This window comes from Tamandua tetradactyla, chromosome 4 (assembly GCF_023851605.1).
Source record: "Tamandua tetradactyla isolate mTamTet1 chromosome 4, mTamTet1.pri, whole genome shotgun sequence".
Lineage (NCBI taxonomy): Eukaryota > Metazoa > Chordata > Mammalia > Pilosa > Myrmecophagidae > Tamandua > Tamandua tetradactyla.
Window position 1 is genome coordinate 73,233,651 of NC_135330.1, and position 72,089 is coordinate 73,305,739.

Genomic DNA, 72,089 nt, shown 5'->3' on the forward strand with positions numbered 1-72,089 from the left:
GTGTGCTGGGGGGCATCTGTATTTTAAAAAATTCTCTGGACAATTATGATTTTCAAAGAAGATTGAGAATCAACCCTTACAAGTGAGAATTCTGAGAGTCAGAGAACTGGAGTCATTGTACTTTTTTTGACTTGTGTTTCCCCTTCTCTTTATTTATTCACTCATACATATTAGCCAGCATCTACTCTGTGTCAGTTTCTGTTTTATGTAGTAGAGTAGTCAAATCTTATGACCTTATGATATCTTTCATTTTACCAGGGAAGACAGAAAATAAACAGTATAGTAAGCACTAAGAAAAAGTGGGGAAAATTACTATAAAAATAAGTAAAGCATGATGAAGAGATAATGAGATTTCACAAAATCTTAGTGAAGAGATGGAGTGAGCTAGGGACAGGTCTGGAAGAGGAGCATTTAAGGAAGAAGAAATGTTGATGCAAAGTATTCCTTAAATTTAGGAGACAACAATGAAGCTCATAAAGAATGGTCAAATTTGAGATTGATTTTTAAAATGGTGTTGACTGTACTTGTTGCCAGATTGGATGTGAGGGTGAGGGAAGGACAAGTGTCAAAGATGACTCTGGGGTTTTGGTTTCAGACCAAGATGGATGTGAAATGTGTAATTTAGGGTGGGGGGACAAGAGTTCTACTTTGGACATAATAAGTTTGTAAAATGGTTGTAACTTTTAGAAAATCTATCATATAGAGATAACAGTACCCGCTACAAGTGCTTGAGATAGCGCATGGAAAGGGCCTAGAAGAGGATGTGATATAAAGCGAATGCTCCATCAATTGTAACTAAATGGAACCCTGGACAGAAATGTCAATTCAAATTGGGAGCAGGGTTATTACGTGTATAGTAAAGAAATAGACATTGATGAGGGAGTGGAGACCAGATCATCAATCGAAGGAAATCAAGTATAAGCAAGAGGACACTGAAGACATGGTTTGAATGTTTTGCAATTCTGTATTCAATCCACCCTATGTGGCATAATAGAAAGCAGGAGGGCTATATTAGAGGCTAAACAGTCTATTCTATAACGACCTGTTTTATAGGGTTTTTTCCTTGAATTATCTGAATTAAGAGCAGTTTAGGGGTCATGAAGACATTGCCTTGGCCTAGGATATAGAAATGTTGTGGAGTTTCCACAAACTTTCTCTCAGTCAATGCAGAAGATGTCACTTTAGGAATGTGCTTATTCTAAACAGGGACAAAATGCATCTTACCAAAAGAGAAATAGCTTCTACTCCCTAGTTGTGTGGTAAACCTATGCCAAAGGTTTTATTTATCAATCAGGCATGCCAAACTAGCAATGATAGAAGCTATTGCTTATTATTTCTTTATAGAAGAATCTCAAAGTTCACTGCCTTCTAAATCTAGTAGTAAGTCCTGCTAAAATTTCCTATCGATTCCTTTAAGTTTGAAAATGGCAAGGGAAAGCAAGACAAAAGTCACAGAAATTTCATTCTTCCCCCACACCACTCCCACACATCCATGCACACATTTATCAACTCCATCCAATGGCAGTGATAGAAGTTAGAACTACAGGAAACTTCAGAGTCAATCATGCCAAACAGTGACAAATACTCAAAAGAGGGCAACTCTGATCACTCATCTGACACCGCATGCCTCAAGCTACAAACACTTTCTTATGTTCCTGGATCTGACCCCAAGCCAATCTACTAAGGAACTTCTTTCCCTCTGAGTCAGGGGATATAAGTATTCTGGGCCTTAGATGGACAATTGATGGGCATGCATTTGGAATAAAGAACTCTACGGCTAATCATCTGAGATTTCCACTCTCCAGGTATAGACATAATTGATTCCTCAATCATAACCAAAACAAAATCTTCTTTTGGGAGAAAAGATGCTAAAAACTTCTCTGTTTCAAATCAGTTATTGGAGTTAGAAGGGAAGAAAGTGGCAGCACATTTCTATAGAAGTCTTGGAGCCCTTTGGGACAGTCACTTAGTCCTGACCTTAGACCCAATGAAAAAGAACCATGGGGAGGGAGGTAAGAGAATGATTGAAAGAAAAAAAGTGCAATTCAGTTCTATGAATTTACTTGGAAAAAAGAAAGATTTGAATTTAGTCAATAACATTTAGGCATTTTTCTTCAGTTACATGCCAATTATTAATTATGGCTTTCTTCCCTTCTAGACTATGAGAACCGAAAAGGCAGGAACTTGTCTGTATTTTTAGACTATTATTTCTCTAGCACCCAGCACAATGCCTAGCACATTCGAATTTGGCATAAAATAGTATTGAGTAAATTAAAATGCTTGCATGTGTCGGCACAGCCTCTGAAACTACAATATTATAAAAAATCAAGAGAAGTAAGCTCGACTATTTCATGAACTTTCAAGATAACCTCAAGTTGAACCAAAAGTCATATTCCTTGGTTTGAAAGCTGAAACTCAGATGATCTGTCCTGACTAGCAACTATGCCACCATGGGGATATTTTGCTGGCTGTGCTTGTTCCACCCTTCCTAAGCTTAAAAAAAAATGTTCACAAAGTCACAGAAGCTTTGGAAAACCATACTGACCCAGAAGACGGGATGAAAGTGCTTTCCTGAAAATGATACGTTATTCTAAGTCATAGTACAGTGTGACTGATTTCTTATTATGTTATATCACTATTAGAACAGTGACAAGAAAAGAGTGATCTGAAAAATGAGAAGAGGATTCATGATAATGTTTCCACAAATTTGCTTAATGCCATCTATATAAGCATCTCACACCATTCCCTCTGGACACTTTTGAACAATTCAAGCTGTAAGGTAGGATTTTGCTACTTCTGACTATTCTTAAATGAAAGACTTTGTTCAAGATTGAAAGAAAATGATTTTCTTAAATTAACAACCTTCAATTATCAGCAGCTTAAGAGGAACTTGATGGTATAGATAATGCAAAGCAGAAAAACCTGCAAGTTCTCCATAAGGCGCTCTAGAATGCATTATGGCTTCTTCCTTCAGGCAACCAGATTAATCACTTTTCCTTAGGACACAAAGCAGACTGGAGTAGGAGCATTTTTGGAAAAAAGTGACTTGATGTAGCATCCCGAAGTCATTGTAGATAGTTTGTATATCAGTGAATCCACAATGGATAATGGGAGGTTATGCACTGGTTACTGACCAAATTGGCTTCTACTGGATTTTTATTCAGGTCAAATTCCTAATTCTAAATATTTACTTCAGCTTTTGATCCATCCCATGGTCACTTAATCAGTTGAATGAATTTTGTCTTGAAAGAGTCTGTGATTAATGGCATTTGTGACTCTCTTTTTCATCATTAGTGAATAGGGCATAGGCAAACAGAGTAGAAGTTTCATGGAAAAACATAGGACTTGTTCTCAGGGAATAGACAGCCAAAAAAGGAGCATGGTATTTTGAACTGCTGGCATTTTGTATGTGTCAGGAAATGCTTTTTCAAAGCATTGTCAGTGTCACCTCAGCTAAAAGGCAGAGGAAGCATTCCATAACTATTTTGAGAGGCAGAAAGAAAGAAATGGGGGAGAGGTCAGAAGGGAGGAAGGAAGAGGAGAGATGGAGGGAGAAAGAGACAGAGAGAATATGTTTTTTAGTAAAGACTACCACTATCCAAAGCTTATCCATGAAACACAAATGCCCTGCCATCTGAGGAACAGAGCAACTGTGAAGATTGGCTTCTGAGTCACCATCACTGAAGTGGAACTATTCGTACAAGTTCAAAGACCTTGGCAATTATTCACCTTAGTGAATGTCAAGATATAAGATGACGTCACTGTGGACTGGTAAACCTGAAGAAGATGTCTTATTTGGAATAGCAAAGCTCTAAGAATAAGTAAATCTTCATTCTTCCTTTTTACAGTGTCTTCACCCAATAGTCCCTCTAACCCATGGACCTTGATGATGTATTATCTGTCTAATTTAATAAGTTGTGGGATCTCTGGAGAGAGACCCGATTTTCTGTAATAATTGAAAGGTGACAAAATATGTTCTTATTAAAGTGGCAATTAGCTCTTCAGGCAAAGGAGGGAGACGGGCTTCTGTATGAAAACAGACTGAAAAGATTAGAACTCTTCAGTTGGGAAAGTCAAGGTCTTAAAGAACCATGGTAAAGAAAATCTATAAAATATAAGGATCCGGACAGGACAGCACTACCCCTATTCAGTAATTCTAGAAGCACATGGACCATTGTCCTTCATAGATGCCTGAAGCAGTTTTTCCAGGACAAATAAAAAGAAGAAGGCTAAATAAAAGCCAGAACTGGAAACTCCATGAAATGATAGAGATTGAAAATAAAGAGATAGGAAAAGAGTCTTAAAAACTCACACAGAATTTTTTAGAGGGGGTGGTGTCAGTCTTATGTTCTTCCACTGTAAGGAGAAGAATCTGGGTGGAAAACTGACATATTCTTTGCCAATTAACTCTTTGTTTTCCAGGCACCAATGAAACATTAGCTTCAATAATTTATATTAAATCTAACAAATATTTTCAGGTAGCCCTCTGTGCTGCATTCTATTTCTAAAGAGTCACTAGTCTTTTCCAATGGGGAAATTTCTTATGTTCTTGTGAGAATGTCAAAAGGAGGCTGACCCATTCAGTAATGCAAAGAAGAAACAAGGTGGAAGCTATGGGAGAAAAAAAAGGGCTGAGAGTGTCGGAAGGGCAGTGTTAGGGATTCTTAGTGTCTTAATTTATCTAGAAATAATAATATTACCTTATGTTTGCACAATAATTTCACTTTTACAAATTGTTTTCATGATTGTAACCTTATTCTACCTTTATAGCTTCCCTATAAGGTGCGAAGGCAGACATATAATCCCCATTCCACAGGTGAGGAATCAGACTAGGAGTAGTTAGTGAAGCTCAAGGTCATCTAATGAATGAATAGTCAAGTCCAGTCTCTATTTGTTTGTTGGATTTCTGTACTGGACTCGGTCAGTTAGCCAGCTCTGACTTCAATACTTCCCTGCACACAGGATCCAAGATGGCTCTGCTTCTCTTAGCTCTGCGCTTAGTATGCCATGTTCTAGTGAAGTGCAGTGCCATTTTGATGAGCCTATGAGACGCATTGAAGCTGTCAGGAACAGTTGAGAGATCACAGACAAGATCACCTATTTTGGCCACTAACTCTTCAGTTCCCCAATACTGTGCCCTGGCCCTCCCACCCTTTCCTCCTGTCCTACCTCCCATGGCCCATCTCAAAGAACATCCACACATACAAAAGAGAATCACAGAGCCGTATGAAGAAGGCTGAGGCAAGTCCAAAACTCCAGGGTAGGTAACCGTTTTGAACGTGCACTTTTGATAGTCTCTCCGGTTTAATTGGAAGAGTGAGATTTAGAACCAAGCAAAGTCATGCGAACATAACACTGGAACTCAAAATGAGTATGGTCCTTCTCTCTGTTTCTTCTCTTCCTGTCAGTCACTGCCACCTAGTCTATAGACAGGCCAGCTCTCATCTCAGCTGGTCAGCTCTACCTGAAGTATATGTAAGTCCGACAAAAGCCCAGGTTAAAGCTTCAAATGCAAGTGTACCTCCCCCAAACTCCCTTTCCCTTTCAAATCGAGACATCTGTTTACAGTCAATCCTTCCTCCAAGAGCTTAAAGACAATGTGGGCTCTTATTTGGAATCCAGCAAGAGACAATATTCTATGGACTCATAGATTGTAGAATCTTCTCTTCCTCCACTACCTGAACGACATAAAGAATTAAAACGAAGGTAAGTGCTCTGACACAGTACTCACTGAAGAGAAAGACCAAGTCCGGATCTAATATGGTAAAGCAGCACTTTCAACTTATAGATAGCCTGAAAGAACAAAATTTTCATCTTATAGCAGAGGCTCATTTGGAACCGATTTACCTAAGAAGCCCTCTGCCTACCTCTTTCCACGCAAAGGTCATCTGTTGTCTCCCACCTCAGGTTCCCCTGACATGTGGGCATCGTGGACAGCCATCCCTTCTGTCTGACCAGGAAGCAGTCTTATCACGATACCCTTAATGAACTTGATGTTCATTTCATGAGTGCGAAAAAAACAACAAAAGCCACAGCAGGCAAATAGGTCAAGTTCACAGTTTTCCCCAGAGAGCAGGTGGGATTCAACCAGAACTCCCATTCTCCATATACTCTCTCTCTCCTCCAAGAGAAACCAATTCCCAATCTCTTTATACTGAATTATAGGTTCAGTTGAGGGACTGGTGAGCCTTTTTGAATGGTTTTCCTGAGGTAGTAATTTTGTAATCCGCTGTAGCAGAAGTTAAGTATAGACCCGAGTCCCCCCCAGCCCCCTGCCCTCTCCTTCATCCAGCACCACGTCCCCACCTAAGGGAAAACACTTTGCATATAAACAAACTCCTCTCAAAGACACCTCAACCTTGACATTTCTTTCTCCTTTTCCAAACTTGCTTCCTTTTAAAACACCTCGCGACTGCCATGCTCCCACATGAGGCCCAATTATCAGAATAATAATTAACAGGCTCTCATTATTTAGGATCAAACAATGCCCCCCTAATGAAGCCAAGAATAGCCAATGTAATCCCTTAAACTGGGGCGTGAGTTTTCCTTACACCTTGGGGCGTCTAAACCACAGAAACCATTAGGCGCTGAACTGCCCAGAACGGCCTGGATAACTTTGAGTCAAGGACAGTTAATGGATGCCAGAGCACAGACCAAAGTGCTCCAAGCATGTCAGTCAAGACTAACCGGAGGCAAAAACATCAAAATGCAGGTTGGAGTTTTGACATTCCTGCAGGCTCTGAACGCCTCGCCAGTAAATTTTTAAAGTCAATATCCCCCTTATGCTCAGGAACACTTTTCTGTCTGATGAGTGGGACTAATGTGGATCTGATTGAACTGTGACTAAAGTAGGACTTTAAAGGTAGCTTTGAATGTGCGTGGGGCAGAAAAGCGTTTTTTTCTTTTTTGCGTGTGTTTTGTATGTGTGCGTTTTCTTTTTTTTCTTTTCCAGAAATGTCTGTGATAATAATGAAGACAGTGTACACAGATTATCACAGGCTGTGTCTTTCGACTTCAAGGTTATGTGATTAGAAAATTAGAAAAGCGTTGAGATTAGAAAAACCGCAGAACATTTTGAAAGAATGGTTTTTTTTTTTAACAAATTATCTGTATGCTGGATTTACACAGAATCTGATAGATGGATCTTCTAATGTTTGGAAATGGATAAATGCAACAATGCAAATAGGAAGAATTGGCTTTGGAGCCTACTCCTGGCAGAAGTCCAAAGCTCATATTAAGTATTCTAATTCTCTTAAAGCCTGTTACTTATAAATATATATATATTTGAATTACCATGTACACACATTAAACAAAACAACCATTCTACTAATATAAAGGTGAAAACAACTAGAGTGCATAAATTCTCCCAGATTTGGAATAAAACCTTCACTTCTCTGAGCCTCTTCTTCATACAAGCTGAGAAAAAGAATTAGAAGAGCATGTATCAGGAAGCCCAAGCAGGGTCAGGTTGGCTGGTGGTCTGCATCTGGCAGGTGGTAGTTCAAGGTGTGAAAGCCACTTTGGAACTCAGAAGTCACAGCCCCACTCCTGTATAATGAAGGGAAAATAAAATTTTCCTGTTTCAAAACACAGGCTGGTTAAAATTAAAATTCCATTTAGAAAACCACCCCTTTACATGTCTGATGACAACAGTGGGTTTCTGAAAATGTATACGCAGAAAGGTCTGTTAGTAAATGGGGTGGGTTAAAGGCTAATCTGTCTATACCTTCTCAGAGTCCTTCCAGCACCCAGAAGAAGGACTATAAGATAAAATATCATTGTCCTACTTGGAAGCAGGAGAAGAGCTCTATGACCCTCTAAAGCCTCAATGTCAACACATAAAGGTATAAGTGATATTCAAGCCACACTGATCTTTAACCTATTTTATTGAAACCCCTGAGTAGGTAGCATCTTGAAATTCTTATATCTCAACTCATTGTCACCTGACCTTTGACTGCCAAGATATTAAAATATGAATAGATGAGAAACATGCTTCTGGGACAGACTAGGGACCTTCTAGACCTCTGGTGGAGATATTCAGCAAAGTTAGTACATGAAGGACATACTTACTGTTTAGGGATATGCCCTGTGATGGTCAGGTTCATGTGTCAACTTGGCTAGGTGATGGTGCCCAGTGGTCTGGATTAAGCAAGCACTGGCCTAATGGTTAGGGCATTACTGCAAGAACATTTCATGGACTTAAATAATCAGTCAGTTGATTGCCTATCAGTTGAAGGCTTTTAAAGGAGGGTGATGACTTCAGCAGTCAGAAAAGAGAATTTAAGTCTCTGCTTCAGCCAGCCAGCCAGCCTCTTCTGGGGAATTCATTGAAGATCTTCACTGGAGTTACCAACTTGCAGCCTACCCTATGGAATTTGGACTCATGTATCCCCACAGTTGCATGACACTTTTCTAAAATCTCATATTTACAGATATCTCCTGTTGGTTTCTATTTCCCTAGAGAACCCGGACCAATACGCTCCCCTCTAAAATTTACATGTGCGTCCTTAGTGACTGATTCGAATCTATTGCTTGGCAAATTATCTTACTTTTTGGAATTGTTTTGATATCATATATATGATATATATATATATACTCTTTGAATTGCTTCCTTATACTGAGTGGAATAAATTCTGTTGTCTCATCATTTCTCCCTACTAACTCTAGTTTTATCCTTGGGGCCATATGAAATAATCGATCATAGGTTGTAGAAAGACTAGGATTTTTAGTTTATATAGGTTTAAGTCTGGCCTTGCCACTTAATTACTAGCTGGACAATTACTAAGACTCTCTGATACTTACTTTTCTTCCCTAAAATATCTTCCTGTAGGTTATGAGGATTAAACGTGGTATGATAAAATGCTGAACAGAGTGCATATTTTGTTGTAGTTACTCAGGAAAAGCTAGCCTCCACAATTCTTCATAAATTTGGAGAAAATTGTGTCTCCCTAGATTCTTCTCTTCTGTAGCCTAACCATCCCCAATTCCTTCTGACATAGTCGAACTGCAGACTATTTCCACCTGTGGCCAGAAGATGGGAAGTCTCCCTCATCCTAATCTTCATGAGAAGATGGGGGCCAGGGTGGGCAAAGCTGCACTCTGCACTTTCTATGTGTCTGAGGGTCAATTCTGTTTTTAAAGTCGAAGTTCTACCATAATTGGTGAATTGTTTTTAAGAATTTCTCAGATAAACATTGCATTATTTTGAAGACTGTGGAAATGTCATCTTTTTTTTAAGATAATTTGCAGTTAACCATGTCGAAGAATACTCCCTAGGCACAGAGCTCTTACTATAGAAGTGAGATTCAGACCTGCCAGACTGAAGAGTGGGCACTAGCATTTTCCCTAATAGTGGAGGGAGGGGTGCATTGAATTGTGCACCCCAGTTTGGACATGTCTTTGGTCTTGGTCTGCATTCTGGTGGGTGTGGACCTATTGTAAATACAATCTCTCCAAAGTGTCACTTCAATGAAGGTGTGTCCTACTGAATCAGGTTGGGCTTTAATCCAGGTGACTGGAGTCCTTTATAGGCAGAGTGAACGTCAAAGGGAAAGAACAGCTAAGGACCAAGTTCCTTTGGAGAGAAAGCATTGCTCGCTAATGCTTTGATTTCAGACTTCTGGCCTGAAAACCATGAGCCAATAAGTTCCCATTGTTTAAGCAAGCTCATTGTATAGTATTTGATTTAGCAGATTTGAAACTAAAACTGCAGAGGTTGAATCCACTTTCTATTACCGACACTACTGAAGTCTTAATGGCACAGATAACCTCTGTTCTAGTTTGCTAGCTGCCGGAATGCAGCTATAAACAGAATGGTTTTTAAAACAGAGAAATTTAATAAATTGCTAGTTTGCAGCTTTAAGGCTGAGAAACTATCCCAATTAAAACAAGTCTATAGAAATGTCCAATCTAAGGAATCCAGGGAAAGAAACCTTGGGTCAAGAAGGCTGATGAAGTTCAATGTTTCTCTCTCAGATGGAAGGGCACATGGTGTCTGCTGGCTTTCTCATGGCTCTACAAAAAGGGACTCTCTCTAAATATTTCCTCTTTTAAAGGATTCCAGTAAGCAACTCCACCTTCAATGGATGGAGACACACCTCCATGGAAATCATCTAATCAAAAGTTACCACCATCTCCATGGGAACAATCAAAATGCTCCCATCCAGCAATACTGAATGAGGATTAAAGGACATGGCTCTTCTGGGGTCCACCACAGATTCAAACCAGCATAACTTCCAACAGTAGATAGTCTGAAAATCCTTTGTTTCACTTCACAAAGCAGCAACAGCAGATTCGATTTCTTAGTACTTTTGTTTTAAGTTCACTGGATTTGCTTTTTCCAGTAGGAGGTGATCTAAAAAGAATGTAAAGACTGACCGCAGTTAAATAATTTGGATAAGTTCATTGGTAGCACCTTGTGCTGTGGCTACTACACTTAATTCCATTAGGGCCATTGCCTCTACAGTTGGCACATAGCTCGTTTCTTCCACTCATTTGTTTATTTATGAGTTGTAACAGAATTCTTATGTTTACAGTCATTTACGGAATTGTTAGGGGCAGGAATGGTTGGTTGCTTTTACTTACACTATATTCAAATTCCCAGTTTATGATATGGCACTAACTGGTAAATACCTGAGGCTGCCAACATCACAAAAGATACTGAACACATGTAACATTTTCGTACATGTCTCACACATTGGCCTTGATTTGGGAAACTGAATTTGGGATAAGTAATCTAGTGGCTAGCAGTCTTCCGTGTGGCAAGGCAGTGCCTTAGCCATTTGACATTTAACAAACCACATCATTCCTCCAAGTTGTTATATTCTCTTCCCAAAAGCACAGTTCAGAGAAAATTTTCCCACACCATGAGGGCTCCAAAAATCTCAGTTGCACAACAGAAATCCACCTGCTTATGCCATTTCATTTTCTTTAATAAAGCAGGTTTCCAGTGAGTTTTACCGTCTTAATGTAAATTTATCTTTATTTCCTGTATTATATTGCTTTCTTTTTTCTTTCTTCCAACATATTTACATATATTTAGTTTATAACATAGAAATAGTCACACATTTTTATATATAGTCATAAATTTAATAAAAATTTCAGTTTAAATATTACATAGGAAAAGAAAACTCAGAGACTTTCTTGAGACAAAATCACAGTATGTCCTAGAGAAGAGGTAAAAAGAAAATACACTAAAATTTTTAAAACTTGTTTCATAGGTGTATGTGTACATTCCTTTAAGAGTAAGGCTCCCTTCTTTTTCCTTTGGATACAACTTGACCTCTCAGAAGAATATTTATAAGCATGTCATGCAGATGGGGGTACATTAAGATGTCACTAACATGACAAAATGACAACGACTTCAGCAGAGAGTAAACAAGTGATGAAGAAATCTCTGTGCACTCTACATTAGCCTGTCAGAACAGGGGAGTGGAGGGAGAGGCTGCAGGGCTACAGATCCTGAGGGAGAAGAGACCAGGCAGTAATAAATAATAGTCAAGCTGAGCTTCCCACCTTCTCTTGGTAGGCTTTCAATGTAAGTTTCATGAAACCATCATGTCTGATCAGCTAAGGTCTATGGTTACTGATCTGCAAAGAAATTAGTTCAATGCAAATCAAAATGAGCTGCTAAGTAAAAATCTAATGAAGTTGAAATCACCCCACACAGCACAGGTCCTCAATTCTGGAAGACATTTTGATGCTTCCAGATTTAAAAAATTAAAAAAAGGAATGAAGATCATGAAATTATTTAATGTCTGCTAAGAAGACTGATCACAGTTTATGACCAGGATAGCTTCATGTACAGACCTGTGACTTTTCTGTTTTTTACCCACCTTTGTCCCTCAGGAGAAATATTCTTTGCTGCCAGTAGCTGGTGACCCACGCATGGTCTGCACAGTGAGGTTGTGAAATTATGCCCCTACTCTCACAGATAATTCCCATTCCTGAAGAAAGATTAATCTAGCTTAACTAGTTTTCTGAGCATGACCATCCTCCATAGAAGCCATCTCTCTACCAATAACTCAACCCAAATCCTTGAGTCCTATTTTTTCCCATTTCCATGTTGGATCACAGAATTAAGGGAGCATTAGCTGAGAAAAGGAATTCGGAGGTAAACTACCCCAACTGCCTATTCAGTTTAGTGAATGTCTTCTATGGCATCTGTAATAGGGCTTTTCTGGCCTCTCCTTGAACTCTACCAATAACATGGAATTCTTCAACACAGGTGGCCTTCTTATGTATTTAGAAAAAGCATCCTCAAGTCCAGTCAAAACTCCTATCTCTGTTTCTATCACACCTTACTCCTAGCCCTGTTCTTTGAAACCACAACCAAATTATTTTTTTTTCATCCTGTTCTCTTATCTCAAACTGCTCTCACTCCTCATAACAAGTGAGCACATGTGATGAAGCCTTGAGCCATCTGTGGGTTCCACCTTCAGGAAGTTTCCTCTCCTTCTCTCAGCTCTAAGAGCACACCAGAAAGTTTGACAGAGAAACTCTTTGTACTTTTCCTTTTTAAATAAAAATTTTCAATTATCATCACATCCATCAAATTCAGTTCTGCTAATCAGGCCTGTTAGCTGGTGACCAGCCCATTACCAGCACGCTAATAGGGAGCTTAGGCTGGGATGATCTTTAGACCTAACATCTCAGAATATTAGCTACTGCTTAGAAAAAGGCCACAAACCACTATCCCCTAATGATTTAACAGCTTGTCCCCCAAAACACATTAACCAAGGGTGCTTTTAAGTATTAAGAAATAATTACACCAACTCAGTGTTGTCCTTCCTCAAAATTATATCACATCAGGGCTCCCGCTAGATAACTAAATTTAGTGGAAGAGCACAGGTCTTCTAAAAATGAAAACCTGTACTAAATGTAACGCTATTTCCAGTTGATGGCAAAAGGGAAGAATTCATGAAAATATTCTGACTACTTTCCTAAATGAACACTTTGAGTAGCCTTACCTAAGTCAAATTAATTAATTCTCCATTATTAATTAATTCTCCATTATTAACATTTCAAACTCTTCTTCACCAGGAGTACAAGGGTAGTTCAGTGGTAGAATTCTCACCTGCCATGCAGGAGAACTGGATTTGATTCTCGGTCTGTAAACTTCCCTAAAAACAAACAAAATACAACAAATGGTGCTGCAATAACAGTATACTCACATGGAAAAATAATGAAATGTGACCCCACCATACAGCATACCAAAAAACAAACAAACAAGCAAAAAACTCTTCTTCACCAACTATAAAGCCAGGTGGGGTCAGATTGGAATTCAGAGGGACTGGGATCCACGTGTTTCAGCCCAGCCTTGAGAGTCCATTTGAAGCCTAGAACAGAGAAGTCCAAAGATTCTGGCCCTGACCTGGAGCAGTGTCTGCATTCCATTAGAGTAGATAGGAAAGGTGAAGTGTTTAAGTTTCCACCATTAAATATTATGCTCTTTTTGTTGAATTTCCAATGAACTTGGAAAGGATATTGGAACCATTTACATTTAAGTGTGAGTTTAATAGATTCCCCTCCCTACCCAAAAAGACTCTGAGCAATTTGAGGTCACAGAGCATATAAGTGGGAAGGGCCCTGGCAGGAAGGAAATAGAAAGGCACACTTCACAGTTATGCCGCAGCTGAGGCCAAAGAGCAAGCCCCCGCAATCCTAGGTCTCCTGGCCTCTTGAGGAATTCCCTGTTCCTCTCCAGCCCCTGCCATGGGTCAGAAGAGACCTCAGTGATAGCTGGCTTGGGTGACTTCTAAGAACACAGCCCAAGTGAACAGAGAAGCCACTTGGCCTGCTCGGGCTGAGGAAAGATTTTGGGGGAAGGAACTCTCACTCGAGACAACCACTTGGTTGTCAAGTGACTTCACTTTTTCCATTGCTTTTTCCTTTGCTACAAAGAATCTTTGCCTTTTGGTCACCTTTTGAATTTCATGGCAGGGCGTAGCTACACATCCGTACTTTTATAGTCTTTCTAATGACCTGTTTAATTATTTGCTTTCTCTGGGGCCAGATATGCTTCTGACAGGCACTGCGAATCCACACACTCATGCAGTCTGGCCTCCCTGATGTGTCTAGCCCAGAGTTCCAGACATCTTGATTATTGAATTCCAAGGAAATCTCTCTCTGGGAACTCAAACTTGAATGCGAAGCTTTGTTTGTATTTTATTTATTTATTAGATTGGCAGAGGCCTTCCCTCCTGAGAGCACTAGGCTCCCAATAGGAAATCTACATCTCCCAACAAAGTCAGATGCTTTGTAATCCTTTCTTGTGTTCTGAGGTTTAAACAGATGCAGAAACCGGGAGCATTTAGGCCTAAACTCAATGACAAAAGCCTTCCAACACTTCCACCATGTTTCCATCACGTGCTCATGGCAGAAGTTGCTATTTCAATACACCTCCTTGGTTTTTCCTGCCAAGCCTCGCCATAGCCTCAGAACCCTCCTTAATATAGTGCTCAGTGCTGCAACTCAAGACATCGTTTGAATTGAGTCCCCTTTGCCATTTTTTATCTAAATGCTTTTCTCATTTCCATAGGAAGAGGAAAGCTATAACAAGCACTGTTTAAAGACTTCTCTTATAGAGTACACGTTTGGCCAGAATCTACTTTGGATATTTGTACCCCAACCCTCAGTGGTTGAAAGTGTACACTCAAGTTAAATCTATGAATCGTATTCTTGGATTTTGTTTTAGTCTTCTTAAGTTTGCATGCATGATGCCTAGTATTTGACATATGACTGGCACTAAATAAAAGGTAATTATCACCTTCATCCCATAGAAATTAGCTGTGATGAGGATAGGGTCAATTCCCTACATTTTTTTCCCTCTTTGTAGTCTCCGTTCTTTACCATGGAAGTAGGTCCTCTTTGCCATTGAAATCTAGGTCTGCATAAACACAGAGCTACTGTCAAATTATAAGAGAGCAGTTATTTGTAAATCCTAGCCCTGGAATTTTGGATATATAGTCCTTGTTTTATCAGGAATAAGGTTCTTAATGAAATTGACATGTTGTGGTGTTTCTCCCTTGCCCCTTCTTTTCCTCTGGTTCTGTGCTTTGCTATGGATTCTGTTGACTATTTTCTGGTTGAATTTGACACATAAACATCATCAATTGGTTGCATCCAATTAATAGCCGTTATGTTCTTCTGTTACTTTCCATTTGGTCATGAGTTTATTTATCTGGTAAGAGTTTATCGAGAAATATAAACAATATGCCTTCTAATTTGTCTGTGAACATCAGAAATGAAGAGTTTAAAGATGCAGGTACGGGAGGGGAAGCAAGGCCATTTATTACCCCTTTCGAAGAAGAGGGGAAGAAATCAGGTTAATCCAACCCAATTAAATGAATATCATTTCAGCTGTGGACCTTTATTAAAGCTGTTTAACACAGTCATGTTGGCAGATCAAGTAGGAAGGTAAATGTGCCTGTGTGAATAGGTTTAATGTCAAAAGTGGATATGAGACAAGGCGCGTTATTTCAGCCAGGAAATGTTCACGTCCCCAAGATTTGCCGGATCCTGTTGGTGATTTTTTCAGGCTTAGAGGGCCAAAAGGTGAACCTGACTGAGGTACCTTTTGATATGAATATTTCATGACCCGAGTGTTCCTTTTCCACTTGGGTTGTGTGCTGACTGAGGGCTTCTTCAGGATAAGTCCTCAGCTGACTGATGAATACAAAACCCCTCTCTGAACAAAAGGCATTCAAGATTCACTGAAGACAAGACAACCTACTTTGGTTTCTGTGTCTGGGACCGGGGTATCAACGGAGATAAAGCAGCGAGTGACAGGGAGGCGAAATACAGAATAACACAATCTATTGTTCTCCCACTGACTTTAAGTATAAAGGGAAAGTTAGCGAGTCCCCGTAATGTCATGGACCGCTGTGAACTTGGGAGAACTCAAGGATCAGAAAGTAACATGAAACAAGGAGGGAAATAAAGATAATATTGGGTTACTGAACGTTCTCAAATTGTACTGAAACGCATCCCATCCCTGTGGAAGGGGCATGTTTTTGACAAGGAAGACAATGGGCAGAAACTGGCCGCTGTAACAATATCGCCATTTTCTTCTACTACTGGCGGTAATGTGAACTTCTTAGAAGACACCTTCTTTCACCACAGCTTTGTTGTACAGTCTATTGAGGAGCCCAGAGACCAAAGTCGTTGCCTTGTTCCGGGGCTGTCTAAATCCAAGGAGCCTAGTTCTCCTAGCCAGCGACAGCTGCTCTGTTGTGAATTACAGAGCAGGTGTACAGCTGAGGGCAGAGAAGATGAACAGAGATAGATAAGAGAAGCAAAGAGAGGCGTACTGGTGAACAAGCAGGAAGGAGAAAGTTAAGGTGGTGGAGGAGAGAGATGAGAAGAGAAATTTTCATGGTAGAGAACTTGGGGGAGAATGTGGACACCCTGTCCTTCTAGGGTCTGAGAAAGGTTGTCCTCAAACAAAACAAACCAAACAGCAGCAAAAGGAATTGAATCACTTTTGGGAAGGAGAAGAAATGTCTTGGGGCCAGAAATCTACCCTTGAGAGAACTGTTTCCAAAGCTCATGTTTGGAAACATTTTTTTTTAATCTGTAATACCCTGGCTCTAAAGCATCTTTCCCCAAGCGCCTATTTCTCTAGGGTCCTGACATATGGTCTACTTATAACCCACAGCGGCACTGATGAAAATCATGGGCTCTCTCCTGCAGAAAATGAACATAAATACACAGATACAAAATTTTGCACACAATTCAGTTCGTTTACACCCCCTCCCCAGGTCCATTAATAGACCTCAGAATTTCACAAGATATCAGCTAGGTAAGGTCGGGAGAGAAGTATCAAATAAAATGAAGAATAAATGATAGGGCCTCTGGTTCCCAGCCCCTTTCCCTTGTTGCATGGTTGGCCCTGAACAGGTCACCTGAGGGAGGACACAGAGTTCGGCTGAAGAGGAACAGATAAGGTTCAGACATCCAGGATGGTATGACTTTCTTCCTTATGTAAAGCGTTATAAGAAGTTAGTTTGTAAATACAGAAATGGGGTCACTGCAAGCTAAAGACAGATACTTTCCAAATCATCAAGGGACTAAGTTAACCAGTGACAAGTATCATTAGCAGAAAGGTAATTCTAGCTTGCAGGTGTGTTTCAATGATCACATCTACTCTTGCCACAGTCTCTACCATCACCACTGATACCAACACTTACCAGGAATCAGGCCCTGGACTCATTTTTTTCCCTTCGTATATGAGTTAAATTCCTATATTAATGTCATCTTCATAATGAGCCAATGAAATAAATGTTGTTGTCTTCCTTTTACAGATGAGGAGAATGAAGCTCAGAGATAGTAAGTCTCTCATCTCAGGGCATCCAGCCGGTAAATAGCTGATCTAGAATCCGAAATCATGTTTGACTGAAACCAAAGAACGGCAGCTCATAGGAAATGGTGTTTATTTCCATGGGCAAAAAGGGCCTCTTGTGACCAAGAGCAATTCCAGGTTTTAGGGGGAAAAAAAAGTCCCGGTGCCTGATCTTCCCAGCTGGACTCTTCCCGGCTGTTTATAATACTCTACTTATAACGCTGCAGTCATTGATGATTTTGCACATACTATTTAACCTACCTGAGCCTTAATTTCCTCTTTTGCTAGAATGAGGTGATTGTATTTAATTCTCTGATCTGTTTCACCTTGAATGTGCTTTGATTTTATTCAGCGCTTATATCTGCTATGCATGGGACACTTTAGACACTGCTGGACATACAGAGTTGAACACGGTGGGGCTCACGACCTCAGGGCTCCTCCCCTCCCAGCACCATGTCCTTCATCTCTGCAGCTCTGCCCCCAGGCCCTCCCCTGCCTCTCTTACTGCTTACATATTCTAGATACTCCACGAACGTTTATCAAAATTATTCAGAACGAGGGCATTAATCAGATAAGTACTTCATGCTAAGCAGAATGTGGCAAACACCTTAGGAGCAATACTACAAAGTGCTGTGGTAGATCATAGGAAAAGTAAATTAATACTAGCTGGAGATGTCAGGAGGGCTTCATGGAGGAGGTGGTGGCTGACCCAGTCTTGGTGAGGCTTTGGTAGGCAGAGATGGAGTAGTATAAGGAAATGCAAGAAGCAGGAAATTTTCCCATCACCCAATTTTATCTGACAAGCAGGGTATGTTTGATATGGCAGTGAAAGATAAGTCTAGAAAGGATTATTAAGACCTTTATGTTTTTAAGTTTTGGATTTATATACTGTGTTCTGCAGACAATGAGGAAACATTGAGGGTTTTTAAGTAAAGTGACACTAGCAGTTAGTTATACTATGGCCATAATCCAATGACATTGAGCATGGTGGAAAACAATTTCACATGTATTTTTTAATATTGTTTAACTTAGGATTCAAAGCAACTCTGTAAAATAGGTATTCTTATTGCATGTTAATTATATCTCAATAAAAACGTGTAGTCAAAATATAGATGCTTACTCCCACTTTTGAGATGAGGGGGACAATAATTTCCACCAAGAAAAAAAATGAGAAAACTAAAAACACATGAACAAAAAGTCTTCTCTTAAATGTTTTAATGTTTCTGGGATGACTTTCCTTACCTTCAAGAAATTAACTAGTTTAGAACAAAAGTCATATTTTCAAAATTCCAGACCCTCTTTTTTGGCTACGTGGGAGGTAACTGCAGCAGACGGAAAGTCCAAATGTCTCAGGTCAGATGGCTCGTTATCAAGCTTTATGCTCCTATAGCAAATGTCTGTTGCCTTCCAATCCCATCTCTTTTACTAATATGTATGTGATAAGCTTCAGTGTTTTTTCCCCGCCCTTTAAGGTACATAACAACTTTATAGGTGCCTGGATTTAAGATGGCAGTTCCTTAAACTCCATTTATTTTCTGTGTCCAAGCAGTCTACCGTTGATATTGTTTTGTTTTTTTTCTGAAGGTGGAAATTCCAGGACTGGCAATACTATTTCTAAAGTCTTTCTTGAGACAGCTCATTTAGGAAGAGTGGCTCTCAGGCGACACACCTCTGGGAGTTAGTTGAGTGTGTTAAAGAGATTTAGTCTCCAATTGGTTTATAAATACGAACCAGCCCATGAAAGGCAATCCATAGGGCAAGTCTAGAGGGAACTATTCTTTCTACTTTAGGGACTGGTTTTATGAAAGACCTAATGGGTAGCTCCTTTTCCTATTACGAGCCTTGGGTATTTTAGAGTACACTGAATGTGATCCCTCCTCGAAATTTACTTAACGCAGCCATCCCCAAGGGCTTGTAAACCCATAATTGGACAATTGAGATTAAGGGGTTAAGAAAACTGACATAAAGAGAGAGGCTTTATAATTTGGTAAGTAATCTTTACTGGCCAAGGACTTCCTAAAGCTCCATTTTAATTATTTCTTGAGAGAGGCTTCCCTCATCTTACCCACCAAAAGATAACAGACACGATGAAGCTAGTCCAGCCTGTCCCACACTGAGGAAGCATGGGATTCTTCCTTCAGCTCTTCATTAAGTTCTAAGAAGCATATGGAGAAGAGAATATTGTAGTCAGGTTAGCATGAAATAAAAATATAAAAAGCCACTCAAGGACTTTAGTTTATATACCCAATGTAAGCCTCTCATTTCATCAAGTAAATGGTTTAAGGGGCCTTGATATTTGACTTACTGTTTCTTTCCAACTGCCATGGGCACTTGAAGCCCTTAAAAGCCCCACGAAAGGACTGTGCTTTTGCTTTGGGAGAAGGGGGTAGGGAATCTGTCCTGTGGTGCTCCTGGGCAGTGGGGCAATAGATGGAGCTGCAAAGCTGGCAAGAAGGGATGCTGATCTCTAGGGCTGGAGCAGAACTGGCCTGCAGCCAGTGAGTTTTTCTCTGGGATGCCCCTGTTCACTACTGTTTCCTGCTCTTTCCAAGGTGTTCTGTGATCATGACTTCTCCTTACTTTGATGACCCTTCATCAGAAGCTCTTTACAGATCCAATGAACCTGAGATTCACTGCAGGCAGGATTTTAGGAAAGAGAAAACCTGAGATGACTATTAAATCACTAAAACCTCTCAATGGGGTACAAGGTCTCCACAGTAAAGACATCTTGTTTCTGGTTTTTACACCAGAATATGCAGATGTGGTATGCAAGAACTGTTAAGGAAAACCAGGGGGAAGGAGTAGCGATGTTCCGGCCCAATCCCCTCTGGCCGGACAGCTTCTCCACTGTGCCCAGGGGCGATGGAGCTCCTGGCAGCACCATCTTCTCCAAAACGTCCCTGCTTGTTCTATCTGCAGCTCCAGAGGCTTGTAAATCCCTCCTGTGGAGCAAGGACTCTGAGGGATGTGGGGGAGTTCTGAGATGACCCTAGAGAGATGGAACTGAGCAGCTTCATACTCTTCCCACAGTGAGCAACAACTTGCCAGCCTGGCCTCCTTCACACACTTGGCTGAGAAAGGGATATACCGCTGTGGTTTTCTCTGTGTTGGCTGGAAATGGAACAGGTGGGGGTAGTTAGAACATGTAGAATCATGACTCTCATCAGCAGAATCAGATATGCTTTCTCAGCCCCATTGGTCATTGATAAGGACGTAGTATAGTCTCCCGTCATGGACTCCGAAACAGGGGCTCCAGGGTCGGTCAGGGGAAGTGGAATGAAGTCTCATCTTCATGGGACTGCTTGCTTGTTCTACTTTGAAGACCACCGAGAAGTCCAAATTTTTCCATCTTGACTTTAAAGACTGAATAGAGAACCTTGACCATTAGATGACATAGCCCCTGTCTGCACTGACTCTGCAATCTTTTAGTTCAGGTTTTAAATCCAGTCATCAGACAACACTGCTTTTCCCCTGGCTAGCCACCAGGACCAGTCATGGGCAAATCTGTGAACTCAGCAAAGCAGCTTCTTCGGCTCCTCTTGTTTCCATTTCCTCCTCCTCTCCTCCCCTGGTTGCAGACCCTCTCACTTGCCCAGCGACTGGATCTTCCCTCTACCTGCTCCTGCTCTGAACAAAATATCTCATTTCAATCAACCTACCTGAATTTAAGTTTTACTCAGCGTTATTTGCACTACCGCCAATGAAACTTTCAAGGCCTCATTGTCCCCAACCCCTAGTTGGGGACGTTAATTCTAGCATATAGAACTGCTGTGAAGTTAAATGCGGGAACACTGTTGACCCATCACAGTGTTTTGGACACTTGACATGGGTTCAGTGCATGGCCATGAGGTCTGAATCAAGAATGGAAGCCTCTGTTCTCCCTTGCAGGGGAATAAAAAGAGAGAGATGTCACCCTGAAACTACACCGCATCCTGCTAAACCCCATCCAAGTTGGCTGACTGCTAACCTCTGAAGTCTTCTGCCTCCAAGAGGCTCTAGCATGAATGGTACCAAGAAGGGGGTGCTGCCTTTGGCATTCTCATTTGAAGACAGGAGGCCCTGGCAATGGCTCCCTGTAGCCCAGCCTCCTAAACCTCACTGCACACACAGACGTTGGTTCCCCTCCCCCTCAAAGCCCCTGCCTGGTCTTGGTGCCTCCCAGCTGCTCATCAGAGAGGCACCATTCCGAGGCCAGAGAAAGGAAGGCGGGAGAAGGCCACCCCACAGGGCTGAAGGGCAGCTGTTTATATTATAATTAAGGTTTTACAGCATAAACTGAAATGTAGCTTGACTATTCCAACACGGCATTGGAGGTAATTACCACTGCTAGAGGCATTCTCCACTGCCAATTATTTCCCTTCCTAATTGAATAACTTAGGCCACATTGTACAGGAGCCGGGTAGAAAAGAGTTGGCTTTCAAACATAGATGTTCCTTCAGAGGGCTCCGGACGGCTCAAAGTTCAACACACTCTCAGTCCCAACCCCTTCTTTAACATCCTTCCTGGGAGAGTAGTATATAGAGTTTAAGAATGCTAGTGTCACCAGAGTTCCACCCAGAACTACTCAAACTCCTCGGTTCTGTTCCCTTCTATGTAAAATGGGAATATTTGAAGTAAAGACTTCATAATAATGTTGTGAGGATTAAATGAGATCATTGTAATCCTGATGCACCATGAACACTCAATAATGTGGGATTGAGGAAACGGTGTTCCCAGAAGATAAAGCCATGGAGGGGCAGATGTTTTTCCCTCCCTGCACAGATGGGGGATATTGAGGCAGAAAGCACACCCCAATCCCACTTGAAACAGCTCAGTGAAAGCCAGCACCAGTTACAGCACGCCTGCTTGGCTTAAAAGGAGGGAATACTTTGGGTTGTAAAGGGAATGACCTCTCCCAAGAAGGGTGGCCAGACCCCCAAGCTCTCCATGCCCAGAGAAGGTTTGCTGTGCTCTCTCCCTTCTCTATATCCACGCAAAGTGCCCAGCTCTGCTCACAGGACCTTGGCCAATCCCAGTCCCCAGCCAAACCCATGGTTCATATGCCTTATTGTTGTAGAGCGCTTCCTACCTTTTAGATTTTGTGGCACTTTCATGCAGATTATCTCCTTTGATCCTTTCACCCACCAGTACAAGTATCTCTCCAGGTTTACAAATGAGGAAACTGAAACAAGGAGATCAAGCAATTCACATATGCTTGACCAAATTTACTAAGTGAATCTTCTGCCTTTAATTGTTTCCCCTGCTCTGCAAAGAGGCATGATCCCAGAGTTAACCAAGTCCTCCCTCCCCCAGTGCCCAGGTCCTTTGCACTGAATGCATATAGTCTATTTAAAACCTTAAAAGCCAAGTATAGTGATCCTCAAACTTTGTTGTGCACATGAGTCTCCGGACTTGTTTTAAAGAGCAGATTCCAGGGCCACACTCCCAGGGATTCTGACTCCCTGGCCTGAGAAAGAGCCTGGAAATATGAAGGTTAACACATCCCCTAGTTTTTTTCTGGCTTGGATGACCACACTCAGAGAAACGCTGGACTTTCAGAACCGAGGGTGGGCTATTGGAAGCTTTCTAAAGCACCACCTGTGTGACCCCAGTCAATTAGCTTCATCTCCCAATCGTTAGTTTCCTTAAATGCAAATAAACATAATAACATTTACCCCCACAGCTTCCCCTGAGAATTAAATAAGATGATGCAGAAAAAGTGCTGAGCACACTGCCTGGCACGTAAGGAGTACGTGGTAAACGTCAGCAATTGCTAACATTACTGCTGCTGTCTCAATTAATATCACAGAACCACAGCCAAACCCTGTGTTACTCAAGGGATGTGTTACTACAGCTTGGAACTTATCATTTGGAATCATTAAATCTATAGAAGATTGTGATATAAGGAAGCCTAACTAGGATTTGATAAGCTCAAATATTTTTTTTTAAAAGATTGACTCTTGCATTTATTTAGCTATCTTGGGGTGGTAAATAAGCACCTCCTTGGACATACAAGAGTTTGTTCTGTAATTGGTAGACTCTGGATAATGATAGGAAAGGAAGGCAATTGGTGGATTGGCCAAGAGGGGCTTCTTGAAGACTGGCCCTGAATAGATGGGATCAGCACAGGGAATCAACACCAGACTGCACTGATGTGGACACGAAAGGGAGGGCCCCATCTCCAGGCATGCCCTGCGCCCTCCTAATTGTCCCCCATCTTCCTGGCATGCTGGGGGGTAGCTCTGAATGGATCCCTGCAGGCAAGCGCATCTGGCACCCCAGGCTGCCTCCAACAAGTCCAATGTCTGGGTGGAGAGAGATTACACCTTGTTCCTAGAAAGATGTACTCTGAGGCTGCCCTGAGGGCTTCCCTGGGTCTCCATTGGGGGAAGGAAAAAAATATATGTATATACGAGAAGAAAGTACAACAAACTGAGGGAAGTGAGATGGGCCAAAGATCGCTTGTGGAGAGACCCTTCTCGGTTTCTCTCCCCTTGGGTATTTGGCAGAGGTTCCTGGTGAGGGGGTCTCCTGGGGGAAGGATGATGGGCTCACCTGTGCAGTTGGTCTGAACTTGGTCAGAGACTTTCCTAGGGCTCTGTCATTTCACACAGCCCCCCGCCCTCCCACAGGCTAATGAGGCCAACTAGACACATGAAAGTCAAGCTTCTGGGTAGACAAGTCCCAGGGACACTAGTGGGTTTATTTTGACATCTTCATAAAATATGTCCCTGAAAGAAACCTAGCATTTCCACCACCCAAGAGGATGCAGGCAGGGTGCTTATCAGTGCTGGAGGGGAGTCAGGCTTTAGTCCTTCTTTTGAAAACTGGAATCCTCACTCCACACTTTTGGGTGAGAGGCAACTAATCCAGAAAGTTGCCTTATGTTTAAGCTCTGCAGTCATACATGCACATAGAGTGAATTGAGAGACCCTGAAAATCCCATGCTCCCCCCCAAAATCCTCTACCCTACCAATTGGGCATTTCTGTCTCCAAATGGTTCTCTTTTGGCAAAACACTTTTAGTCCCTAATGCTTCTCTGACCCAAACTCCTGAGATGGCTCAAGAACAGAAGGGTTACCTCAATGGGGAAAAAAGCTGCAGAGATAGGAGTTGGGGTGAGACACAGGAAAGCACCACTCTAACTTTTCTCTAGAAAAGTTTTGTCCCCTTTCTAATCTTCCCTTCCTAATCTGCTGTCCTTCCTGTCCTACATTGCCTCTGTTACCTGCTCCCTGAGCCTTTTTCATCTGCGTATCCCATGGGATGCCACCTCAGTGCCAGGCACAGGTAGGCTCAGTAGACACCTGTTCGTGAACCACAAATGCATGGACTACACAGAGAGACATGGAAACGCCACTCGGGGTGAAGGTGCTAGCACGGCCAATCCAGTCTTCCTTTTCCCTGTCAGAAGCCCAGAGGAAAATGGACACCTGGAGGGGAAAGACCAGTTTACCCCAACGCCCCGCTCCATGATATTGGCCCTACATTAATTGGTGGCAGCCAAAATTATAAAATCACCTATTTGTCTAGAAATCTGCTGCCTTTATGTTAAAACATTCAAGACTGCCTTCACGTTTTAGTCCTTGTCTTCTCACCCTCTTCCTATATCCATTTCTGTAATCCTCTGCTCTCACCTGTCCAAACAGCGTAACTAACCACTCTGCTGACTTGATACCCTGCAGGGCACCATTTCCCTTCCTCATCCGCACCAATCCCTTCACTAGCTACTCCCCCCCTCCCCAAGGACAGGAATTTCCCACTCCACCTGGGTCAGCAGGCTAGACAGCACACAGCTACTTGGGCCACATAGATTTCATTTTCATTACAAGTCATTTCTAAGGAGCCAAATGACCAAAAGCAGGAATTGCACATGTTGCTGGCTCTGGACAAGACAGGGGTGTGAGCATGCTGGTGTTCCATTTCACTCAAAACAAAGAGCTGGGGAGAGGGTGCCCTGACAACAAGTCTTATTTGTTTTAATGTTGCAATTCTAGGAAAATAACACTATATCTCTCTTCTTAATTTCCCTCAAGGAGAAGCCTCTTTATGATAGGGTTATAGTGCTCTTAAAGGAGAATGAGTTGCTATCTTCCTAAAATCAAAGCATCAAAGTTGCATTCAGGGACAAGAGTTGCAACTTTGTTGCTTGCGAGAAGTACTGCTGTTGGTCTGTTATTTTCTCATGGTCAGAGAAAATCATCCTCTACTGATCACTCAGTCACATTTGGCACAGTATACACTCAGTCCTTCTGGAAGTACGTTCTTCATTTGGTTTTCAGGGATCTCTCAATACTGGTTCTCTTCCTACCTGCCAGGATGCTCATTGCTGAGTCTTCCAACTCTTTCTAATTGCAAACTGTGGGAGTGACTCAAGGCTCAGTCCCTGGAGCTTGTCTCTAACTCCTCTACCTTCGTTTGATCATCTCGCACACTCATGGCTTCAAATGTTAGGTTAAATCATTAGACATATCCAATAATTGATCATTTTTACCTACAAAAATGGTGATTTCAAATGGTCCCACTAAATGCTATCTATAGGCTTACTCCCAAATCCACATCTCCATCCCTGACTCCTCCTTGAGCTCCAAACTCACATATCCAAATGCCTTCTTGGCATCTCCATTTAGATGTCTAATTGGCATCTCCAATGAACCAAATCAGTTTAGAGAAAGACTCTAGACATTCCTGCCAAGTTTATTCCTCTCCCAGACTTCCCATCCCAGTTAAGGACAACTCCACTTAGATAAAAATATAAGGAATTATCCTTGATCCTGCCTTTCTCTCCATGCTACAGAGTTAAGTCTTGTTAGCTTTAACCTCACTTAACAACATCTCCTAGGCCAAATATCCTAGACTTGTTGCCTTATTAGTATAATAGCATCCTAACTGGTCTTGGCTTCTCCTTTTGGACCCCTACAATTTATTCTCCATACAGCAATCAGAATGATCTTTCCAAAAGATAAATGTTATCATACCACAATCACCATCTTAAATTCTCCAATGTAGTCCCATCATACTCGGAATAAATTCTAAACTCCAAACTTTTGGTTGATCAATATGGCAGAATAAGATGCTACAAGGTGCTGCCCTCCCACAAAATCTTTTGACAACTAGTAGAAACTGGCAGAGCAACCTTCCTCCAAACTCTGGGAAACAGTTAAAGGGTTTTAGTTACTGGGTGAGTACCAAATCAAGAAAACACAGCTTTAAAAATGGTAGAAGTTTGTGACACCCTTGCTACAACCTCTCTCATTCATTCCTCAGCATGGTGTGGAGCCAGTCTTCACTCCTATTGTGGGTCCCAGGCCCTGTTCCAGAGGGAGCAGAGTAACCCCTATGTGCATACTGGGGTACCTGTATGTTAATGCCAATCTATCGGGTAGCAGTCTGAAAGATTGAACCAAAGGTTCACACTGTGAACCAGTGTGCTCTGGTTCACACGCCCATAAACTTATCTTGCAGGCAGAAGCAGCTTGCAGACAGCCAACACGATGTAAAAAACAAATAAATCAAAGTGGTCTGGTGCAAAAGTTCACCAGCTTTAAGACCTACAACAAAGCCCTCGAGTGGAGGGGGCAGCCAAATCGTAGGGAGTAGAGAGGACATTTGATTCCTGAAAACAGGAGAATTCCTAAGGCCATGAATGAGCTCAAGCCCAGGATAAGACTCAGGTTCAGAAAAGATGGAGAGGATTCAGTATTTCTCCTCAGGCTGATGGTGATGGGAGGGATTAAATATGGAGGAGAGCATCAGTCAGTGCACAGCCACTTTGCAAAGACTATGAAGGATGTTATTTGCATTGATTTGTTTGTTTGTTTAACTCCTGACACTAAAGGAAATCTCAGTCATGTCAATAGCTCAACACAAACTTAAGGAACAACACCTCAGGAACTAAATTCAAGAGCTAACACATTAAAATATTAAAATTTACAGTGTACTACAAAATATTACAAAACAAAGAGAAACAGGAATGATGGCCAATTTAAAGAAACAAAATAAATACTCATAAATCATCTACAAGGAATACTAGACTTTGAACATACTGGCAAAACCATTAAGAACATAACCTTCTATATGCTCAAGGAGAAAAAGAAAACATGGAGGAAGAACTAAAGGTTATCAAGAAAATGGTGAAAGAATATATGAGAATCTTGAAAAAAAAGAGAAAATTTAAAAAGGAACCAAAAAGTAATAATAGAGGTGATGACCACAATAACTAAAACAAAAAATTCACTAGAGGGTTTCAACAACGATTTGGAACTAGCAGAAGAAAGAACCAGGAAATTTGAAGAAAAGATGATTCAAATGATTCAGGCTGAGGAGCAGAAAGAAAAATAGTAATCAGTGCCTGAGAAGCCCATGGGACATTACGACATAACATACATGCACAACTCGTATTGTGCTTCACTTTATTAAGCTTTGTCTTTACAAATCGAAGGATTCTGGTAACCCTTCATTGAGCAAGTCTATTGGTGCCATCTTTCCAACAGCATATATCTTACTTCATGTCTCTGTGTTATATCTTGGTCATTCTCACAATATTCTAAACTTTTTCATTATTATTATATTTGTTATGGTGATATGTGATCAGCAATCTTTCGTGTTGTGCTGGTTTGGGGCTCCATGAACCGCATCCCTATAGGACAGCAAACTTAATCAATAGATGCTGGGTATATTCTGACTCCTCCACAGACTGACTATTCTCCTGTTTTTCTCCCTCTCCTTGGTCTTCCATATTCCCCAAGACATAACAATATTGAAATCAGGTCAATTTATAACCCCTCAATGACCCTTAGGTGTTTAAATGAAAGGAATAGTCTCATGCTCCTTGCTTTAAAGCAAAAGATAGAAATGATTAAGCTTAGTGAGGAAGGCATGTCAAAAGTCAAGATAGGCCAAAATCTATCTTGACTCTTGCACCAAACCATTAGCCAATTTGTGAATGCAAAGGAAAGTTTCCTGAAAATGCTATTCTAGTGAAGACACAAATGATAAAAAAGTGAAACAACCTTATTGCTGATTCAGAGAAAATTCTAATGGTCTAATTGGAAGAATAAACCAGCCACAAGATTCCTGTAATATAAAGCCTAGTTCAGAACAAGGCCCTAACTTTCTTCAATTCTATGAAGGTTGAGAGAGGGGAGGAATCTTCCAAACAACAGTTTGAAGCTAGCAGAAATTGGAAAGAAGGCATCTCCGTGATGTAAAAATGTAAGGTGAAGCAGTAAGTGTTGATGTAGAAGCCAAGAGAGATAAGGAAGCTGCAGAAGAAAAGCTTGAAGCAGCAGCTTTATGGGCTGCTCAGGTTCGTAAGATTTAAGGAAAGAAGCCATTTCTATAACGTAAAAGTGCAAGATGAAGCAGCAGATGCTAATATAGAAGCTGCACCAGTTATCCAGAAGATCTACCTAAGATAACTGATGAAGGTGGCTACCTTAAACAATAGATTTTCAAGGTAGAAGAAGCAGGTCTGTATTGGAAGAAGATGTCATCTAGGATTTTCATAGCTACAGTGAAGTCTATGCCTGGCTTCAAAAGACAGGCTGACTTTCTTGCTAGGGGCTAATGCAGCTGGTAACTTTAAGTTGAAACCAATGCGCGTTTATTATTCTGAAAATCTTAGGGCCCTTAAGAATTGTGCTGCATCTACTCTGCCTGTGCTCTGCAAATGGAACAACAAAGCCTAGAAGACAGTACGTCTATTTACGGCATGGTTTACTGAATAGTTTAAACCTGCTGCTGAGCTGTTGATATCAAGGCAATACCCTTCACCAACAAAAAGATTACTACTTGCTGAAGACTCAGATGATGGCTAACATTTTTCAACAGTAAAGTACTTTTTAATTAAGATTTTTGATTTGTTTGTTTTTAGGCATAATGCTAATGCACACTTAATAGTCCAAGGCATAATGTAATACAACTTTTATATGTGCTGGCAAACGCCAAGATTTGTGTGACTCGCTTTATTGTGATATGCATTTAATTTAGTGGTCTGAAACCAAACACTAGGGTAGGCTTGAATATCCATACAGTGGAATATTATTCAGCCATAGAAAGGAATGAGGCTCTGATACCTGCAATGACATGGATGAACCCTGAAGACATTATGTGGAGTGAAATAAGCCAGACACAAAAGGGCAAACGTTGTATGCTCTACTGATATTAAGTAATTAGAATAGGCAAACCCATGTAGTATGAAACTAGAATAAAGATTACCAGGGGCTGGAGTGGGAGTCGGGAGTGGGAAATTAATGCTTAATTGGTACAGAGTCTCTGTTTGGAATGATGGAAACATTTTGGTAATGATGGCGATGGTAGCACAACACTGTGATCATAATTATCAGCACTGAATTATAAATTCTAATGTGGGTAAAAGGGAATATTTCAGCTTGTGTATGTTATTAGAATAAATATTGTTTTAAAAACCCAAGGACTGTATAATACAAACATTGCAACCTAATATAAACTATGGGCTATACTTTGTAGTATATTTTTAACAATATTTTCCCCCAATTGTAACAAAAGGGCCACGCCAATGTGAAGTGTTAATAATAGGGAAAACCATATGTTTTGAGGACAATATACTGGAACTCTGTATTTTCTTCTTGCTAATGCTGTAAATCTACATTTTCTCTGATTTAAAAAATCTGAACTCCTTTCCTCGCTTATATTCCGGCCCTTGCTTCTCTAATCCCCACCTCCTTTGCCTTCTCCACTCACCTGCAAACCAAGACCTCTGCGCCTCCTCTCCCTCTGCCTCTAACACTTTCCCTCCAGTCATTCAAGCCTGTTCAGTTACTGCCTCCTTTGGAAAATATTTCCCAGACTGCACCATCGCCCGGTAATGCATTACCCTGTACCCTGCTTTGTCTCATAATACTGAACACAAGATAGTATATCACATACTCATTTGTTCATGTGTTTATTGTGTATGTCCTAGGTAGAGTTTAAGTACTGAGAGGGCAAGAATTTTCTTTGGCTTGGCCAGTGCCCTCCTTTAGTGTCGGGCACAAAGGAGACAATTAATGTTTGTCAAATGAATGAATGAATTGATGAATAAATGTCCCATGTCCTCAGCTCCGTGGCCCATGAAAGCTCAGCCTGCACTTGTTGATTGACAGCGTGGGTCAACAGCTTAATAACAATCCGGGATTCAAAGTGTATTAAAATGATATTGCTACATAGACAGACTGCTACATAGAGTCACATGTGTTTGAAGCAACACATGCCCTTCAGCTGGGCTAGAACCATATCCAGCTCTGAGGACTAGGAGGGGTCTTAATAGGATGAACAGGGGAAGAGGTCCTCACCATGTCACTGTCTTCGTTACACTTTTGGTGGATTCACATCACCTTAGTAAGCACGGGATCTAGGATCTTCTCTACTGCAGCATAGGTGGGTCTTGGGGTCTACTGCCCTCACCCACTCCAAAGTGGGGCCTTCCTGGGCTTCTTACCTGCAAAATGGGAAGATGAGAAAATGATTTCTGAGGTTTCACATAGCTCCAATATTCTAGAATTTAATAAGGACCTGTAGTGGGTTGTTATGAGGGAAAATCCCTTACCTTTCTTGGAAGAGTTGCTAGCAATTTCCACCAGAAATATCCAACAGAGTCTGCAATCTAACCTTGCTTTTAAATTGTAATTCTAAACCCATGAACTGAGAACAATCAAAATATGTGAAGGGGGAAAGGGTTGATAATATATTAACTTCATTGTTACCCAAAAATGTTCACCATCACTCACAAGGTGAATGACATACAATCCTAGTATCATTTATCTTTAACATTATTCATTAAGTGATGACTAGTTCCGTAGGATTATACTGGGTGCTTTGGAGAATGCATGCACAAAACTAAGGGAACATTATTTCCATCTTTAGGAGAAAAAAGATGAATCAACAAAAAGCAGTTGGAAAACAATAAAAGAAACTTAGAATCATACTATACTTATGACATTTAAGATCTGCCCTCTGTTCATTTTAATGTTGAGCAGGTATAGAAGTCTAGCTAATGCTAAATCTTTGAGCACAAACAGAAATGTGCAATACTATGGTCAGTAAATGGCACCATTAAAGACAAGGAATTGTTAGCTCCAAACAAATGTGCACAGAATATTTACCTCAGCCTAATTATTAAACAAACATTCTTTAGGGAAAATTTGTCCTTTCTTGAAAAGGCAATGCTTAAATTGGTCTTTCAAAATTCAACAGTGTTTACAGACTTCGGATTTGAGCCATAACAACCTTGTGAACAAGACTGGCTGCGTAATTTGTGGGGCCCTGGGAAAAATGAAAATATGGGATTCTTTGTTCAAAAATTATTAAGAATTTCAAAACAGAGAGAGCAGAGCATTAACCCATGCGTGGGACCCTCCAAGCATGGGGCACTGTATGATGGCATGGACCACATGTCCAGGAAGCCCCCTGTAGAAGATCCAGAGCTAACAAGGCTAGCATTAAATGATTGTGCTCACTGTGCCCAGTACCTTCCTAAGAACTTTACATCTATGAGCTTATTTAATCCTCAGATGAGTCCTAGGAGGCAGGACTATTATTTTCTACCTATGATAAGGAAGCGGAGGCACAGAAGAGTTAAGCACCTTACCCATGGACACAGAGTGGACCCAGGATTTGAATCGAGGCTGTATTACTTCTAGTAATTGTTCTTCAGGGCTGAGTCTGGAGACGATACTAAGAGATTTCCACTCTACAGAGTCATTTAAATTGAACTCTGGCTTGAGTAAGTCTCAAGTTGTCACAATTCCAGGGAACTGCAATGACCAGGGGCTTTTTGCATATGTGTCTGTGGATCCCTGAGAGCAAAGCAGTTTACGTGTGAGTGCAGGGAGTGGCGACTGTTCAATGCAATTGAAACCCCACAGCTGAAGACTTCTGATGCCCGACAGCTAAGGCTCTGGGTGAGAGTGCTCAGACCAAGAAAGCCCACCAGCCCCAATGACAGCAAACACTTAAGCTAGAAGGATGGGGTCTCTGGCCAGAACTGAGCTTGCCTGAAATAACCCTCCCCTCCAGCCCATGACTGATCTTCTTTCACAGGGGAACCTCCATGCCGGGGGCTCCATCTTCCCCAGAGGAGCTTGTGAGTAGGTCTCACCAAGTGGAAAATGAATAGCACTGCTCCTGGAGGGAAGAACATTAGGCAGCCTGGTCTTCCACCTTCTAACATTGTGGTTCTCCAGCTTCACTTGTATATAAGAATCACCTGAAGAAACTTCATTAAAAATAAAGGTCCCTCTACCCAAATCCCTGAGGTTCTGAGTAAGTAAGTCTGGGGTGGAACCCTGGAATCTGCCTTTTAAATAAGCCCTCCAGGGATTCTGATATAAGTGGTCCATTCAACAAACACCCAACTACAAAATGTATAGCCTTAACATGATAGGACTTTACCCAGGAGAAGCTCAGCAATCATTTCCTTAATGTTAAGAGCAGGTGAGCCAAGGAGCCACTTACAGGAATGATTAAACAAGTCAGATGATCCACCTAAAGAAGGAGGAAATGTACCCCAAGATTCCCAAGTGGATGGCAGGTTCCAAGCCTGATTTTTCTACTCTTGCTGATAATCTTAGCCAATAGTTACAGAGAATAAGTTTTGCCCTACACTATGACTTTACCATTCACAAAATGATGCTTTCTCCAACTTTTCCCCCATAAATGGCCTTCAGAACATTCTCTCTCTCTCTCTCTCTCTCTCTCTCTCTCTCTCTCTCTCTCTCTCATTGCCTGCTGATTACTCTAAATGCCTCATGGCTCCTAAAGTGTCTAATTTTAAGGAAATTTCTTTTTCTCAGAATGGATGAGCATCATCAAATGTTGTTGCTGGAACAGACCTTAGAGAGAATTGAGGCCCAAACTTTCAGTTTTTACCTATTAGTGACTGGGAATGGAGTCTACACTTACATCCATAGGTCAGTCGTCCATGCCGGCAGACCATTCACGTTCACAATTCATAGAGTCCCAAAGAATGTCACTTCTACCTATGGTGCCACATCCCACCATAAGCTGACACCACAGGGCATGTCTAGACTCTCTTCACTGGGTTGCCCATTAGAGAGATGCTGAAAACATTTTTTTTTAATCTCTGAAAATGAGTAGAGGTGTCATACCACAAAAATACAGCAAGAGCCCGGAAATATCCACTGTGCACATTTTTTAAAAAGTTATAAATAAACAACATAGTCAGAAGCCAGATTATACTTCCATGTGGAAAGTGAGAAATGGAATGTAAAGATCTGAAACTATTGCTCTGGATGAATTGTACAATCCCCTTTTAGTTACATGCAACTTGAATTCATAGAAATGTAGAATTTCCAGAACTAAAGGAGATCTTCAAGGTCAGAGGTGATCTAGTCCAACTTCTCACCTTGGAGATGATGACATTGAGGCTCAAAGAGATGAGGACACTTGCCTAAGGTCACACAATTTGCATTTGTTAATCAACCAGGATCATTCTTCCAGCCACAGTGATGGGCTTTTTGGTCCCTGGCAAAAGAAAACTTACAATTTAATAGTTCAATATCTTTCCTGTGTGATATAAAATCTCAAACAGATCACCTAGTAAGGAACTGTAATCATGGCTTTTAATTAACATAAAGCCTCTGTGACCTTTTTTTGTTGTTGTTATATTACTTCTAAACAGCGTAAATCAATTAGCTGCTATGGGCAATGGGTGCAGAGATGGCGGTCAGTCACTGCACAGATAATTACTCTGTTGCTGAGATTAACACCTTATCATGTTATTAGGACTGCTTATGAATCTTGTAGTCCTGATGAAGCCTACAATTTAAGGACTATCCATCCAGCTGTCTCCATTTCTGTAGCCTCCTTCATGCAAACAATTGTTGCACTAAGTGCTGCATTTAATTAAAGGCCCTTCCCATGTCATGGCTCTATAGTCACAGGGAAGACAAGAGATCTCCTTTGTTCAAAAAAAAAAGAACCTCTTGCTGGTGATTAGTTAGCTTTAAAAGCAATCAGGATTAAAGTCAGCGAGACCACCAAAGAAGGATGAGATATTGATGACTTCTGAATTGGAAATTTGAACGTACACACATGCCTCTACTTTTAAAGTTAAAGCCACAAACTGGATATATGGCCCTGTGGTCCTTCCACTTGAAGGGATTATATCATCAAAGCTTGGAGTTCTCTGCCTCTTCCCAAAAGTCTGACCAAGCATCTCACTAGAACTGTTAACTACCAGATTCTGATGTGCAAGGGAAGAAATTAGTGATTGATTAATCAAGTAGAGGAAAGCACGGAAGAAAGCAGTCAGATCGTTTGCTACATCCAGGTAAAGAAAGAAACCCATACGCAATGAAGCTCTGATTCTATTTTTACAAAAGGATGCTTTTCCTGGGACAATTCTTACTGAAATAAGAGGCAACCAAAAAAAAAAAAATCAACAAACAAACAGGCAACAAATAATTTTACCATTACCAGGTAATATGTGTTAATTGCTCAGTTTATATACTCAGAATGACATACCATTAGAGACTGCGTATGCATTGTAACTAGAGCATTAATAAATTTAAAATGTGCCTATTAGGATGACAGCTTTGGAGGTGCAAAGGAATAACAGTTATCACTTGGCAGAAGCCGCTCTCACCCCATCTGCCGAGACTTTGCATACATTTTCAGCTTCCTGAGCAGTGATTAGGCCTGTCAGAACCTCTTTAACCTTCTAACTGCTGGTCCCCACTGGCCGTAATTAGAGACTAATGAATTCAGAAGATGCGGGCCGAGAGGAAAACTGCTTTGACAGTTTGTGTACAAATTAAGCCCCAATTACTTCATGCATCTTTTGCATCGCTGATACAAGTCTCTGTTATTATTTTTGAATATGGTCATTTTAGCAGAAACGAAGAACTTGGCTAATGTCTTTTGTCATTTTTATGGCTCATCATAAAGAAAAAACATACTGGGCGGGTCATGAATATGTGAAATAAACTACTGCAGATTATAAAAAGAAATTAATTTTCCTCTTGGGGATACCCCACCACCTTTTTATTCCCCCCTGCTGGATACACTTATTAATATGGTTATTGGGATTCAGAGAAGATCTGCACTGAAGAAGCTTGACTAGCTGGGTGTTTGGTTTAGATCCCTAGAAAGGAATATTTGGAGGTGAGATGCCCTTTCATCACCTCTGCATTTCTTATCACCTGCTTCTCACAATTGGATCTATTGATGGTCAATACATGCAAGTGTCAATGTATCCATTCCTGAATGGCAGGAAGCAAGTGTTCCGGTAAAGTGGATCAGAACTGGACTTACTCTGTGTCCCAGACCTGTTCTTTTGGTCCCTGGTTTCACCTCCAGGTCTGCTTCTCAGCCAAAAAATATCTGACTCAAGTCCTCTAGGGAAGGTTCTAGTGCTTGAGTAGCTCTGGAGTCATAACTGAAACTATCTACTATGTTGGTTTCATTTTGGGATTGGATGTCTACCAAAGTATTTGAATCTTACAAGGAAGAAACCTTAATTTATTTGCTTGTCTTGCTAAGGAGAATAGTTCTAGGACAGAGGACACTCTCTTAACCCAACCTAATAACTAGGACCATAGAACCACACCTCACTCTTGTTAATCTCTTTCTTGGGCCTATGTCTTGTCCCTCTACCCACAAGTCTAACTATGTACATCAGCCACCCTTGAACATATTCCTGGATGAAGTCCAAAGACCAACTTGACTCACAGAATTTGACTTATACTTTAATGCTTGCTGTTATCCTCCAAGAAACTGATAAGATATCTTGGACCAAGCATATTCAGAATTAATGCTCAGATTCTTATACCCAGTCAGTGCTCCTAGATCCATGAATTGTCCTCTCAGATTTCTCTGCATGACAGAGGCCAGCAAGTTCCCAGATCCCATCTGGATATTCCCCACCTCATGTTCTAGGTTGCCATCAGCAAACACGTTGTGTGAACTGACTCCACTCTAATTATTGAAAAGAAAGGCTACAGTAAAAACTTGGGCCATTGTTTGAGCACTGACTTAGAAACTCATTTCATGGCAATGCTTTATTAAAAAACCAATACTTAAAAGAATATTTATTTCTTTAACACATTTCTAGTTTAACCTAGGAAGTGCGGCATAAATTACAACTGCATAGCTTCTCCCCTCTCAAGAGAATTCATGCCTTGTGAGATGTTTTGCACAATCCTCAAGGTCTTCAGAAGGGAAGGCTGAACTGCAAGATTAGGTTAACCCAGTATGAAACAGATGACATTCTCTGTTTCTGACCTACAAACACAGCAGTTTCGCATGGGTCAACTGACAATAACATTGCTTGCTGAAGAGTGGAATCAGACACTACTAGTTATATTAGTTGAAAACACACCACTGAAACAAACCCTTGTGGAAATGTCCTGTCCTTACACATTGAGAGCAGATCAAATTCAAAATTCCTGGACAGAAAGTAAAACTAAAATTAAAAAGTGAATAATTAGTGTCATATTTGCATGCTTAGAGATCCCCTTTTTTCTAGCTTTGTTTTCTGGCTCATTAATATAAAATCTCTGTCACAGAGTTGCCTGCCCTTAATGTTGAAGACAATAAGTATCATAATCCCTTTCCTCTACTTCGGTGAAATGCGCATGTGGCACAGGTGTGCTGAGGTGATCAACACAGCCACATACAATTATTTTCAGAGGGTGCTTCATTAGCAAATTACCCTTTAAATATATTCTTGTTGAGTTTGCAAAAAATTTTTCTAACCACTATTTAGAAACTGCCAAAAACAGTGGGCAAAAACTCTAGACAATTTGGTTTTAAACATCATTTTTAAAGGTTTGGATGGCTTACAAATAAAAATTGTAAGATCCATATACAGAATTCAAGTAAACAGCCTACAAAGCAGCATGAAGTGAGAGACACCTATAGTGGCTCTACCATAGTAATGGAAATTTCCATCATTCAACAACCTCCTGAATTAAGGTTTGAAAAGTTATTATGGAATTTTAGATATGATATGTAGGAAAGGGATCACCTAAATTTCTAATCAGACATTTACACTTTCATGTGAATTGTTTATATTAGCTACTTTTGGAGAGCTGCTATGACAGGACACAGAACACTTAGGGTTGAGCAAACAGTGGGTCAAAAGGTCTCTTGCACAGGAAACATTTAATTGGTATGTCACCTTTGAGGGCCTAAGGTCACTGAGGGCAGAAAAGAAGGGAGATTCTAAAAGGATGGATGTTCAACAAAGATATCCCTACATCACAATTTTTATAAAGTTCTGCTCATTCATATGGAGTTGTGTCTTCCTTATAAAAACAGACTATTTCAGAGGAATGAAACTTCTAAGCCATCTTGGCACATTGTGGCCAATATACAGTGCATGCTCAATGGTGAAAACCTCTCATAGAATGACTGGGGGCATTGGCAGCACCGTACCACACGTGGAAATACCAAGGTAGATAGAGCTGCTCCTGCTTGCATTTCTCACATGAGAAATGAGAAAAACAACCTTTTGAGTTAGGGTGACAAAGGAGTAGACATATGCCAGTGTAAAAAACCATGCCTAGGGACCTGTCCTGCAGTGTCAGGGTATAGGAACACCTGGTTTGACTGTGCTTTGTTACACTTTGCAGATATTGTGTCTTTACAAACTGGAGGTTTGGGGCAACCCTGCATCGAGCAAGTCCATCAACACCAATTTTTCCACCTGTGTGTATTCACTTTGTGTCTCGGTGCCACGTTTTGTTCATTCTCACAGTAATTCGAGCATTCTCCTTATTATTGTAGTACCTGTTATGGTGATTTGTGATCAGTGGCCTTTGATGTTACTAGTGTGATGGTTTCTGGGCACCATGAACCACACCCATAGAAGATGGTGAACTTGATTGATAAATGTGTGTGTTCTGACCGCTCCATTGACCCGTGTTTGCGTCTCTCTCTACCTTTCCTCAGGTCTCCCTATTCCCTGAGACACAATATTGGAGTTGGGCCAGTCCTTCACAGCCCCATAAGTGTTCAAGTGAAAGGAAGAGTCTCATGTCTCTCTCTTCAAATTAAAATCTAGAAAGGATTATGCTGAGTGAGGAAAGTGTGTCAAAAGCCCAGAGAGGCCAAAAGCTAGGCCTCGTGCACCAGTTAGCCAAGTAGTGAATGCAAAGGAAAAGTCCTTGAAGGAAATTGAAAGTGCTACTTCAGTGAGCACATGAATGATAAGAAATTGAAACACCCTTATTGCTGATATGGAGAAAGTTTTAGTGGTCTGGATAGAAAATCAAACCACCACAACATTTCCTTTAGCCAAAGCCTAACCCAGAGTCCTCAATTTTATGAAGGCTGAGAGAGATGAGGAAGTTGCAGAAGAAAAATCTGAAGCTAGCAGAAGTTGGTTCATGAAGTTTAAGAAAGAAGGCTCCATAATATAAAAATGCAAAGTAAACAGCAAGATAATGGCAGCATTTTTTAGCAATATAGTGTTTTTAATTAACATGCGTACATTGTTTTTTCAGACATAATGCTATTGCACACTTGATAGGCTACAGTATAGTGTAAACATAACTTTTATAGGCACTGGGAACAAAAAAATTTATGTGACTTGCTTATTTTGATACTTGCTTTATTGTGGGGGTCTGGAACCAAAATCACAATATCCCCAAGGTATGATTATAAAGGTTGCTACAGACTTAGGTCTTCTCATAGACTCTCCCTTCTGCAAACCCATATTTTGGCCATGACTTGAAAGAATGGTGGTGATGGGTATTAGAGGAGGGGTGTGTGGAACAAGAGGGCTCCAGACGCATGGGGAAGCAGCTCTCCAGCCTTCTTCGGGCAGGCTGGATGAACTTTGGGGAAGAGGGCAGACTAAATGATGTGCCATAGACTCATGGAACCACGGAATGGGAAACTATGGTCCAGAAAGGCCATCTTTGCTCAACATCACACACTGTGTGATCACATTTTAACCCAAGATGGAGACATAGCGGGGCTCCCTAAATACCTGATGGCATTCCATGTATGAGTACATTTTCATGGTGTTGGTCTTGAAATGAACTTCAACAAATGATACTGTGGGCCAGGGTCAGAGAATGGGATCCCGGTGATCCCCAGAGCACTGGGTTGTTGTACAGGTGTTATACCTTCACTGCTCCTCTTCAGAAAATGAGAATTATTTAAGATAATCACCACTCAAGTCCTGGGCCATTCTTTCAGTTATTAGACTAATATTTACTAGGATTCTAATTGCCCTCTCCATGGTTGAGCTCCTGAGGTAGTACCTCTCCCTCTGTGCATCTTTTATTCCTCAATCTCCACTTTCTGGCCCTGAGATTTCCACATTCACTCAATATGAGACCCCCATATTTCAGAAGAGGTTCTGTGGCCTTTATAAATGTAAAGTGAACAGCTTATAGTCTAAGGGGAAGATATGTCTGATATTGCCTCACCCTGGTACCACGATACACAGAAACATCATCGTCGAATTCCCAAGCTAATGGAGGCTTCACGCAGATGGACTCAAGTGGTGGGAGCCGAGCTGCAGGGTCCAATTGTATTTTAGCCACTGGAGGCGTGTCAATGCAGGGCAGCCTACTGCTGTGGGTGTAAAGCTTCTAAATCTCATTTACATTGTATTCATTTTACAACATACCCCTGCCCTTTCCTCAGAAAGACTCATTCATTCTCCGGGTTTGCTTCTGAATTTTCAGCCAAATTGTCAGTACTTATTTCAGGAGAAAAATGTTAAATTCCTTCAAGATGAGTTGGAAATAAAGTGTGATTATCTGGTTTATTATAAACAAGGGAAGAATGTTCATTCAAATGCTGGTGCATAGTTTGAAAGTAGCCCATGTTATAATCTGAATGCCTGATAACTAGGACACCCTCAAAACCGCTAGTGGAGCACCATATACACACATTTTATTGAAAGAAAAGTTTTACAAATAATACTTTTATAACATGAAATACACATTTATATTTTATGCTATTTTATTCTAGTCTATGCAACTCTATTTCATCAAGCAATAACATGGTAAAAACCCACTAAATTGATTTCATAGCTGGCTGATGCATCAGGACCCAGAGTTTAAAAATCAACAACCTTGGGGGCTTCTTTTCTGCTTCCTTCTCTTCTATGGTTATCTTCCTCTTCTTCTATGCAGCAAGCCCTTCGGCTGATGATTTTACGTTTGATTAAATATGAGATGTAGAAAGTTCTTCCTTTATATTTCCTTCCCGCCTGATCATTAGAACAACTAAATCTCCACTGATTGGGAAATACGGGAAGGGAAATGGAGTTTATGTGCATTTTTTATAATGATGATTATGATTAAATAAAGCTCCCAGGCTTCCCTCCCAGGGAGTCCCAGCTCCCATCCCTGCTTGTTAACTTTTCTCTTCCATCTGGTAGGTCCATATAGCTTCTTCTATTCCATTAGGCAAGTTTTTTAAAAAAAAATAGAGGAGGAGATTAAAGGATGTATTCTACATCATTGCAGGGAAGACAGTAACCCTCTAATGCAAGTCATTTGTTTTTAACTGCATGGAACTAAAGTAACTTCTAAAAAGAATCCAAGCTCTGACACTGTTCTCTCTCTATAAAAATTTAAAATCACATTGATTACCCATCTGGCATATCTCCTAATTATGCATCTTTAGTGGACTAATATTCCCTTCAGAAGCAAACAGTAAATATACAAAAGGAAACATGATTAATAATTTCTTTTTGTTTTGTCATTCAGGACAAGTCCCCATTCATTCATGCTTTCTGCTGAAAATGTTCCAAAAGGACTAAATCCAAAGACAGACATGATAAACTATCCCCTGATTATATGTTTAAGAAATAGGAAGGGAAAGGCACAGGAACAGAATTTGCTTTTCAGCAGAAAAGCATTGATGGAGTAAGCATCTTGCACTGGTTTTATCTTTACAGCTGTGTAAGTGTGTTTGAAAACAGATTTTACTGTTTTTACCTCTACTTTATCATGTATCTAATAAGTTCAGTTTTGTTTCAACAGATCAACTTGTAGGGATAATCAGGCAAATGTTATTGGTTGAACAAGTTACACTGCTTACGCTTGAGAGAAAATGTTCTTTTTTAAGAAGCTGCATCATGTTAAGTTCATTGTTCTAGAATATCTGTTATCCTACTAGATGAAATATGTGCACTCAGTCAAAATTACATGGAGTACACTGTGAATTGCCAGGAATTTATCTTTAATGCTTTTTGTTTTTATCATATCTATATAGTCATACCTTGGAGATATTGCAGGCTCATTTCCAGATGACTGCAAAAAAAAAAAATGAATATCACAATAAAGCGAGTCACATGAATTTTTTTGGTTTCCTGGTGCATATAAAAGTTATGTTTACACTTCACTATAGTCTATTAAGTGTGCAATAGCATTATGCTTAAAAAAGAATATATATATATATATATACCTTAATTTTAAAATGCTAGCCATTTTTAATTTAAACCTATGCTGCTTCACCTTGCTTTTTTGCTATGGAGACAGCTTCTTTCCTTAAACCTCATGAACCAACCTCTGCTAGCTTCCAACTTTCCTTCTGCAGCTTCCTTACCTCTCTCAGCCTTCACAGAATTGAAGAGAGCAAAGGCCTTGCTCTGGATTAGGCTTTGGCTAAAGGGAATGTTGTGGTTGGTTTGACCTTCTATCCAGACCACTCAAACTTTCTCCTTATCAGCAATAAGGCTGTTTCGCTTTCTTATCATTTGTGTGTTCACTGGAGTAGCACTTTTAATTTCCTTCAAGAACTTTTCCTTTGCATTCACAGCTTGGCTAAATGTTTGGTACAAGAGGCCTAGCTTTTGGCCTCTCTTGGCTTTTGACATGCCTTCCTCATGCAGCATAATCATTTCTAGCTTTTGATTTAAAGTGAGAGACAAATGACTCTTCCTTCCACTTGAGCACTTAGGGGCCATTGTAGGGCTAATAGTTGACCTAATTCCAGTAATGTTGTGTCTCAGGGAATAGGGAGGCTTGAGTTGGGGAAGAGAGAGACAGGCAGTTGGCCAGCCAGTGGAGCAGCAGGAACACACAAGATTTATCAATTAACTTTGCTGTCTTATCTGGGTGTGGTGCACGGTGCCCCCCCCCCCCCCCAATTATACTAGTAACATCAAATGTTAATGATCACATATCCCCATAACAGATATAATAATAATGAGGAAGTTTGGAATATTGCAAGAATGACCAAAATGTAACAATGAGCACATACTGTTGGAAAAATGGCACCAATAGACTTACATGACACAGAGTTGCCACAACCCTTCAATTTCTAAAACCCACCATGTCTGCAAAGTGCAAAAAAAAGCTAAGTGCAGTAAAAACAGATTTGCTTGTATGTGTTTTCCCACTCAGCACCCTTTGGCCATCAGCACCCTCCAGGAAACTAAACTTTATTGCTTCTATCAGTGGAGAAGTCACTGGTTCCTTAGACTGAAGAGATTTTATGTGCAATTTCTATCATGAAAACTTTGAACTGTAATATTCTCCTTCGTGAAGTCCAGAACGAGAGAGTGAAAATCCAGGTGATAATAACAATTGTTAGCTACCCCTGCAATGGCCCCGCTCACATTCTTCCTTTGAAAAAAGAATGCCAACATTTTTTGGAGTGGCAATACGGCTAAGTATTTGTTTTTTTCAGAATCCTTTGCAGTTTGGTGCGCTCATGGGACATAGTTCAGGTCAACACTTGCAACCCACTAATCCTATTTGTTTAAGCCACTGGTTAGTCAGGTGTTCTGTTACTTTCATCCTAACTGAGATGCATGAAAAGTTCGGTATTAGGTCCATAGCCCAGAGAACTGGTGGGTATGCCTCAGGAACTGGTGTGGAAGAAAAGGTAAAAGCTAAGCCGCAGGAGCAACTCTTACTGGCATCAGATATTCCCAGACTAGCTCACCTTTTATCTTATGCACTGAGGTCCTAAGTAAGAATTCATTTAAGAAAAATACATTCTTCTAATTAAGACTCTACATTTGGAAATCTGTGGACTGAGTGCTCTTTTCATTGGGAGACTGACGAGTATAATCATAAAAAGGAAAATCATTAACCATGGGATTTTAACAGCATGGTGTTTGTAAGAGAGGAAGGCATTTTGGTAACAAAAACTTAGCCTGAATCCTCTTTGATTACATCACCTTCTCCAGCTCCCTGCGAGGCCTGTTCTAAGTACCAATCTGAAGTCATATGGCTTTTTTTTTCCAACTGGGTTTTTTGGTTGTTCTACCAAAAGATGCAAAGAAGGGCCAAGGGATATCAAAGACCATGTAAGTGGTGAAAGCAGAAGTCAAAGGAATGCTTTAAAATTAACAACAGGTACTTTGTAAGAGAAGATGCACAGAACTGAGAAGGCGTCTGTCTGCTTTTGCATCACTTTCCTCCTGTGATCTGGCCTTGAAGGGAGGCCAGGATTGTTGGCAAATCTTGAGACCAACAATCTGATGAGCTTCCTTCTGTACTCAAAGGGCTAGAGGCATAATTCACGTAATAGTGGTGTCCTGAATTTGGTGTTCAGACTCATGTTTTAAATTCATCATGGACTCACATAAGTTAAATCAAAGAATTGTCTGAGAATGAAAATAATTACCATTGCTCACCTAGTATAAGTATATCCTTCTCCATTTTATACCCTTACCCTCCTGCAAGGTCAGTATCCTTTTACTCATCATATTTACATGCTCCTCGTATATTCAGTATCACAGAGTGTAGGCTTTGGAACTAGAGGATTCTGGGTTTCACTCTCCAGCCTGCCACTTCTAGCCTGTGTGACTGTGAGCTAGTCACTGAACTTCTCTGTGCTTTACAGCATAACTTCTCTAAGTTGTATTTACACATGCATAAAGGGGATATAAGAAGAGCACCTATCTGGTAAGGTTTTTATGAAGCTTAAATCATTTAAAATATGTAAAGAGTCTAGAACAGTTCCTGCAACATAATAAGCACTAAATAAATGTTAGCTATTGTCGTTGTGACTTCTCTATTCATCTCTCCATTGGCAAATGGGGATAAAAATGCATCCAGACAATTAGTTCTTAGCAAATATAGAATAAATTGATAAAGGAACTCTTGCTGCTAGCTTGTGCAATTTGTCCTGCTGGAAATGTTTCTTGTCTAGGCTCTGTCTCATTAAAGCATCTCAGATTCTTAGCTCAAATGTCATTTGAATTTCCTTTTTGAAACTTTCTCCACCTCTAGTAGCCTCCTGTTACAAACAACTACAACTATTAATATTGGCATCTCACAATTTGGTACAAAATTATAGCTTGTCTTTTATTGTTTTTTATCACGTCAATCTTCCTGTCAAAACTTTAAGCTTCACGTGTGCAAGGACTCATTCTTTCCACTGCTGAATACAGCTGAATATATGTTAGTATATTGCACAGTGCTAGGCACATGGTGAGTGCTTAATCAATATTTATTGATCATTCTACTCATCTGTAACCTTAAGTTCAGATTTTTTTATACAGGCGTGGGTTTCTTTCAAAACAGTTTACATCTGTAGGGCACCAAAGTCCCAGAAAAATCAACCACATGATCTCACCTAAACTAGAATTGAGCATAAACCCAATATCAGAGCAGACTTGGAAATGGTTTCCACTTCTCTATAATTCAGGTGGGAGACAGGCTTTATACTTCCCGAAACAAACAAACAAAAAAGAGTGGGGCAGCATCTTCTTGATCTTATTTCATCAATTGGTATTCCCCATTCTCCTCTGGCTTACTTTGGCCAAACTCAAGAAACAGATGTCTGCATTAAAAAAAAAAACAAACTCCCTGGGGTCAGTGTGACTGTTTATCCAATTTCCAATCTGCCATCCAGACTTAGGTTTTGTCCAATGAAGCTCAAACAAGTTAGGATGTACAAACTTCAGCCTGTGCAAGAGTTCAAGGAGAGGTGAGTGGCCCCACATCAGGGATGCTGGAGAAGAGAGCTCTGCTGTGATGAGAAATGGAACAAGAGCGCTTCTTTTTCCACTAAGAGAAGTTTCCCAGCTTGGGATCCATATTCCTATGAACCATACTGCTTTTTAACTATAGAAAGACTTGCCTCTCTCTGCTTATATCACCCCTGTGTGGAACACACACACACAAGATAGTTTTTAAATTTTTCTGACCCTGATAGCTCCACAAAGCTGCTCAATATGATTATGTGAATGTGTGTGTCTCTTTCTTTTTTTATTCCCCTACTGAGTTTTTTTTATCTATTTTGGGTCTCAAGTTAGCCATAAGTGATTGCATCAACATAGATTATGGATCTGTCTTGGTGATCTATAAACCTGTTAAGTTTGTCTATTTCAACTTCTTGGCTCCACCATTACTGTAGTAAGTAAGTTGTATGTGAAACAATATGGGTGCATGAGAGATGCTTCTTCATGCAATTTACGGCATCTCAGAGGTGAGAATTAAAAGCCCAGCTCTGATTGCAACATCTGCTCTCAACAAGGACATCAAGGGAGCTGCCATGAGATTCTTTGTCTTAAGGATGATCACCATGTATGTTCACAAAAAAAAAGGTGTTTCATTCTGACAGCCAAGCAAACCATGAAGAATTAACCCTTCCAAACAGGAAAACACTCTGCAACATCGTGCTACTATTCATTTGATGTAACTCCTTCATTCACAGCCCCACTGCCTCCCCCACCCTGTCAGATTTATCCCTCTTACACATGCTTCTGCATGAAGGCAAGATTCCATTTGGAGATGGAATTGTCCAATTTTTATGGAATCAGTTTCTTGATGATAAAATCAGGCTTTTCCAGTAAAGATGCTTGAAGCAGTGTGTTCAATAGTGATGACGGGAACTTTATAAAATAGCTGGCAGGTTCAGCCACAAAAAAGTTTCAGTGACTCAATAACGCCTTCCAAATCCAGTCCCTTGCAATTCAAGCCCCTCTGTTCTCTGGCCTCAGTCTATGCTTCTTACCAAGATCCCTGCTACACTTACAGTAAACTCTAGACAAACCTAGACCAGCCCTGTACTCTGACCACTTTAGTTGTCATGATCTGCCCCCGCTGCTATGCTTATGCCAGTCTTTACACGGGAAATCCTCTCTCTGTCCTGTCACTGATCAAAATCCTACTTTCCTTCCATGCCTAACTCAAGGCAAAGAGCACTTTCTTCAGGAAGCCACTTCTGATCATGGGGCTACATGTGATGGTTTTGCCCTTGCCAGCATTATACACTTGTCTAAAGCTCCCTACAGCACTGCACTACGGGAGAGTATCCCATAACAAACTATCCTGAGGACAAAACAGAGTGCTTCGCATATGTCAATCATCAGTAAGTGAACTGATGTTGTAGACTGGCTCCACTTGGGTGGTGGAGTGGGGCAGGGGATATCAGGAAGATGAGAAAGACACTATCAGAAGGGTTTCCTCTCCTCCACCCACCACATTTGTGCCTCTTTCTCTGGCTCACTGGCTGAATGAGATCTAAGGGAAGAGGGCTGCAGAAAGGAACGATCAGAAGACTTTTATTTTGGTTTGTAAAAATACCTATATGGTTCAAAAACGAAAATAATATAAAAAAAAAGTATGGGAGGTTGAATTAGGTACCCCCATCTAGATATGTTTTTTTAAGCTTAATCTGCATTCTCGTGAGTGTGAAGATGGTATCTTCAGTTAAGGTGTGACCCAACTGTATTAAGATGGACCTTAATCCAGGTTCCTGGAGGTTTCATCAAGAGAACTGGGAAGCCAGAGAAGCTAGAAAGGAGAGGACAACAGCAGAGATAAAAGCCAAGGTGCCCCAAGATTGCCTGCAGCCAGCACCACAATGCCACATCTTCCCAGAGAAAGCAAATCTTATTGATGCCTAGATCCTGGGCCTCTCCTAGCCTCAAAACCATGAGCCAATAAATGCTTGTTGTCTAAGTCAAACTGGTTTATGGGATTTGTGATGACAGCTCTGGCTGACCACAATAAAATATATACATCTCAAGCTCCGCGTGAGAACTTCTGCCTGCTATTTCCCAAAACCATGCCCCACTGGAGGGATCCAGTAATAGCCACCACTTCCATAAATGTTAGAAAAATGCACACAGTCAATTCACACATTACCAGGGATTATTTTAACCAGACCAGCCAGTAAATATACTGTATTTATTTATCAAACAAGTTATCTGGGAACATGTAGGCAAAAGAACAAAGAGATTGACTCGTTTACCACATTGCTGCACCATGCAAACATAGCCCAAAATCCAGTTATATTTTAGAGGCCACGTGGTTAACATGTTTTATACCAGAAACTTTCTAGTTTTACTTAAATAAAGACAATGGTCCAAATGCAAGTATTTAGCTAAGAGACGTTTTCAACTTAGTGTAATATTGCTTCCAAACAATCCTTGGGAATCCCTTGATCTTGACTAAGTTTCTCGAAACATCTAAGTCACAAAATCTGTTAGTCCCCAAATCGAAACAGCTGAAGGTTCTGAAAGTTCCTCCAGGGCTGAATAGTAGAGCAAAGTCCCATCGTGCTTTTACTTGGCTGGAAAACATTTCGGGAATGATCCCAACAAATCCTGGAACATTACTGGCCAATCCAGCTTTCCAAGAAAAAAGCCCTGATCAATTCCATTTGAAATAAATTCTAACAATTTCAGCAAAATCATTCTTAGATACTATAACAAAAAAATTGATGTTAGAATAAAACTGATGACAGCATAAAGCCTTAATGAACGGGTTGAGAGTGAGATGTACTGCTCAACCAAAGAACGATTATTTCTCTTCTCTTTTCTTTTCTCTTCTCTTTCTCATCTTTAAATATTATTTTTATGGCTTCTTGGCGTGAGTCAAAGACTCTTAAAAACGATGACCCAATATCAGAGAAAACAGGTTAGTCTCTTAAACTAATGGCTGTTGCTGAGGACTCCTTTAGCAACATTCAGCTAGGGGGAAAAAAAGAGAAAAGAAAAAAAAAGAACTTTGCAATAAACGACCTTCACGGAAGAAGACTATTCATGTTAATTAGTAGCTCTTTTCAAATATGATTCATACACGCATTAGGGCATGCCATGCTGAACAACGCATGCATTGTAGTAAACATCAAGACAAGTCTTAAGGATGGTTATCAAAATTTTAGAAAACTCTAGCTAGGGCTTTTCTAATAAGATTGTGACTCGCTGCTCCTGGTGCATTGCACAATAGTGTCTCTCCTAATGGCTTTTAGCTTTTGCCACTGCCAACTTTTATATTTTAAATCCATACAATTATGGACAATTTATGAACATTATGAGGCTTCTCTTTTTTGCACTGTTTCTTACTGATTCAAGCTAGCTTTTATCCTTAGCAAATCAAATGCATTTTGCTTACAACACTAGATTCATTCTCACATATTCCACTTTATTCTTATTATTAGTATTCCTTATTATGCATATTTAATTTAAGAATGCATTTTCTCCATTAAAAAATTAGAATATGCTGAAAGAAGTACTAGAAGGTGATTATTTGCTTTAGTTTGCTTTCATTAACTATGTAAGCCCTAATATGGTCTTCTCAGTTACAAGCAAAAGGAAAAATGTTAAAAAGGAAAAAAGGAAAAAAAAATGGCAAAAAGAGAAACTGCTTGAAATCCCAGGCCTTCTTCATGTAATGATGGTATATTTAAGGCACCAATTGAGAACGACTAAAAATCCCTCTGTTTTATGTGAAAAGAGGCATAAAAAGGGAGAAATCAAATTTGCTAGAGTTCCTTAAGTAAATACACACTAAGTAAGATTCTTCAAAGACTAGTCCAGTGAGATGCACCTTGAATGAAGTAAAAAATATGAAGTAGGGCGTGAACCTTCCCCACATTTCACCCCAGCTTCACTGGGCACTTTAGCATATTTAAGGCCATGACATGTGCACGCGCGCACACCCACACACACACTTACACACACACACACACCCCTCCAATATATTTCTTTGGGAAATACAGCCTTAGGGCATTGAGCCTGAGGAAACTCCCCAATCGTCTGAGAGAAGTCCTTCCGTCCCCACCCCCAGTCCTGCACTACCCTCCCTCTCTTAGAAAAGAAAGAACAACGGCCAAACTTTAGCATTTCTCCTTACTTTAAACTCATTCAGCAAGTAGCTGGGAATTTAGAGTTTTCAGGAAATCAAACAATCAGTTAAAAATGATTAATTTTTCGATCACTGATTGGAGGCCATCAGCCAACTGATTTGTTGTTTTTTCTATGTATTGCCTAATAAATTTGACTGTATCCCCCCCCCCCCACTTCCACCCCGAAGTTATTGGTTTAACTGTGGGGTAAATCCTAACTCTAGGTGATGATCGGATCTTCCTCTCTACCTCACCCCCATTGCTTTTGCCACCACCAAAACCGGCATGAGTTCCGGGTGCAGATTAGGGCTCCCCGATCAACCACACTGACCACAGCGCAGCCAAAAAGAGCAAAAAAGCTCACGTGCTAATTCATATCTTGTTCACACCGTATTGAAGAGTCATTGTGATTGGTTTAAGAACTTAAACTCTGTAGATGCCGGTTAACTCAGCCTCTACTATGAAGTCCAAATAAATCAATGCCGTCTAACATTTATTAAACACCTATTGTACAAAGGACTCTTTGCTAGGCACTTCCATACAAACTATTACCTGATCTTCATAATAACAGCTACAAGAGCTTGGGCCCAGGTTGCCTAAATGATTATCTCTGTTCCTCCACTTACTTACTAGATCTTTGACTATGCACAAATAAATCTCTCTGTGCCTCAGTTTTCTCATTGGAAAATTGGGCAGAATAACAGTAATAGCTACTGCACATAGTTACTGGAAGGATTAAATGTGTTGGTGCAGGGTAGACCCGGTGAGGATTCCTCTCCAAGCCCATTTCCTCATATGCTTCCTGGATCACATGCCTCTAGCTATCCCTGGGATGCTTCTCTCCACCTGGTATTCCTTCGTATTTTTTAATCTTCAATTTCATTCTTAGCTTAAAACAATAACAAAGGATAAAGCCCTTTCAGGATTAAAGTCAGCTCTGCGGGACCCCGCACCCCATGCTCTCCTCCCAACACTCTGTGCCTCTATTTGATTGACTTACTACCCTTATTTGGGTGCTAGTCACTTGAATGAAAATAGACCATTTTAGTTAAGACCAATAAATGCCTTGAAAATAGAAGTTTAAACAGAGTCTTAACTAATTAGTTTGCTAATTATTCACTCCTGAAACCAATTTTTTTTTTAGCTTGACTACAGCCATGATCAAAAACGAAACATCAAAAAATAGTAAGGGTGCTCTTTTTTGCCCTCTTGGCAATTAAAGTTAATCAAGTGCACCACTGATTACATAAAGATCACTTACAAATATTTGGAAAGTTTTCCTTCAGAAATATATAAATTTTCTAGCTAGTTTTAGAAAAAGATAAATAAGGGCAAGGTGGAAGGGGAGCCATGCAGTAGAGTCTCAATAATGATGCAATGATGATTAGCAGCAATCCAAGTTTACATCTATCAATTACCCTATTAGAGAAGTCCAAGGATTCAAGTGTTTGTTTTATCTAGGTGTTATTTTTAACAATATATTTTAAGATTGATGCCTCCCTCCCAAACACTGTGTTGATGTATCATTTGACAGGACTCATATGAGCCTGCGAATTGGTACCTCTTGACCCTGAGAGAGTGCTGGGTCACATTAATCACAGCATTATTATGTCATGCATTCTAACAGTCTGCCTCAGGAAGAAAGCCATGTCTGCCACAGTACAATTACCTAAAATTGATGATACAGACCCAAGTCATTATAATAACATTTATTTGGCATAGATCTTCTCTGCCGCAGTCCCAATCTCATGTCCCATTTATTAGGAACACGGAATTCTCCTTAGCAGGACTACATTTTCACCTCACCAGCAGAAAGCAGAGTCCTAAATGGATGCTTTCTTTGCACAATAATATAATCCTTTTGCCAAGGGAGGGTGCTTGATGGAAATGATCTACAACATGAGTACATTGTTCCCCTCAGTTGAAGAGGAACCAGCTCTGGTGCGGTGCTTAACAAAATCAGGCTAAAAACCTATCAATAATTGCAATGTACACATCTCCATTTCCTAATTTCTCCACATTGAAAATGTGCCTATTGCCAAATACCTGAGGGGTTTGGATGAGCAACTGATGTGGAGATGATAATCAATAGGCAGCAGCAGTGCTGTTTTTCAAGGACACCATACAAAAGGTGAGGCCTCAAAACCCAATGATTGTGGTCAGAGACCCATTTTTGGTCTGGAATTTACTGCCCATGCCCTAACCCTCTCCTACTTCTCTCTGTTCCTCTGCTCATCTCTGATTGACTTCTACAGCATGCCTCACTCTTCTCAATACCAGCCCATACAAGATCCTGTCTCAGAAGATGTCATTTTTTATTTTTGGAACATTGGAGGTCATCAGACACAGATACCTCAGCCTCTCATGAATCCACTTCCAATTTCTCAGTAACCTCACTTTCACTCTCAAGCTTCAGGGTCAGCTTTGAGGAAGCCCTGTCCTCACTGCACTCTAAGCCCCTCATCTTCTTTTGTATTCTGGATCCCATGCTTCCAGGTGCCCTTGGGAACATTTATTCACCTAAGCTCCCCTAGCAGTTTAGAATCTTCAGTCTTGTCTTTCTTTGCTATTTCTCTCTCTCTCTTTCTTTCTCTGTCTTTCACACATATACACCCACATACAGAAGCAACTGTGGTTGTCTTTAAGTCTATGGTGATGCCATGATATTAAGTAAGAGAAGAGGCAATAATCAAAGGAGTGATTAAGATTGGGTAGGTCTCTCCCAGCAGGGAACCTGAGAGGAAAATAATTTTTATTGTCTGTTTTTTTTTGAGGTATACTTTATACATTATAAACCACAGCCATGTAAAGTGTATAATTGGATGAGTTTGGACAAATGTATACACCTGTGAAACTGTCACTGCAATCAAGACAGAGAACATTTTCATAATTCCTTCAAATTACCTTGTGCCCCTTGGCACTCAATCCCTCCCTCTACTCCTGGCCACATGCAACCACTAAATCTAATTTTTGTCTTTATAGATTAGTTTGCATTCTCTAGAATTTCATATCAATGTAATCATACAGTATGTACTCTTTAAAAAATGACCTCTGTCACTCAGCATAATCACTCTGAGATTGTGGATCTCAATAGTTCACTCTTTTTATTGCTGAGTAGTATTCTAATGCATAGATATTACACGATTTGTTTATTCACTCATTTGTTGATTGCCTTTTGGGTTATTTCAAGTTTAGGGCTATTTCAAACAAAGCGGCTGCGAACATTGTCACAAAGACTTTGTGCGACTATATATATTTCTTTATTTTAGGTAAATATCTAGGAGTAGAATGGCTGGTTGTGTGGTAGGCAAATGTTTAACTTTTTGAGAAAACTTTTGCACAGTGGTGGTACCATTTAATATTCCCACCAACAGTGTGCGAGCATTCAGGTGGCGCCACATCTTTGCAAACAGTATTATCAGTCTTAAATTGTAGCCATTCTATTTAGTTTGTGGTTGTCATCTCATTGTGGTTTTAAATTGCATCTCCTTAATACAAATAATATTGACCATCTTTTCATGTGCTTATTGGCTATTTGTAGATCTTCTTTTGTAAAGTCTATGTTCAAATCATTTGCCCATTTTTTAAGTTGGGTGTTGTTTTCTCATTGAGTTGCAAAGGTGCTTTATATATTCTGGATATAACTCCTTTGTTAAACACATGTATTGTAAATATTTCTTTTCGTTCTATGGCTTGATTTTTCATTTTCTTAATAGTGTCATTTAAAGTGCAAAAGTTTTCAATTTTGATAAGGGAAAATACCCATTTTTTTTTCTTTTATGGTTGATTGTTTTGATGTCCTATTGATGAAATCTTTGCCTACCTCAAGGTCCTAAAGATTTTTTTCTGTTTCCTTCCAGAAGTTTTATTTTGCTTTTACATTTATACCTGTGAACCAAAATCATTTAAAAATAATATTTTATAACAAAATTAGCAAATGTTATTCTAGACCATAACACTGAGAGACTGGCTGTTATTTTTTTATGGTTGTGATTCCAGTTCTTGTTTAGTAAGTTGAATTTTGTTTTGCAGAAGATTTGATAGAAGAGAGTTGCATATACCGGATTAGCTCTTTTTTTATCTTGAAATGTTATTTTACATGACAGAAGAATTTTTTTATATTACAGAATGTGCTGAGAACATTTTCCCATAACCTTTAATATTTTCAAGACCAAAAGTTGATATAGGTGCAGAAAATTCCTATTTATTAATAAGTGAATTGCATTTAACCAATCCTTTTCTTTGTTATTTAACTTATTTCCAGTTGTTTACTATTACAAATAATGCTGCTCTGAATATCATTAGGTATAAATCTTAGTTCTCTGATTATTTCCTTTGGATTTATTGTATTCTCATTAAATTTGAGTTTTTAAAGTGTTTGGTACATTTTGCCCAAAAGAATGTATGAATTTCCAGACCTCTCAGTAGTCTGTGAAAACACTACACTCCCTCAGCCCCAACACTGGTGGATATTACCTTTTGTTTTGATCTTAGCTAATACATAGGTGAAAATAATAGATGATTGTTGTTTTAAATTGTATTTCTTGACTAATCATGAACTTGAATATTGTTTTTCATATGATATTTTATTGTTTGTGCTGCTTCGTTGTGGATTGCTTGTTCATAGCCTTAGTCTATTTTTTCTAATGAGCTATTAATCTTTTGGGGGTTTTTTGTATGCTGTATGTCTAGTAAGGGTTGCATTTCATTTCTTTTCCATGTGACTACCTGTTTGTTGAAGCACCATTTCCTGAATTTTGGGGGTGAGAGGGGAGTGCATGGACCAGGACTCGAACCTGGGTCCCCCACAGGCAGGTGAGAAATCTACCACTGAACTACCCTTGCACCCCAAGATACTAATCTTTTTATTGATTTCTAAAATCTTTTTAGATATTGAAGTATCATTAACCTCTTTCTGCATTGCAAGTATTTCCTTGCTTGCAGTTTGCCATTTGCTTTTGTTTATGGTCTTTTTAGCAATGCAAAGGTTCTATATTTTTATAAAGTCAAATCTATCATACTTTTGCTTTATATTTCAATAACATATGTTTACAGATATATAGATAATATTTTCTTTTAGAAACCTATGATTTTTTCACATTTATAATGCTCTAATCTACCTATGATTTATTTTTGGTTAAGGGTTTGATGTAGGAATGTGTCTTAGCTCCAGTTCCTTAGAACAATTTTAAAGGAATGGGATGCCATGTTATCAAGAGTGAGGGAAAGGGAAAATGAGAAGGGATAGAGGAAAGAAAACCAAAGGTATTGCATTGCTAGGCTGGCTACAGCTTCACAGGGAAACACAGTCACTGCTCCACGATGAGGAACATCAACAAAGAGATCTTACAGAACCAATGAATGGCACTCCAATGGAGCCATTGGGGGTGAAGCGTAAAGGATGAATCTATCAATTCTCTTTCTCCTATCTTTTTGTGGTTAAATTTGCACTTTACTCAGACACTCCAGCCTCTACTAGGGAAGTCCAGACACCGTCGATTCAGCTGGGTCAGACTTGGGTGCTAGACTTGCTGCAGCTTTCATTGTGATGGGAGCAATGGAGTGTGAGTCCAGGGGGTGTGAGGACAGCCACAGCAGCTGAGGCCCAAAGAGCAGTGGCGCCTAGCTAACCCAGAGGGGCACTTAAACTGGGCTTGGTAGAGGATGTGATTTTAATTGTTAACCATATAGCCTGGTTTCATATAAATGAATAATCCATCTTTTTATTAAACAATTTGAAATTCCCACTTTACCATATCTTAAGTTCTTAGATATATTAGGGTTTATTTCTGTTTCAATTTCTGTCTATCTATTCTGTTTCAATTTCTGTCTATCTATGAATGTACAAATATATTTACAATTATTTTTAGCTGTCTGATGATACAGATTCCCTTTCATTCATATCTTCACAGCTTTTTCTTGGTCCTTCTCATAAGTTCATTTCTGTAGGTAAAGTCATAATAATTTAAACGAGTTTCATAAAGAAATTGTGGATTTATGTAGAAATCCCATTAAATTAATACATCTAGATTTATTACATAGTAATTATATATTTCATAATGCATATTCTTATGCATTATATAGATATGCCCTTTTTAGATTAAGGTGTATTAGGGAGGCTAGAGGGAAGTGCCTGAAACTGTAGAGCTGTGTTCCAGTAGCCATGTTTCTTGAAGATGAATGTATGATGACATAGATTTCACAATGGGACTGTGATTGTAAAAACCTTGTGTCTGATGCTGTTTTTACCTACGGTATGGACAGATGAGTAAAACATATGGATTAAAAATAAATAAATAATAGGGGGAACAAATGTTAAAATTAAAAAATATATATTGGATAGATAGAAATACTAGTGGTCAATGAGAGGGAGGGGTAAGAGGTACGGTATGTATGAGTTTTTCTTTTTTCTTTTTATTTCTTTTTCTGGAGTGCTGCGAAAAAACAACTAATACATGTAATTGGAGACTACTAAATATCTATATAATACTATGTTTTACCATTCATGAATACTGCAGGAGCTTCCATTTATTTAAGCATTTTTTTATGTTCCTCAATAAAATTTTCTAGTTTTTTTAAAAGCAGTTCCAGCAGAAGTTTTATTAAATTTATTCCTAAATGTTTTAAATTAAGTAGATGGAACTTTTTTCATTATGTTTTTGATCAATAAATTACCGAAATTTCTGGCATGTCATAAACTTTTTATGTATTAATTTTATAACTGACCATCTTCCTGAATTCTATTATTAGTGCAAAGAATTTTTCAACTTATTCTCATGGATTTTCCAGGTAGATTCAATTGTCTGTATATAGCTATGATTTTTCTTTCATCTCCTATAGTTATATTTCTTATTTCTCTTTCCTGACCCTTTTCATTAGCTAAAGTTCAGAATACTGTTGAAGGGATAATCATTATGTCATCTTTATCTTGCTCCTAACTTATAGTCTCTCCTATTTTACTTGTGAGTGTGGTATCGGTTGTTGGTTTAGAGCAAAATTTTAAATCATAGCAAGGTTGCACTTTTCTATTTCTACATTACAGTGGGTTTTTAAAAATAAATTTAAATGTGTCTCTTTTTGTCCTGATAAAACCTATCAAAACATTGTCTATTTTACTGTGATACAGATGCTCAAACTTGCAACCCAATGGTTTTCTAAATTGGATGCGGGTCTTCCACTTAGAATTCAGCTGCCTCCCTGGGTGAAAGCCCTGTACTCTGTCTTGCTACTCAGGACATGGAAACCCTCTGCCTTGGGTCAGCCCAGCCATCTACCATCGGCAACTGTTCCTAGGGCTGAGCTGCTGAGCTCTGCATGTGGAAATGATACAAGTGTTTAAATTTATCTCACCTCACAGGGATGGTCTCCAACCCTACCCTGCTGTCAGTATAGCTGTGAATTACACTTAGCACTTACACTTAGCAGTATTTACACTTAGGCTTGGAGTGTTTGCTGTTGGTTTATTTGTTGGAGCGGCACCAGACCCTTGATTTCCACCATGGCTCATGCCATGTTCTACTCTTGTCTTTGATCTTTGGAGACTAGTGGTTCCAGCCCCAGCATTTTACAATGCTTAGTTTGCTTGGTTTTTGTATTTTATCTTTAAACTCATTGTAAATTTTCATACTTCATAAAAACAGAATATGATTTCTGTTTCACCATTTATTTAGCTGATTTTATGCAGTTTGGAAATTTCTGTACTTTTACTAACAGCAACATGTTCTCTGTCAAGGAAGTTAGGACGTATAAGACCCTATTGGACCCTTCCAGTTTTCTATTAGACTTATATTTGGCCAACTCTCTCAGTTCCCAAGCTACTATGCCATGCCTTTATCAGTTTGCTCCTTCCTCTCCCAGTACTGGCCCCAATTTTTTCAGCCTCTTACTTTACTGACAAAATCAAGGTTGAAGACAGAAATTCCCATTTCTGAATCTATAACTAATTTTGGTGTCTTCTTGATCCCCTCCCCAATTTTTCTTTTTTCCTCCAATTTCCTGGGAAGAATCACCTGCCCTCAAGTATTAGATCAACCCATTCATCTGTTCTTCCCTAATTCCACCATTTATTTTTGGATATGATATTCACTTCTGCTGTATTTTTAACTTCTTAAATTCTTTAAGTCTTACTACCTTATCTCTCTCCTTCCCCATCATAAATATAGTAACCCAGTAGTTCCTTCCCTGGCTCATCGGCCTCTGCCTACATTTTAAATGCTGATTTCCTCCCACCTCCAGGGTTTTACTTTTAGTACAGTTCTTTCTTCTGTCCCGAGGTCTTCTCATTCACTTCCTGAACTTCTTCTAGCCTATATGTGGCTGACTCCGATGTTTTCATTTCCATTTCAAACCTTACTCTTAAATTCCATGCTGCCTCCTGGTCTTTTTTTTTTTTTTTTATTGTGAAAAATAACATATATACAAAAAAGCAATATATTTCAAAGCACACCATAACAAGTTGTTATAAAACAGATTTCAGAGTTTGGTATAGGTACAATTCACAATTTTACATTTTTCCTTCTAATTGCTCCAAGACACTGAAGACTAAAAGAAACATCAATATAATGATTCAGCAGTCATACTCATTTGTTAAATCCTATCTCCTTTATTATAACTTTAGCTTCTCCTTTGATCTTTCTCTCAATTTTTAAGGGTATTTGGGCTATGCCCATTCTAATATAAAATAACATAATGGAATTAGCTGATGTTCTGGAGAGAGTGGTCACTCTGGGTTTAAGAACTTATCTGGCCTAGGAACCCTTCTGGAGGTTGTAGATTTCTGGAGAGTAACCTTTGTAGAATCTCAAATAGAGCCCTAGATGTCCTTTAAGGTCAGCAAGAATGGCTTTGGTGGAGGTTGGCAAACATGATAAATAGCAATATCTAGCTGAAGCTTGCATAAGAGTAGCCTCCAGAGTAGCCTCTCGACTCTATTTGAACTCCTTCGGCCACTGATTTGTTACACTTCTTTATCCCCTTTTGGTCAGGAAGGCATTGTGCTTCTCCCGGCGCCAGGGCCAAGCCTATCCTTGGGAGCCATGTCCCACTTTGTCAGGCAGACTTTCACCCCTGGATGGCATGTCTACGTGTGCTTGTGGGGTTGACCTGATATCCCACAAGCACCTCAGAACAGAATGTTTAAAACTCTACCCATCAGGTTTCCCAACTGTCCAAATCTGATTCTGCAATTATCTCTACTACCGCTATAAATGGCACAACTATCAGTCCAGTCACCCAAGCTAAAATTGGGAGTCATGTTGGAGCTCCTCATTGCCCCGACACACAGCCCATGCCTGGGTCTGGACTGTCTTTCCCCTTTAAGTTCTCCTGTGACGCTCTTTTCTTTGTCGTTGCCCCCACTGCAGCTCTGACTCTGTTTCTCTTTGGTGCTCTTAGTAGATCTCACTGCTCTGAAATTTTCTTTTTCCATGAGCCAAGTATCTTCTGACCTCTGGGCTCTTCCCCACCCCGTTCACTCTTCCCTCATCTTGAAACACTTCCTTGCTCTGATTTTGCCCTCACCAAACACACAATCACCAATTCAGATCTTCTTTAAAAAAGAAGAAATGTGGCTTTGATTAAATCATGTGTGAGATATTTACCTATAATAATATATATTATATATATATGCAGACATAAAATATCTACCTATTTACCTATAATAATATATAAGCTTGCTAAAATCATACGCTTATTTCTTTATCTACAAGCATTTTTGAGCACTGTGCTAACATTAGGAACACAAAAATTAATAATACAGAATCACTGCTCCCAAGATGTCAAGAGAAAGGCTGAGAGACAAATATAACATATACAACTCAGCAGGTTCCCAACAGAGATATTCACCATATATTTACCTTCAGGTCACAGGGAAAGTGCATATAATTCATTAGTATCACCAGCACCTCATACTGTGCCTGACACATTTCCCCCATTAATGTGTATAATTGACAGAGGGCATCACAATTTATCAGGAAGGAGAGAAGGAGTAAGCAGCCAGCTTACAGAATGGCCCAAAAGAAACTTCCCATTAACTCAGTCCATTTTCCCTCCAATCTGTACCTTCACATTCATTCCATTTTGCATCTGGATCATTCCTTCTGGGAACACAGTAAGGGACCTAAGGCAATTGCCAAAGGGTATAGCAGCTAATCCTTATTCTGCCAGTAAGATTGTGGAACTTTCTGCCAGGCTATGCCTCAGCCTGAAACTCAAATCCCTGATTTGAAATTGAGGCCAGCAGATATGTGGCAAGAAATAACTAATCAAGCCATGGCCTTCGGCCACATGGAAGAGCCCAATGTGGATACTATCTTCCTTCCATCCAGCTCAGAATCTGTCATTCATCAAAAACTGATGGAACCAAAATGATACAGGATCGTCCCCCGTCTGTAAGCACCTGAGAAATGTTAAACAAGGAGACCTGGGTTTGAGCCTCAGTTTCCCCACTTATAAGGTGTCTCATCAACACAGTCTTCAGCATCTCTGAGCTTCAAATGCTTCCTCTGTACAATGAGGATAATAACTTCCTTAAAGTGCTGCTGTACAGAATGACAATATATAAAATGTCTCACTCAATGTCTACCACACAATAATCATAGCTTCTTTGTGATCTTAACAACCAGTCTAGAAAGAGATTCAGGTTGCATTGGTGGCCCTGACTAACCTGGAGTTGGCTTGTGGTCGATTCACTCTTGGTGCTTCAAATTCCAACCTCAGCACCACTTACTCCTCATCCAGGTGCATTCAGGTGCTTCACTTGAGATTCTCCTCAGTCCTTTACAACATCTGTTTTTGTTGCTCACCATAAGCGACCTTGGTTAGTTCAAATATAGCACCCAGCATTGAAAAAAAAGGGGAATGAAATGGTTTCCTCTTTTGGCTTATTATTGAAAATGATGCATTCTTCCTCATTTTGTGAAATGAGGCAAAGAGCAAAGAAAGACAGTGAAGTGGAAGAAAGAAAATCAATAAAGCAAGAAGGCAAGAGATAAAGTCCATATTTTTCTATACTCTCTCCAAGACCAGGGGACAGAAATCACAGGGTTTCCCACATACACACACCTCAAACCTAAATGAAATATTATAATTCATCTCCCCCAGCAGACCAGAGGATTGTTGCCTCCAGCAGGAACTAGATTTCCCACTAATCTGTGAGATTCTAGCAATGGTTCCATTTTTGTGAGTACTCCTAACAAATAATTAAATTAGTTTCCTTTTTATTTCCTGATGAGAAAACTAAATTACTAACATCAACATGTTATCCATTTGGAATTGGTTTTAGGAGATGTGGATTTTTTAAAAAGGAAATATTCACTACCAAAGCTTAGCATTCTACTCTCCATAGGACAATATAAGCATTTTTCTTCCTTTCTTGAGTTCCTTCTCTAATCATTTATTTATCCTCTGCTTTATAGTGCTACTTTTCACACAACATTTTTTTATCTGTTTATAGACTTTTTAAAAAAAAAATGTTGTTTCCCAAATGCAAACCCCGGGTCTTGAATGGATCCTTTGGAGATAACTATTCAGCACTATAGAGAAAGACAAATTTTATGAACTGTCCTTGGCTTTACATTCTTCACTGATCACAGGTCACAGGAGGTTGGATTTGAAGATATCATTCCATGCCCCCCCTTCAATAAAAAAATCACATTACAGAGTCAAAGCAGACAAAACATATCAGCACACAGCAGATGTGTATTTCTTGAAGTCAATTACCTAGTGGCAGAAATTGACTAAGAAAAAGACTTAAGGAGTTGTATCAGCCACCACTATCCTTTTTGTTGCCCAGGGGAGGTTTATAACACTTCCACTTGTGTTTTAATGCACTTTAGGAGAGTTCTTTTGCTAAGTAGAGTCTAACTCTCCAACTTTGGCACCTGACACTGCCTGGAAACCTTTATAATAGGTTAGATATGCTCCTTCTGTCCACAAGGCATAGCTCCCTCTCCACTGGAATGGCTGAAAACCTCTTCACAAGACCAGCCTCTGGCCTTGGGTGTCTTCCATTTTCCCTCTCTTCTCCGGGGGCCTCGTGTGTGCCATGATTATTTCTCTCGCCTTTCATCTCTCTTGCAATCCTTCTAGATGTTGGAGACCATCCTATTCCTCTGCACAGTGCAATCCAAGAGCTGGCTACCTGGTCCATGGCAAAGCACAGCCCCTCAGCCTCTCAGCTGTGTGGGAAACATCCATGACCAGCTCCTCCTGACAGGGTGATAGCCTCGCCACCCTTCTGTGCGGTTGGCCTTGCAGGCAGTGCTGTAATAAGCTCTGCTTCAGGGGGGTTCCTCCATGCTGGCGTGATTTTCCACACCCCTCATTACCCCAGAGTGGTGGTGGCTGGTGCTGCTGGAGGCCTGCAAACTTCTCCTTTGCTTCTGCCAGCCAGGGCAGAGGCCTGCAGGGCGCTGAGAAGAGGCTAACCGCTGAGAAGGGACTGGACGACTGGCAAGAGTCTAGCTGTCATTCAGTCCCTCCATCAGGATTAGGGGAACTGCCTGCTGGAGTGTTCCTTTGGTGTCTGGAGGGGGGGGGTCACTAACAGGGTAAGCCCTGTCATTGGTTGTTTTTTATCCTATTTCTGTGAACCTCTCCCCATTGGACGATCTAAAATGGTGCCCAAGAAATGGAAGTTAGGATGTGTGGGGTCACTGTTAGCCACTTCTCTGAGGAGGGCACGCCATAAAAAAGCTGGAAGAATAAAGAAAGTAAATATAGGACTGTTCTAGTTTGCTACCTGCCAGAATGCAATATACCAAAAACAAAATGGCTTTTAAAAAGGGGAATTTACCCCTATGTGGGACATGACTCCCAGGGGTATAAATCTCCCTGGCAACATGGGACAGAAATCCCGGGATGAGCCGAGATCTGGCATCAAGGGATTGAGAAAACCTTCTTGATCAAAAGGGGGAAGAGAGAAATGAGACAAAATAAAGTTTCAGTGGCTGAGAGATGCCAAGCAGAGTCGAGAGGTTACCCTGGAGGTTATTCTTATGCATTATACAGATATCCCTTTTTAGTGTAGGGATATCTATATGGGATGTTAAAGAAATATCCAGTAGCCTCGTTTCTTGAAGATGATTATATAATGATACAGCTTTTACAGTGTGACTGTGTGATTGTGAAAACCTTGTGTCTGATGCTCCTTTTATCTAGGGTATGGACATATGAGTAAAAAATATGTTTGGAAAATAAGCAAGTAATAAGGGGAAAAAAGGTTAAAATAAATTGAGTAGACTGAAATATCTAGTGGTCATATTGGGTAATTGGAACTGAAGGGATACAGATTGTGCAACTGGACTGAATGTAAAAATTCAGAAATGGATAGCACAATACTACCTAACTGTAATACAATAATGTTAGACCACTGAATGAAGCTGAATGTGAGAATGATAGAAGGAGGAGGCCTGGAGGCACAAATCAAATCAGAAGGAAAGATATACGATAAAGACTGAGATGGTATAATCTAGGAATGCCTAGAGTGTATAATGATAGTAACTAAATGTACAAATTTAAAAATGTTTTGCATGAAGAAGAACAAAAGAATGTCAAGAATGCAGGGTGTTGAAAATAGATGGTAATTAATTCTTTAAAAGTTTAACTTATGTGTGAGACTAAAGTAAAAAATGTTTATTTGGTACAAAATTTATATTTTGACTAGTGCATTTCCTAATATAACTTATGTGGGCAGCTTAATTGAACACCATAGAACATGGAACCTTGAGTAGGGCATGAGATTTTGTAGGTTTGTCCAGAGAGATGCCTTGATAAATCCCAGAAGGATTTGAACAGTGAATTAAAAATATTTGCAAAGTCCCCTTAGGGGAATAGTGAGAAAGGGGGGAAATTCAGCTTCCCCAAGTGGAGAATTCTTGATATTCTCACAAGCAGTGGGGACAACAAAAGCAATAGACTGAGTCCCTAGTCTTGGGGTTTGTTCATATGAAACTTAACTCTGCAAAGGATAGGCTAAGCCTACTTGAAATTAAGCCTACTAAGAGTCACCCCCAAGAGAGCCTATTTTATTGCTCAGATGTGGCCTCTCTCTCTCAGCCAACATGACAAGCAAACTCACCATCCTCCCCCTGTCTACATGGGACATGACTCCCAGGGGTGTGAACCTTCCTGGCAACGTGGGACAGAAATCCTAGAATGGGCTGAGACTCAGCACCAAGGGATTGAGGAAACCTTTTCTATTGAAAAGCGGAGGAGAGAAATGAGACAAAATAAATTGTCAATGGCTGAGAGATTCCAAAGTCGAGAGGTTATCCTGGAGGTTATTCTTTTTTTTTTTTTTCATGATTTTCTCTTCTCTTTATTACCATTACTATTATTTTTTTATTTTCATTAATAAAACCAACAACATACAATATGAATATTCTCTCTTTTCATCACATAGTTGTATATTCATGATCATTTTCTTAGAACATTTGCATCAATTCAGAAAAAGAAATAAAAAGAAAATGGAAAAAAAATTCATACATACCATACCCCTTACCCTTCCCTTTCATTGATCGCTAGCATTTCAATCAACTAAATATATTTTAACATTTGTTCCCCATATTATTCATTTATTGTTAATTGATATGTTTTACTCATCTGTCCATAAGGTAGATAAAAGAAGCATCAGACACAAGGTTTTCACAATCACACAGTCACATTGCGAAAGCTATATCATTTTACAATCATCTTCAAAAAACACGGCTACTGGAACACAGCTCTACATTTTCAAGCACTTCCCTCCAGCCCTCTGTTATGCCTTAACTAAAAAGATGATATCTTTTTCATGCATAAGAATAACCTTCATGATAACCTCTTGACACTGTTTGGAATCTCTCAAACGTAGACACTTTATTTTGTCTCATTTCTCTCTTTTCCCTTTCGATTGAGAAGGTTTTCTCAATCCCTTGGTGCTGAGTCCCAGCTCATTCTAAGATTTCTGTCCCACGTTGCCAGGAAGGTCCATACCCCTGGGAGTCATGTCCCACGTAGGGGTGGGGAGGGCAGTGAGTTTGCTTGTCATGTTGGCTGAGAGAGAGAGGCCATATCTGAGCAACAAAAGAGGTTCTTTGGGGGTGACTCTTAGGCCTAATTTTAAGTAGGCTTAACTTATCCTTTGCAGGGTTAAATTTCATATGAACAAACCCCAAGATTGGGGGCTCAGCCTATTGCTTTGATTGTCCCCACTGCTTGTGAGAATATCAAGAATTCCTGGAGGTTATTCTTATGCATTAAATAGATATCACCTTTTTAGTTAAGATGTAACAGAGAGGCTGGAGGGAACTGCCTGAAATGTAGAGCTGTGTTCCAGAAGCCACGCTTTTTGAAGATGATTGTATAATGATATAGCTTTCACAATGTGACTGTGTGATTGTGAAAACCTTGTGTCTGATGCTTCTTTTATCTACCTTATGGACAGATGAGTAAAACATATGGATTAAAAATAAACAAATAATAGGGGAATAAATGTTAAAATAAATTTAATAGATTGAAATGTTAGTGGTCAAAGAAAAGGAGGGGTAAGGTGTATGGTATGTATGAATTGTTTTCTGTTTTATTTTTTTTTTCTGAATTGATGCAAATGTTCTAAGAAATGAACATGATGATGAATATACAACTATGGGATGCTATTCTGAGCCACTGATTGTATACCATGTATGGAATGTTTGTATGTCAAGAATATTATATGCTTGTATGTTAAATTTTTACAATAAAAATATTAAAATAAAAAAGGGAGGAATTTATTATGTTGCAAATTTACAGTTCTAAGGCCGTGAAAATGTGCAAATTAAGGCGCCAACAAGAGGTTATCTTCACTCAAGAAAGGGCCGATGAAGTTCGGGGTTTCTCAGTTGGGAGGGCATATGGCGATGTCTGCTAGCTTTCTCTCCTGGTTTCTTGTTTCATAAAGCTCCCCTGAGGTGTTTCCTTTCTTCATCTCCAAAGGTCTCTGGCTGTGTGGACTCTGTTGATTCTGGGGGTTGTAAAACTTTTTCCAAAAGGTGCCCTCTTAAAGGCTCCAGTAAGTAACCCCACCTTGAATGGGTGGAGACATGTCTCCATGGAGAATATCTAATCAAAAATTACCATACACAATTGGGTGGGACGCATCACCGTAGAAATAATCAGAAAGATCTGACCCAGCAATACTGAATGAAGATTAAAGGACATGGCTTTTCTGGAGTACATAATAGCTTCAAACTGGCACAGGACCTTATAATGAATGATACTAGCTCTATCACGACCACATAGACACACACAGAAGTACACATGCTCCCTTCCTTCTTTCTTCCTTCTTCCTTCCCTTCATGGCCTGAAATCAATCCCCAAGTACTTGCTCTACATGCTACAAACTATTTGTTTTACATAATTTTTACTAAAGTTATACCCACACAAAATCTAAGTATTCACCTGAGAATTAAAATTCAGTCAAAGAAACAACATTTATCCAAATTCAAAGTCTTATTTATTTTTAAACTGGATGTTATTTTTTAATTGAGTCTATAATGCCAGCATACAGTTTAGTAGGCTCAGAGTCAGTCTGCCTGGGTTGGAGTCCCAGCTTTGCCACTATCTGTCTGACCTTGAATAAGTTACTTCTCTTTCCAAAGAATTCATTTCTTTACCTTTAAAAGGTGATAATGATGACTATCTCATTAGGTTAGTGTGATCATAAAATTAATCAACACATACAAAGTACTTTTAATAGCCTGGTATCTAATAACTATAATAGTTTTCTTTTTTTTTTTTTAGCATGGACAGGCACCGGGAATCGAACCTGGGTCTCCGGTATGACAAGCGAAAATTCTGCCACTGAGCTACTGTCACACCACCCAATATTTTTTTATGATGATGATGATATTGGTCTTAATTTTTTATTGACTATCTATTATGTGCCTAGTGCTTTCCTAGGCAGGTAAGGGTGTGAGGGAACAAGCTGATTATTGTCAGTTGACCTGACATTTTACTAAAGTAATTGACCTCGGTGAATGTTTTAGAGCCTCTGGGCACCAACAAAGCTCTGGATTCTGTTGGGCATCTAACAGCCGAATTTCTAAGATACCAGTGTCATGAATTGCAACCATCACTGTGTGCATCTGCAATTTCCTCCACTTGAATTTAGGCCTCCTCATGAAACATTGGTAGAGAACATTGTACAATAATCCCTTCTCATGAAGCAACCTTGCAATGTGTTTATGAAAAAGAATGGACTTTAACATAGTCACACCTCTCAAAGCCAGCTTGGATTTCTTCCTTCTTTCCATGGATACCCGAGGTGGAAGATAACTTCACCCAACCTCCCCCAAAACACAGCTCCTTATACAGTGCAACAAATGTCTATTGAATGAAACCATCAACTAACAAGCAAATTGATAGGACAAATTTTCAACAAAACTGGGTTCTGATTGAGGGGGTCCCTTCTCCATCTCAGGGCTGCTCCAGATGGAGAGCTCAGTGGCTTGCTGCCATCTCTGATAGAACTCCAATCACACCCCCTCAATGATTGTTCCACCAACATGTTGACCTCTTCCACTGCATCACCATCAGCACACATACTAATCTGGTTGGGACACTGATCTCTCAAGTGTTTAGAAAAATGAACTGCAGCATCTCATTTCAAAAAGGTTGGGAACCCTTGGCCAAAGGCTCACATCATATCTAAATGAGCTTTGACAGACTCTGTAAGTAATTACCCTTCTTTCTGTCTTAAATAATAACTCCTCACATCTGCTAAGTTTTGCATATTCACAGAGTACTTTAGTATCAATTATTTCATTTAATCTTTGCACCTACCATGTGTATTAAGCAAGCTATGCCTATGAATAATGACAATAATAAATTTTATCAAGATGCTTTGCATGGATTATCTCAGTTGCCATACTAATTTTATGATTACCTGATTGAAAGATGAGAAAACCAAATTTCAGAGAGATTAAGGAATCTGTCCCCATTTTACAGATGAGAAGTACAGTCACTAGCTCCAGCAAGTGGTATTCCCAGGTCCAAGATCAAGTTCTCCAATGCCTTTTCCAAAGCACTATACTGGTTTTCAGCATCCCCAAGTCAGCGAGAGCTAAGAATATCTTGGTGCAGTTTTGAGGGGGTCATTGCCCCAGCTTCGAAAAGGTCAATCACAATGGGCAGTGAGGTGTGCCTCTAGGTCAAGGTTTATTCACAGACACAAACTGATCTCGTGACCAGAGGCAAAGGGGATGATCCTTTTTTTTCTGAGGCTAGAGCTCATATCTACAACTAGTTAGCACCAGTTCCACTGGCAAGCTCTGTCTACATAATGCAAACCACAGAATTTGGCATGGCTCTTAAATTTGGCTCTCTCTACACTTCTCCTGGACTCATGAGATAACATAACCAAATGTTTTCTGATGCTGTAAGAAATGAGTATTTTGCAGGTAGGAGGAAATGCAAACACTTCTTCTATAGAGGGGCTAGATCCATTCAATCCCAAGGGCAAGATGGCTTACTCCCTCCCGGCCCATCAAAAGGTTAAATCTGAGCAAGAGCCCTGATAAATGGTAACAATGCAAACAAAGTCATGTAAATAAATGCGTCCCTGATCTATGAAGGCCCGTGATGCCAAATATACCATCTGCACCATTTCTCATGATGAGCTGTTTTTTTCCTGCATGTCCCAAGCAATGAGATGATGACTTCGTTTATGCGGATTTAAAGCATACATCATTTGATGCTCCTGGACATTTTTTGTTTATTTGTTTAATTTCAGACCCACAGACAATCAGGGGCATTTGAGTTTTTCTGGGTGGGGTTGAAGATGAAGGAAATCTCACTAGAAAATAATGGAGCATGTGTCCAGGGCCTGAGAGGACACTTGCAAAGTACTGCTGTTTAGTGGCTTTTGAGTATATCTGTAATCCACCTCATTTTGTCTACGCGTTCATATTCGCTTAAGGAAGCATTATTAACATCTAATTGCGTTAGCAGTTGTGTTTATATTATGGATGCAAAGGGAAGTAAAATATGATGCCTTTCTTAGAGAGTCATCCCTTGGGTTGTGGGAATTTGGCATGATATATTAGCGTCTTAGAAAATAAAAACTAGGGGGTCTGTAATGAGAATCAAGTGTGGAGCTTCTTAAAAATACAGATGATCAGGTTTTATTACTTCAGCTCTTAATAGGTCTAAGGTGGGTTTCAGACACCTCTATTTTTATTTATTTATTTATTTGACATGGGCAGACTCCCGGAATTGAATCTGGGTCTCTGGCATGGGTGTATAATTTTTAAAACAAAACAAAGTGTTACTTTTAAGTTAAGGGTCAGAAATGTCTCCTGTAAAGATCCACATAGTAAATATTTTCAGCTTTGCAGGTCATACACTGCCTGTTGCAACTATTCAACTCTGCCATTACAGCTGGAAAGTAGCCACAGGCAAGAAGAGAACAAAAGAGCATAGCTGTGTTTGAATAAAACTTTACAAAAACAAAAAACGGGTTGTATTTGACTTGTGAACTGTAGTTTGCTGACTCCTGTTCTAGGTGATTTTTAGAGCCAACTTGGCTTGATCTACTTGTCTGTAAATTATTTTCACTTTGGAGGGTTTGTAGCAGGCATCACCACAGATCTGAAAGGAAAATAAGGTTATTTTTACCTTTTCACCATTTTCTCAACCAATTTATAGTAAGACTACATTTCCTGTCCACATCATAGCACTGAAAACTAGATATTCACCATCCCTTCAACGCAATCTATATAGACTTTCATTTAATTTGACCAAGTTATTTTCAGAGATCCATAATTTAAATGTCATTTTCTTTGGGGTTGAGGAGCATTTTATAGATTCAGAGTCTAAACCAGTCTAATTACAGTCTAAGTTTATCTGAGATCAGAAAAAAATGCTTATGAATATTTCTGTGTTACATATATTTCTTCATTTTACGGCCTGGTGTGAAAAAAAAGAGAGAATTCTCTCTGAAGAAAGTTTTTAAATTTCAAAAGTAGGACTAAGCTTTTTAATGTATATATTATTATATTTGATAGACTTAAGGAAAACAAACCAACTCTTGATTTTTTTTTCAGTTCTAAGACTCTGAAATACTTTTCTTATTGGAGAGCTAATTCATTTCAACACATGTTTATGAAAGAACACCTTTGGATCTAATATTCCAACTCTTGAATGGCAAACGAATTTGTGGGGAAATAAAAAAAAATACCTATAACATAAGCAATAAATGCTGTAGTAGGGGAGCACAGCTATAGGAGCAATTAGTTCTTCTTGAATGGAGATAGAAGAGCACAGGCAGAAGGAGAACTCAGGGAGTTCAGGAGGAGGCACGGAGAAATGGTGACATTTGAGCTGGATACTGAAAGATGAGTAGGAGTTCTCCAAACAGACAAGGGGCAAAGGAGGGGGGTGTTCCAATGAGGGCACAGAGTCAGGAAAAGCCCCTTAAGCAGCGATGTTTGGACTAAACATGACTTCAGTGCCAGGTGATAGGAGCAGCAGAAGACACAGCCAGAGTTTTGGTCTGGGGTCCAATAGCCACAGTACTGTTGACAGCACTAATGCTGTGGGATTTTTTTTCATAGGCTGAAGGAAACCATCTAAGTTTTAAAGCAAGGACTGACCTGATCTCATTTGAGTTTTAGAAAATTGATACTGGACTAAGGAGCAGAGTAGGCCCTAAGACTATCAAATTGTTCGTAATTTGTCGCCAATACAAGAGTGGTACAACTTCCCCCGAGGAGCCGAGGACATTTCCCAAACGCCAAGATCCTTGGAAGGTGTCTGCAGAGAGTAGGCCTTCATCTCTCCCTGCCCCAGCTGCTCTGGCACCTATCTCACGGACAGCCACCTGCGGACATCGGCAGAGAAAGAACAAGGAAAACCAACCAACGAACAACCAAGAAACTTTTCAATGGTCTGAGAAAGAGATTTAAAATACATGACTCTTTCCTATCAGAAAGAAAGAAGTTGTTTTATGTTTTTACCAACATCGCTAATGTTATACGCCGTTGAGTATACGTATGATACAAACTTTTTACTATATATCATATAAACACACTGCTGTCCAGTTTTTTTTTTTATTCTGCTGAATAACTACCTGGTTTGTCTTCAGTGCCCCAGTCAAAAAGCAGACACCGCAGTCCATTGCTTCGCCTCACCTTAGATCCTTATGTGCACAGCAGCTCCGTAGCCTTTCTGAAAACATCAAGTGCCCTTTCTGCTATCTCAGAGCAGTCATGGAACTTCAGGGAGACCCGAAGAGGCCACTCCCCAAACAAAAGTGGGGATCCCTTAGTTAGAAGAGAGGACCAGGTGAGCGTGGCTCTCCAGCACCAGAAACAGTGGACAACCACAAGACGATGGACACTTAATAAGGACTTCTAAATAGATCTATCAGTAAGCACTTACTGACCATTTGCTAAACATGCTGCAAAATCCTGAAGCCCAAGAGTGGTAAGAATTTGCTACATAGTGTTTACTCCTTTATTGTGGCAACTACGACAATGATTTTGTGACTTCCCCTTTTGGAGAAAGCATTTCAAAAATCATGCAAGGGAAAGAAAACATCCTTCCCAGCACCTTTGTCACCACAAAGAAGACATTTCTCTGTCTTGATGGTTAGAAGTATCAGACTGGGTCTCAGCAGGCAGAAAGCAGCTGGCCCTTCGCCAGAGAGAAAACTGGACTGTCCAAGGAGAGAGAAAAGAACAGAAGCATATTCTAGACCTGACTTTATTTCTGGTCATATACTTTTTTAGTATAAAACAGCTATTTTTTTCTGGCCTGCTTTCACAATCATCTTTCCTCTCTGTTTCTAAAATTTATGTCATTCCCATTTAGCTAAAAACCAAACAGGACATTCAGTCCACTGTTTGCCAGCTTGTTTCCTAACACGAAATTTTATTTTAAGTTTAGAACCAAAATTCTTGTTTCCATGTCAATAACTTAGTATCTTATTCAAAACCAGATAAAAAGAGATCGCTAATTATAAAAATCATTTGATACATAGCATTTATGGCAAAAGATTCCATTACCATTGATTACTTTTCCATTATTTAAACATAGTTTTCAACTCTTTTCTCTCTAGGATTGGGTTGGATAATTTAGCTTTGGAGAGGCTGAAGAAAGATAAAAATCTCTTTCCATATAAATGGGAGGAAAAAGCCTGAAATGTTAAGAATTACATTGTAGTCAACCACCGCCCTATCTTTAATAATGGAAATGCAGTTTAGTGCACCATGCAAAAAAAGCTCATTCTTGTATTTTTAAATTGCAAGTGTCCAGTTTTGTGCAAAGGTCGGGGCAGAAATGACCTGAAGAAACTCCCTTTAAAATCCTTTTAAAAATCAGGACAAAGGATGGCGTTTTAAACATTATTAAACTCAAATGTTTAAAAATGAGTCTTTACGCTTTTCATATGCTTATGCCGTATGGTGGAAGATCAGATTTTTATTAATGCAAGTTTTAAATGCTGATTAATCCTCTTGAGAGTCAGTTTCCCAAAGCATTGGACTATATTCAAGTCTTTTCAAAAAGGCGCATCACTTCCATTATTCTGAATATTAATTGAACAACATTAAGATTTAAAATATGACTATAGTTGCCAATGTTTACATCTAAATAAGTCATTGGAAATTCAAGCTTAGAAGAGGAAAAAAAAATGTTGTAAATCTGTCTTATTAGAACAGCAAAGCTCTCTCTTAGCCTTTTTCAAAAATGAATTTGGTGCTTTAGGATGCGA